The sequence below is a fragment of the Canis lupus genome, chromosome 36, assembly GCF_048164855.1.
Source record: "Canis lupus baileyi chromosome 36, mCanLup2.hap1, whole genome shotgun sequence".
NCBI lineage: Eukaryota > Metazoa > Chordata > Mammalia > Carnivora > Canidae > Canis > Canis lupus.
This window is the reverse complement of record NC_132873.1, coordinates 14,801,848-14,873,414: the sequence shown is the minus strand read 5'-3', so window position 1 is coordinate 14,873,414 and position 71,567 is coordinate 14,801,848. Positions and strand designations below refer to the sequence as shown.

Sequence of the window (71,567 nt, the reverse complement as noted above, 5' to 3'; positions counted from 1 at the left end):
CGATTTCGAGGTTTTAAGTTCAAGTCCCATATTGGGTGTAGAGATTACTTAAGAAAAAAAAAAAAAGGAACAAGCTTTCATCTTTTACAATTTATATTTTCAAATATATTCTATTTCACTTCAACAAATTTATTAAGTACCTGCTATTTACCATATAACCTTTCTCTATACACTTATATTGTGTGTTTCTTTTTCTTTTGATTGCCAGAATCATCATATGCACTGTAGAAAATTTGGTGTGCACTCATGCATGCTGGTGTGTGTATGTGTGTATATAAAAGGGAAAGAGCAGGAAAAAGGAAGCATGAGGAAATTCAGTTACCTTCTGTGTTCAGCTTTTAGGATCTAAGCCAGCAAAGAGAAAACTCTAATTAGAATTTTTGTGGGACACTCAAAAATTTTGCAAAACAAGTTTACTGGTTAGATGGAAAGGTGAGTGCTGGTTTAATCCGTTTGATCTTTAGAATATGCCTGAGTTAAACCAGAAATGTGGGTTATATGACCTCCTTCCCAGACTTTCTTCCTATTGTAATTCTAGGATTTGATGACAACTTTTGGAGCTACATTCAAAAACTATGTTAGCTTACCAAATGTCTATTCAACCAAAACATACACCACTCAGGGCCAAGTTTACAAACTCCAGCTCTTTATGACATATTTCAAATAAGAGAAGCAACACTAACCCTTGAGCAAATTAACCAAATTTACCCCACAGCAACAATTTTCCAGAAAACCTAAGTTAAAAAATAATAATAATAAATGGAACCTATTTCAAATAGGCCAGCAACTGATTTTCTGTCTTATGCACATAGATAGATACACTGTTTTATTTATTTGTGCAGGCTCTGCAATAGCAGAGAAAGAATTTAAAAATCACAATGCTAAAATCTGGAAATAAGGTAAAGGGCTGTAGATAAAGTGGGGGGGAAAGGGTAGGAAATTTCTCTTGTTGTATTCTCTGCTCCAGTGTTTGGCGCTTCTAGCACAGCGCTGTAACTGGGGGGAGGTAGTGCCTGTGGTTATGCACTTGCACATGAAATAATCCTAGAGGCCCCCAATTCCCAGTGAGCCCTGATTAAGGACTGAAGCATTTTGAGTCAAACTGTGATTATGTAAATGTCTGTATGTATAGATAAAATACAAAAAGCCAAGATGACTGCAGAAAGAGGAAATGACAGTGGATGATAGTGTGAAAATACTCATTTCTGAAGAAACAAAGAAAAGGGACAATGGTGTATACAGTTCAGGAAAATGAAACATCTCTTTTTCAGGAGAAATATCTTTTGCGAGGTGCGCACACCGGGGGTGGCACCATTGCCAAAATTTTCAAAAGGTTGCTGTCAATAGCTGAGGCTAGGAATGTATGTCAAAAAGTAATTTAAGAAAACAGAAATGACTCTTAGTACTTCAATAATTCCTTAAACAATGTTCAATGGTAAGGAAGAGGAAACTCAAAATGAATAACAGGAAAAATACAAGCTGGTTTTCAGTCTGCAAGAATGGTTTCTCTGGTGCTTCCAACTGCTTGCCTGTCACTTGAACCTTTCAAACCACTGACCTACACTACACAAATGACTTTTAAAAAATGTGGAATCAGGACCAGTGAGGACAGATTCGGACCTTATGTCAACCAACCTGGGCAAGTGCGTAAGTCGGATGTGCCACAAGACTGCTGGGAGGCCTTCTAGGGCTGGTTTCTGAAGATGGCAGCCTCACGTGCCCTTCTTCACTCTCTGTTTCTTGGGCCAACACCTCGGAAGGTGCAGGGTGACACAGGGAGAGGGTGTCATTCGGTCTCCACTCCTGTGAGTCTAAGGTACAGCACGCTGTGCTTATGGAGTGTTTCTCCTACTTCAGGACCTGATCTATTGGACTCCCACAATGCGTATACGTTTCCCTTAGAGTCACCATGCATCTTTAGAAGCCATACCACCTTTTCCTGTGCAACAAAACGGAAAGCAAATGAGCTCAGGAGTCAGGCCAGACCAGGTTTTCAACCCTGCATAAGTGGCCTGTGCCTTATGGTTCTCATTTGAAACATGGGAACACAATAAGCTCCTCAAGGAGGAATAATTAACACATGAAGATCATTTGCTACAGTGCCTGGTGCACAAAAGCTTCAAAGAAAATGCAATTTGTGTTGAGCAGCTGTTTAGTAAGGAAGAGATTAAGCTTAGACTCAGACAGATTGAGTTTGAGTGTTGGCGATGTCACATACAACTATGTGGCCTTTGGCGGGCTGCTTCAATTCTGTACCTTAAATGGGAATAATGAGAGCACCTGCTTTGTGGAGGGTTGTGAGCAATGAGTGAGTTAATACATATACAGTGCCTGGCACACAGGAAACTCTCAAGAGAAATCTTAGCCATTCACTGGAATAAGAATTAGCAAATTACTTTACCCATCTCATGAAGTTTTAGTAGGTTTATATAAAACAATCCGTAAAAGTGCTTAAGTAGCAAAGCTTCTAGCTCATATGAAGTACTTTAGTATTAGATATTACATTGGTGATTATTATTACTACGATTATTGGTATTGCACTATATTGAATAGTTCCGTAATATAAGACGAACTTCTACATTTCTAGCAACAATGATGTGTTAAGAGCAAATAATTAGATGCTATCATGAGTCGGTTAAAACGCATTTCCACATGTGTAAGTGAAAAGGGTGGCAATAATATACCTAAAGAAAATACAAAATATATTAGCCTTTATGGAAATGTCTTACTTTACTACTTTCCAACTTTTTGTAACACAGATTTTTCTAAGTTTTCAACGTTTTGCCATCTGAGTTAAGGATATATTTTTTTTCCTTCAAAGTAATTTGAGTCAGTCCCCTGGTATTTAGCTAAATTGAACTCCGGCATTTTGGAACAGTGTCTGTTGACACAAATATATTTGGCATCACTGGGGAATTTAAAACTACATACAGATAGTATCATGCATGATCCCTCAAACCCAAGATGACAGTATTATTATGAAGTACAAGTGTTGCTTAAAAGTTTTGTGCTGTCGTTTGTCCTCTAAACACAGAGGTACATGCCTGTCTGGGAGTTACAAGGATTTAACTATAGTTTTATGAGCATTCGTAACAGAGTACACGAGGCACTTTGCTACTTTGCTCAAGAAAAGAGGAATGAAAATCTGGTAAGATACCCAGGGTAACCTGTGTAACTTTCTACTCACCTTCTCTCTGATTTTGAGATTATCGTGGAGGGTGAAAATCAGCTCCCTTGCTCTCAGTTCATCCCAGAGGCACATATGGTTCTCAACCTGGAAGATGTGGATTCACACTTGAGATTTTTTTTTTTTTTTTTGGTCTTGCTTAGATATTTCCAGTCTAGGAAATTCCCTGCCAGCTGAATTAAACAACAACAACAACAACAAAAAATCTAAGAATTCAGAAACTGGCTGGCCTGGGAAGAACATTGGTGACCCTGGATCTTCTGCAACAACATTTTATTTTTCTAAGTAAAGAAGTAACATGAGGAGGCCCGACTGCCGAATGACCAGACTTTGTCACCTTGCCTCGGTTTCAGGTTTTCATATGGCCTTTCAGAGGTCAAGAGAGGCACAGGCAACCTCCATATTAAAGCAAAGCAAACCAAAACAGAACAAAAAGAAGACAAAGAAGAAAAAGACATGCCAAAATAGGGTTACAGCATTGGTGGTGCATTTTAAATGTCAGTATCTAAGAAGTAAACAATTTCAACCCACAAATGCACACCCACACACATTCAGTTTAATGCAATTATGCTATTCCCAAGACGATTAAGGGAATTATTAGAGGATTCATTAAAAATACTGGTTCATCATTCAGGACAGATGTGGCCCGGTAATGAGACACAGAGTTAAGTTGGGAGAAAATAATATTCCCTTCTTCAAACAGACCAATGCTTCTCTGTACATATAGGTATAACCTAGTGGCATTGAGGCCCTGTGTGACAGTGAGGACCCAGACCAGTGACCCTCCTGGTGTTCCCCTTCTTAAGCCTGGGGTGTTTGCACTTGGCAATATCCAGCTGCCTGTCTTTATAATGTCAACTCTCCGCTGTGGTCAAGTGAACAGATCAGCCCAAGAATCTGGGGCTGAACTGGCACCCTTACTAATGGCATCTATTTGTTTTTTCCCCAGTTCTATGTGTTTTATTGCTCTGGAGGAAGAGAACCAGTTTGATCTCTTAATTTCATGACAGTCAAAATGTAGCCAGAGCAGATGAAGCGTATATTGATAGAGTCAATAGGCCCTGGATGGGGGCTGGGGCAGGGGGGTGGGGTGGGAGGGTGTCTGTTGTGGCCTTAAGCTGGAGGCAAACATACATACATTCTTAAAAGAAGCTACTGGTGAGGGTTCTTCCCACGAGAGAGGACCTCTCAGGAACATAAGAGGAGTCTGGAAACTAACCGAGGCTTCCCTAGAGGGGCACACTGGTCAAAGTTTGGTTCAAGCCTGAGCTGGTTACTGTCCCTGTGGCTGGTACCTCTGATTTGGCAGAAGGCAGAAGGCTTCTAAGTGGGCAGAGTAGCCATGATCTCAGTCCCATATGCCTCCTTCCCTGAAATTTCACTTGCAGATAACGGATAAGACTTCCATTTCTCTGCTCCCTGGGGGATGCCAAGCCTGAGGGAAAGGGGAGGGTGGTTGTGGGAGGAGAAGAGTAAGAGTAAGATGTAATTCCAGCAGATGGCAGTTGGTGCCAGTGAACTAGAAAGGCTTAAGTTGGGGTAGAGGGAGTCTGAGGATTGGGAACCCAGGTGTAAGATAGGGCAAATGGGAAAGAGGTAAGGGAGAGGAAGGAATAGCAACCAGAAGGCCTTAGCCTGGGGAAAGAGGTCTTCCTCATTGATCCTGTGGAAGGGGACTCATGGAAAAAGTCTGAGGCTGGTTCAAAATGGAGATTTATCCAGTTTCTCAGATGGGGGAGTAGGATGGCGGAGTGGGACGGTGGAGGTACCAAGAGGGCTTAGGACCCTGGGCCAGTGGCCCTGAAGCCCCTGCCCCTGCCTCTCACTGCAGACCTTTACCACTCACTGCTACGTGAGTTCATCTACTGATGAGAAGGTTACAAACTTTTTGGGGTCCTCACTGGGTCAAGGACCTTTGTTAAAGTATGTCAGGTCCGATGGTTCTCCAGAGGCTTCCTCCTTTCCGAGGCCTGCAGGGGGCTTTAGGACTTAACAGTCCCCTGCTTCCTCTTCTAACCTCACCTCCTTCCATCCTCCCCTCAGTTACCCTTCCCGAGTACCTGGCCCCTTTCCTCTAGACAAAGCAAACAAGCTCCATTGCGGGGCGTTGGCACTCACTTGCCCAGATACAGCAGGACTTGCACCCCCTCCCTGTACTTGGACGTCTCTGCTCCGTTAGTCTGCTAGGGCTGCCGTCACAAAGCACCCAGCCGGGTGACTTGAATAACAGAAACTAATTTCTCACAGTTCTAGAGGCTGGAAGTCCAAGAAGGTGCTGACAGGATTGATTTTCCCTGAGGGCCATGGGGGGAAAAATCAGTTCCATGTCCCCCTCCTTGGTTTCTAGAGGACTGTCTTCTCCCCACGTGTTCACACCGTCTTCCCTCCCTGTCCAATAAAGGGCACCAGTCATTTGGATTCCTGTTCACCCTAATGATCTAATTTTAACTTACTACCTCTCTAAAGACACTATCTCCAAATACAGTCACATTTTGAGGGAGTGGGGTTTAGACTTCAGCATGTGAATGAGAGGGGGATAGGGTTCAGCCCCAAACAACTTCCTATCATGGAAGCCTCCCAGACAACATTCAAAATAGAGTCCCTATTAACTGACACACATTTACTCATTCATTTTTCAAAGATTTCCCTCTATTTAAATGTCAACCCTAGAGGGACAAATTCTTTGTTTTGTTAACTGACTCATCTCCAGTGCCTGCTTAGTTGCTGCCTGGAGAGTAGCAGGCCCTCAATAAATATTCATGAACCAGTGAATGCATATTATGAAGCTATTGCAAATTACTCTGCAAAAAAAAGCAGCGACAGAAAAAGACGCTCATGGTATACTGTTAAGAAAGCATGTTAAAAACAACTGTGTAGCATCATTTTCTTTTTAAATCGTATGCATATAATTTATCTTTATTAAAATAAAACTTGGAGGGGCACCTGGGTGGCTCAGTGGTTGAACGTCTACCTTCGGCTCAGGTCATGATCCCGGGGTCCTGGGATCGAGTCCTGCATCAGACTCCCTGTAGGGAACCTGCTTCTCCCTCTCCCTGTATCTCTGACTCTCTCTCTGTCTCTCATGAATAAATAAATAAAATCTTTAAAAAGTTAAAATTTATATTTAAAAAATTTTAAAAACTTGGAGGTGCAACAAAATGCTAGTAGTGGGTGGTTCTTGGTGTAGGATTTTTATTTATTTTGATTTCTCTCATTTCTGTGTATTTTATTTCCCTTCAATGAATATATATTACTTTTGTACCAGGAAAAAAGTTATTAAAAGTTAACAGAAGATACTTTGTCATGACTTTCAGCAGGCTACTAAGAGAAAAAAAAAATACATCATTAATCATTTTTGTAGGGACATAGTGAGAGGGTAGTCTCTTGGAGCACAGGCTACGGAGTTGACCCGGTATGGATTCAAGTCCTCCCTTTGCCACTTTCTACATTTGTCATCATCTCATGCATGTCTGTCACATGCACGAGTCTCTGTTTCTCATTTGCTTTTTGTTTGTTTTAAAGATTTTGTTTATTAATGAGAGACACACAGAGAGAGAGGCAGAGACACAGGCAGAGGGAGAAGCAGGCTCCATGCAGGGAGCCTGATGTGGGACTCGATCCCGACACTCCAGGACCACACCCTGGGCCAAAGGCAGGCACTAAACCACTGAGCCATCCAGGGATCCCCTCTGTTTCTCATTTGTAAAATGCGGTAAGAGTGGTACACAGGAGATCTGAGCTGTCTTTCATCCCTGACTAGAATTTGATTATTCTTATCTCGGTGATTTGGAAATTTTAAGACACCAAGGATCAGAGACCAGTCTAAGGGTTTAGCTGTCCCTCTCTTCCCTCTCTAGGGCAGGCCAAGCAGTATCAGATCCCCCCACCCGTTGTTTCTGGGCTTAAGACCTGGCCTGAGGACAGGTGAGTGAGGCACTTGCCATAGGAGCCCTGTGAAAGGGGGTACAAATGCTCAGTAATCAAGATAATAATAAATAAATGGGATGTTTTGGAAAATAAAATTATGTAAAAAATCTATAATGAACAAAATATCAGCAATTTTAATAAAGATGGGATAAGTATTAGCAATTTCCCCGTTGCCTTATGGCTCAATGTGTTACTGCTTCCAGCCGACAGCCGGAAGGTAGGGAACCTGCCATTATGTAAATTATTATTAATTACCACTTAATTATAATTAATTATCCAAACTATGCTGAACCTCAGAACCACCATTGTTCACTCTATGATTGTTCTGCCTCTAGTCAAGCACCTGTAAGGATACCCATAGGGAAAGGTGTATTTTTTGGACCCTGTTTCTTTCTCCTCTAAAGACACCTAATCACAATTGCTAACTCATCAGCCTTCTTACCTCAGCGAGGACTCTGAGGGCAAGCATCTCCTTATTTTTTAATAGAAACATAAAATGCCAGCAAAGCATGATTTCTACTCAACAGAGTGCTAAGCAGAGTTTACAGATGTGGCAAGCTCTTGCCCTGATACTTCTGGGGAAGGGCACACAGACCTTGGCATACCTGGCTTCAGGAACAGCAACAGCAAACAGCATCTTCCCTCCACCTACTTCCCAGGAGAAGGGAAAATCCTTACGTAATGAGACCAGAGGGGTCAACGGTTTCGTGTGGAGCATTGCCCTGAGGGGCTTTCATATCACCACATCCTGAGATTTTTGTGGGTATATTAGTTCACACAGGTAAAGCACTTCCCAGTACACATTCACAGGGAAATTACTGGTTAACCATAGCAATGAGAGTAATATTTAAAGTCTTGCTTTCATGTGATGGTTTCATTTTACACTGGACACTTCATTTGCTGAAACCATAGATACTAAGTGGCTCTACCGAAGTAATCCCTGGGAAAGTGTGAATGTTCTTAGGATGGAGACTTTAGGAGATTTCTCCTATTGCTTCTAAGTTTTATTTAATGTAAATGCTGGCTTCAAACATACAATTCGAAACATCACAAAATGCATGTAGCGGATGGCAAATTTGTTTCTGAGAACACTTGCAGAACTCTGCGTTCTTTCTAACTACTAAAACGCTCAGGGAGCAAGGGAGGAAAGGGATTGCTTAAATGCCAGGTAATGCAGAAGACTTAGATTTGGTTACAGTAAATTTAAAGTGATCCACTTGTAAGGTGATGATCTGGACAAACTTCGTAACAGTGAAGGAACCAGCTTTGGGGTGGGGTGGAGTTGTTTTATTTTTAATTTTTATTTTTTTGGGGGGGGGAGGTGGAGTTGTTTTAATTGAAGCAATGTTGCTCATCACCCCCCTCCCTTCCTCCCTTAGATTTTTGTATTAAATAGTGTTTACGGGGAAAGTGAAACTCACTGGGATTTTATATTCGTGTCCAATCAGAAATCTGACTACTCTGAGACCACTGTGCTGTGAGGGATAGCAACCAGTCCCAGACATCCCGGCCTGGGCAGGCCAGGCACCTGACTCGAGTGAGGAAGCTGCAGGGCCCTCCGGCCTCAGGAGTCACGACGTGCAGAGGCTCGGGGAGCCCAGCTGACAGCCAGAACTGCTGCTCCAGACCTAGGGCCCCAGGTGAGCCATCCTGGCCAGCTCCGGCTTTTAGATTCGCTGCAGGTGAGGCCACTGTGGTCCTGGAGCAGGGATGTGCAGTCCTCGCTGGGTCCTGGCTGCTTTCCTCTCCCACACATTAGAGGGTATTACAAAATCGCTGTTGTTTTCAAAGAAAATGCTATCAGACAGCAGAAACTAGAAGTAGAGGCACAAAAGGGACTAGGGAGTACCGAAAACTAAGGAATGGTTATGATCGCTCTTGAGTTGCCATTGTTGGTACTCTCAAATTCAGCTTTTTCATTCATGTATCCATTCATTCAAGAAAAGTTTATGAGACGGCTGCAAGCCAGGCATTACACACTTACCGCTGGGGATACAAGAGCTGAATAAAATAGCTCTGTCCTAGGGGGAATGCCTAGTTTAATTGGGGGGGGGGGTGTTCAAACAAGTAAGCAATTATCCAATGTGATACCAGGCTGCATCATAGCAGACGTTTGCAGAAGGAATTTGTGGCATGAAAGATGCAGAATTTTTCAGCTTTAAGGGAGTCAAAAAAGCTTGGCAGTGGGCTCTGCTTGAAACAAGCCTCAGAGAATGAGTAGAGGTTTACCAGATGGCCCAGGTGGGGCAGCTCCAACACTGTGTCTACGAAGAGCAGGGTAGACTGTGCTTGGGCACTGGCTTCAGCTGCTCCTGCTCCTGTTCTGTCACTTTTTCTTTGCCTTTTCCCAGCAAAGCTTTGACTATTTAACCAGACCTTTTTTTTTTTTTTTTTTTCCAGAGGGGCCAAGGTCCTAGCAACCCCACCACCACCACCACCACCACCACCACCACCACCAAATGCAATCAAAATCGTTCGTTTTTTGTTGTCGTTCTTCTTTTTTCAACTGCACTTTCTCTACAAACGCGTCTCTTAAGATAAATTTCCTGGTCCCTACATCTTCCCAGTTTGCTACCCTAATCCCTTCTGATAGGAAAATTCTAGAGGCAGTGCAAGATGGACTCCATGCTGTGAGGATAAAAATGGATTTGTCTCCACCCTAGGGCAAGAGAGTCATCATGAGGAAGGGATCCTGCCCTAAAATCTATGAGCTCTGTTTCTAGGGGACAAACTTGGTTACAAAGACTTCTTTAAACTTTTCCCTGCTGTCAAGTTTAATGAGACGACTCCTCCTACAGTGTTTCTAATATCAGCTTGATTTCAGGAGGCTGCTGTCAAAAAGGCTACCAGAAGACACTGAGGGGAACACTTTAAATCATTGCAAGAAAAAGTTTCAACTTCAGTAAGCCAACTTGGCCAACGATTCCATTTTTTTTTTTCAAGGATTTCATTTTAAGAGTAAAACTGACACATCCAAAATGGACACATCTTAAAAGCAACAAGATATCACACAAGTGAAACAATAGAAGAAGCAAGGCATGGAATTTGGAGGTGGGGGTAAAGAGCATCAGTAGGATTGGGGAAAAACAACTGAAAGCATTTAATGTATTTATTTCTACTCACCTAGTTCTAAAGTGGATTTGGCAGGGATTTTATTTCCGGGGCAAGTGTGGAGGGCAGCTCTTTCCTGAAACTAGTTAAGTGCAGATTAAATGAGGTTATAGCCTTGGGATCTGGGAGTCAAGCTGGCATCTGCTGTAGAAAACCGGGAGTCTGAATAGCTGTGGGCTAAGATTTTACATTTCCTATAGCACTTAGACAAATGCAACTGGAAGCAAACAGACCATTAAGTGGCAAAGAAGTCTCCAGAAAGGCAAAAACAAAGTCCTGGGCTCTTAAAACCATAGGCCCTTCCTAGAATTTGTCCTAGAAAGTGCCTTGCTGTTTGTGGAGTTGTAATCAACAGTGGACATTTGGGGCCAGCACTGACTTGTCCAATAAACACTAAGTGTCCTAACAGTATGGTGAACTAACATCTTTTAAAATTTTTTTCCAGAGCATCATTTCAAATAAATTAACATTCTCAAGTGGCTCACCAGGCAGAAAGAAATCTGCATGCTGTGAGAAGAGAGAAGGTAGGAGAATAGTTTAGAGGGTGTAGTTTAGAGGGTGTAGAGGCCCCACTCATGGGGCCCCTGAGTGTCTCTGAAAGAGACAGATGGGAAAGGCACTGGATACTTTACTTAAATATGAATACCAGCGCTATCAAATGCTCCACTTCACTAAAAAATGCTGATTATAATTTTCTAAAGTCAGGAATGAAAAAGATTGTTCCACATCAAATCAGATACAGTAATAATTCTTAACATTTTTGTTCACATATGCTATTGAGAATATGGTGATAAGGGTAGACTCTCTGCCCAAAAAAAAAAAATGCATTACACACAAAATCCTATTCTATTCTATACGACTAGTTAGGATACTTGAGGTGGAATCCAGTCAGTCACAACACACTTATAATATATAATCCTAATCACCTGACTGCCATAAAATCTTTCTTGCATTTAAGCTAGTTTTATTCTATAGTTTAAGCCTCTCTCCACTTTTTCTGTCTTCTTAGCTTAAGAAAAGATCATTACAGAACTCTCTGTATAAGTTTTCATATATGTTTGCAAAGGGATGTGAAATTTTATCATGATCCCTCTTGCTTTAGGCTGAAACTTCTCTAATCTGTCCTTATAGATTATAGCATAGAGTTCTGGTTACCATTGAATACCCAGTTATCCCCTCTGCATTAGTTACTCAGCTATATGATTACATTTTTCTGAGCCTTTCTTGCAGCTACATGGGGCCATTTGACTAAGCTTTAAGTCAATGATATGTAAGTTCTATGCTATGTGCATCTTCTTGAAAATCTCCGTACCCTTCCTCTACCCTGATGTCTGCAATGAAGATTTAATAGTCATTCTGGGCCATGGATTTGAGGTGTGATGGACAACGCTACCTGTTGACTACCTTATTGGAAGAGAAATTTCATGAGAACCTTGTTTGTTTTGATCAAAACAACATCTTCAGCACCTAAAAAGTGTGTGGCCTGTGGTAACGGCTTACCTATTGAACAGGTATTGAATTAAAATATGAGTTTAAAACTCATGTAAAACTCTAATTACAAAGCCCTCCTGGGGTGCCTGCATTGCTCAGTTGGTTAAGCATCTGCTTTCAGCTCAGGTCATGATCTTGGGATCCTGGGGTTGAGCTCCACATGGAGCTCCTTGCTTCATGCTTCTTCTCCCTCTGCCGTTCCCCCTGCTTGTGCTCTCTCACTCTTTCTCTCTCAAATAAATAAATAAAATAAAAATTTAAAAAGTCAGGACACCTGGGTGGCTCAGCAGTTAAGTGTCTGTCTTTGGTTCAGAGCATGATCCGGGGGTTCCAGGATCGAGTCCCACATCAGGCTGCCTGCGAGGAGCCTGCTTCTCCTCTGCCTATGTCTCTGCCTCTCTCTCTCTCTCATAAATAAATAAATAAGGTCTTTTTAAAAATCTTAAAAAAAAAGTCCTCCCTGGGGCTATTGAGCCATCAGTAGGTATATGCAAGGTCTCAGGTTCTTTTTTTTTTTTTTTAATTTTTTATTTATTTATGATAGTCACACACAGAGAGAGAGAGGCAGAGACACAGGCAGAGGGAGAAGCAGGCTCCATGCACCGGGAGCCCGATGTGGGATTCGATCCCGGGTCTCCAGGATCGCGCCCTGGGCCAAAGGCAGGCGCTAAACCGCTGTGCCACCCAGGGATCCCCAAGGTCTCAGGTTCTATCACAGAATCAAACTCTTGCATATTTCAAATCACATTACTACTCTTTGCTTCCCTTTGCTCTGTCATTGGAGGATAGAGTTTGTTTTTAATGCCCTCCAATGTCCTCTTCAAACAAAATATCTTAAAATCCATTTTTTAACAACGCTTTCCAATATTTTCTTAGCAGGCTTAAAATTCTTTCATTTTCAAGGTCATGCTAATCTATTTTGATGTGTGTCTATCATTAAACGCAGGCACTATTTTATAATATAATCTTAGGCATTGTCTCAATTCTACAAGAATCTTCCAAAATAGGATCCCATGGGGCCCCTCAGTGATGCAGTCAGCTGAGTATCCAACTCTTGTTTTAAGCTGGGGTCATGATTTTGTTTTAAGCTGAGTATCCAACTCTTGTTTTAAGCTTGGGGTTGTGGGATCAAGTCCAAGTCAGGCTCCACGCTCAGCACAGAGTCTGCTTAGGATTCTCTCTTGCCCATCCCCACCGCATGTTCACGTGTGCTCTCTCTCTCTCTAAAATAAATAAATCTTTAAAAAAACAAAAATAAAATGGCATCTCACGACATTCCTAGAACTTCAGACATTATTATTATCTTGGAATGTAGTCACTTAGGATTTAACAAGATGTTGTTCACTGAAACCTGACTTTACTGAATCCTTTACCATCCTACTGTGGTTTCCCACATTTCAATTTATTGCCTATTTTTGTCCCCAAACTTTATTTATATCTTTTAAACTATTAAGCATGAATCATCCCTGCTTCTCTGATTTTTGGATTTTTATCTTTTTTTTCGAGGCAGTTGACACACAATGTTACATTAGTTTCGAGTATGCCTGCTTCCCTGATTTTTGAGGTTACCTTTTCTTTCTGCCATTCTAATGAAAGAAAACAGTCCTCCCTCTGGTTCTTTTTTGGGTAACTTATGTGGTTAAAAGGTTTGTAAAATACACGTTTTTGCAATTACATGTCTTTTTTTTTTTTTTAGATTTTATTTATTTATTCATCAGAGAGAGACAGAGAGAGAGAGAGAGAGAGAGAAGGAGAGAGAGGGAGAGAGGCAGAGACACAGGCAGAGGGAGAAACAGCCTCCATGCCGGGAGCCCGACATGGGACTCAATCCCGGTCTCCAGGATCACCCTCCAGGCCGAAGCTAGTGCTAAACCGCTGAGCCACCGGGGCTGCCCACATGTCATTTTTAAAAAGATTTTAAAATTTTATTTATTCATGAGAGACACAGAGAGAGCAGAGACATAGGCAGAGGGAGAAGCAGGCTCCATGCAGGGAGTGCAATGCAGGACTCAATCCCAGGACCCTGGGACCACACCCTGAGCCAAAGGCAGACACGCAACCACTGAGCCACCCAGGCGTCCCATGTCCTTTTCTTCTTAATTTTGTTTTTACTTGCACCTCAGAGTTGTTGTGATTTCATCTATTTGGGGAAAATAATCAGCCTTATCTATCTTTGTGACATAGCTGTTTATACTAGAACTTCTTGGTTTTTGGTCAAATCTTTTTTTACCCACCTTTGAGGGGAGATACCTACTTTTTGTAAATATGCATATTGAGCTTTTAGGAAGGGTTGACTTCTCTACACATTGTCCTCTCTTTCCCAGAGGAGCTTTCCAAATAGAAGCTTATTAAAATAGATAAACGTAGAGGTCCCTAGCTGAGCTCTTCCTAAGCCTCTCCTTTATCAGAAATGTCTGTGTGGTCACATGGATCCTTCCTTCTTCCTTGCTTTCCTATCAGTCCAAAACGAATCTATCCTGGCTCTGGAGTACATCCACTTCTGCCTTCTTGGGGACCTTCCTCCTTGAATTCTCTCATCGTCTTTAACTTCCAACTTTTTTTCTTCACATAATATATAACATATGAACTTTAACATATAGACTCACTTTTTTTTTTTTTTTTTTTTTGCATTTAAAAAAAAAGCCCTTAACCATACATCTCCCTCTAACTTCTACTGCATCTCTCTTCTTAGTCAAATGTTTGGGAAGAGAAGCTCTCAGTTCTGGTCTTCCTTTTCTCACCTCCTATTCACTTCTTTACTCACTGCCTGCTGGCTGGCTCACACACATCCCCAATCACCCAGTTGCCATAGGCAATGGCATTTGTAGCTTTCCCACACTTGACTCTTATTGTGCGCCTACTGGCCAGGCACTGTTCTATGTGCAGCCATGTAATGAGAGGCCGATGTGACACCCCTCTCACCCCCCCACGGGACTCACTCGATGGACCAGCTATTCCTAATACTCAGATCCTTTGAATTGACTGTGCACCTTTTCAGGCTTCACTTAAATGCCACTTAAATTTCTCTATTCTCCTGTCTTTCTTTTTAAAAAATCTTTTTAAGGCTTTTTAATCATACACATCTTCTCAAGACAATTTTTCTATATATTCTAAAGACAACACAACTGTAAATGTTTTTTCACTTAACAGTATTTTATATAACCAAAGAAACAAACAATCCAATCATGAAATGGGCAAAAGACATGAACAGAAATCTCACAGAGGAAGACATAGACATGGCCAACATGCATATGAGGAAATGCTCTGCATCACTTGCCATCAGGGAAATACAAATCAAAACCACAATGAGATACCACCTCACACCAGTGAGAATGGGGAAAATTAACAAGGCAGGAAATCACAAATGTTGGAGAGGATGCGGAGAAAGGGGAACCCTCTTACACTGTGGGTGGGAATGTGAACTGGTGCAGCCACTCTGGAAAACTGTGTGGAGGTTCCTCAAACAGTTAAAAATAGACCTGCCCTACCCAGCAATTGCACTGTTGGGGATTTACCCCAAAGATACAAATGCAATGAAACTCCGGGACACCTGCACCCCGATGTTTATAGCAGCAATGGCCACGATAGCCACACTGTGGAAGGAGCCTCGGTGTCCAACGAAAGATGAATGGATAAAGAAGATGTGGTTTATGTATACAATGGAATATTCCTCAGCTATTAGAAATGACAAATACCCACCATTTGCTTCAACGTGGATGGAACTGGCGGGTATTATGCTGAGTGAAGTAAGTCAGTCGGAGAAGGACAAACATTATATGTTCTCATTCATTTGGGGAATATAAATAATAGTGAAAGGGAATATAAGGGAAGGGGGAAGAAATGTGTGGGAAATATCAGAAAGGGAGACAGAACGTAAAGACTGCTAACTCTGGGAAACGAACTAGGGGTGGTAGAAGGGGAGGAGGGCGGGGGGTGGGAGTGAATGGGTGACGGGCACTGGGGGTTATTCTGTATGTTAGTAAATTGAACACCAATAAAAAATAAATTAAAAAAAAACAACAGTATTTTATATAAAATGCTTCATTTATGAAAACTATAGATTCCAGGTTGTTCTAGCAAAATACTCACTAAGAAATGTTATATTCTTAGTGTGTCAACTTTAGGAGATTTCCTCACTTTTCTTTTTGGTTTAAAATGTGTGTTATTTTTGAAAATGTAAGTTGGGATATCACAAAACAGACTTAGTCAAAAGAGACATATATCCAGCTTTCCACCAGAGAGCTCCTTCTGGATGTTCCACTTAACAGGGGAAGATGCTCTTCTTCCTCAAAGCTGTTTCTCCTCCTGCATTCTCTAGGAAAAAGTCACTGCTATCTACCCAGTCATCCGAGCTGGGACCCTAGCAGCCATTCTGTGTCCCTTTTCACTTCTCCCTCCATACCCAGGCATCAAGCACTTCGATTCTACCTCCCAAAAGATCTCAAGTCCTTTCCCTGCACTCTAGTCACTGCCGATGCCTTCTTTCCCCGTTGAACATCAAGTCTCTGAATTGCCCTTGTTGCTGGGAGTGACCTCTCTACAAACCATCTGATAGTGACTCCTCAACTTCATATTATTCAATTGTCTCATGTTCCCTGGATGAAAATCCATCCTCTTCCCCCCAGCATCTACTTTGGGGTCAGTGGGATTTAGGTTTGAGTCCCTTTCCAGCAGGCTGACCCTCAGACAATTGGACTCTCCACGCCTTTGCTTTGTCCTCTGTGTGAGCTCACTGAGGGCAGGAGGGTTTCCCACATACAGTGCGCAGTGGATGGGAGAGACTGTTGAATGAAGGGGAAAACATTTTTATTTTATTTTATTTTATTTTTATTTTAAAGATTTTGTTTATTTATTCATGAGAGACACACAGAGAGGCAGAGACAGGCAGAGGGAGAAGCAGGCTCCATGCAGGGAGCCTGATGTGGGACTCGATCTCGGATCTCCAGGATCACGCCCTGGGCCAAAGACAGGCGCTAAACCGCCAAGCCACCCAGGGATCCCCGAAGAGAAAACATTTTAAAATCTACATTAAAAAATTGTCTTTCCTTAAAAAAAAAAAAAATCCTGATATACCATATAACTTCCTCTCAAGGTTTACTTCTACCTTTATTTGCTAGCAGTCACTATAAGGTGTTTGGTGATCCACACTATCTGGGGTCAAATCCTGGCCCCACACCTGAGCAATCATGTGGCCTCAGGAATGTTACTTCATCTGGATTTCTTTTTTTTTTGTTTTCTTTCTTTCTCTTTTCTTTTCTTCTTTCTTCTTCCTTTCTTCTTTTTCTTTCTTCTCTTTTCTTTTTCTTTCTAGATTTTATTTATGAGAGACACAGAGAGAAAGAGAGACGGAGGCATAGGCAGAGAGAGAAGCAGGCTGTCCCTGCGGGGAGCCCCGTGGGAGACTTGATCCCAGGACCCTGAGATCGTGACCTGAGCAGAAGGCAGACGCTCAACCACTGAGCCACCCGGGCGCCCCTCGTCTCAATTTCTTCTGCAAAATTTGCAAAAGGCTTGTTTTGGGGGGTTAAATGAGTACCTCCCTTGGGACGGGGTTGGGCGCACACTTAGGAGCTTGCCAAACGTTAACCCTCGTTATCAGCATCAGATCGGGACCGTGTCACCCCACTTTGTGGCCCTCAATTCTGTATGAGAAAATCGTGCTTCGTGCGTCGTTGGCCAAAGAGGATTAAACTTGTGTCGCGGGAGGGTGAGGCAGAGGGGAGACGAGCGGGCTGGGCGGGACGAGATCGGCCCCCGGTTTCCCGACAACGAAGTGGACGGAGGGCGACCTGTCCCCGAGCCTCTTGCAAGACGCGCAGCGCAGCGCTCGCTGTACTGGGAGCGGGACCGCGGCTCGGCGAGTCGCTGCGGGGCAGCTGCAGGCGGAAACTAACACTCGGGAGGCAAGAGAGGAGGAGGAGCATCTTAGTTGCAAAAACGCCGACAATTCGGGTGGAACTAAGTTCGGTGACCGAGAGCTCCGAGGAGTCCGCTGTCAGAGCCGGTGGAACCGAGCTGCGGACGGCAGCGGCTCTGAACCAGCACGACCCTGCCTACAGCCCAGCGCCCCGGGTCGGCTCGGAGCAGCAAACGCCCGCCGCGCTCCCAGCACGACCGGAAAACTCCCGGCGGCGCGAGATGAATGGAAACCCGAGTCCGCGGCGCGCCGCGCGGGGGGCGGAGCCGCCGCGGGCGGGGGCGGGGCATCGGGGTCACGTGCCTCCGCGCCGAGGCGGGCGCGTGGAGGGAGCTCGGGATCCGATTGGTCCCTCGTAACCAGGTGACCGCACAGTGCGTTCCGGTTGGCAGGCGCCGCCGGGCCGGCGGCCTTCACTCGGGAGGCGGCAGCGGAAGGAGGAGGAGCTGCGGCCGCGCTCTCTCCCGGCAGTGGCTGCGCGTCTCAGCGCCTGTCGGGTCCCCACCCCTTTTAAATAACCAGGGCTGGTCGCCGCCCTCACAGACTAGTTGGCTCGGGGGAGGCGGCGGCGGCGGCGCGGCGGCGGGGGTGCGGCCGGGACCGGAGCGCTGCTCCGGGCCCGGCGGCGGGGCGGGCGAGGCCGCGGCTGCCTGCGCGGCGTAGCCCCGGGGCTGCCGGTGCCGACCGCGCCATTGTTGGGGGAGGGGGCAGCTGCTGAGCGCGGCGGAGTCGGGGGCGAGCGGCGGCGGCGAGGAGCGGAGGCGCCCCATGGGGAACACGCTGACCTGTTGCGTGTCCTCGAACGCCAGCCCCAAGCTGGGCCGGGGCACGGGGCCGGCGGATCCCGACTACGAGTCCGACGTGTACCAGGCGGCGGCCGGGGACGCGGTGGCAGTGGCGCCGGCGCCCGCTACCGTGGAGCCCGCCGAGTTGGATTTCGGAGCCGGCGAGGGCCACCACCTGCAGCACATCAGCGACCGGGAGATGCCCGAAGGTGAGGCGGCGGGGGCGGAGGCGGGGGAGGAGGCGGAGGCGGCGGGCCCGCGCCGTGCCTCTCGGGGGCCGGTGCTGCGGGGCGGCGGGCGGACCCCGGGCTCCCCCGGGCCGGGCGCCGCGGATGAAGGCTGCCTCCGCCCGGCGTCCCCACCCCTCATTCTGCCCCGGTCGTGTCCGGTCGTGTCCGGCCGGTTGCGCTCCCGCTTCCCTGCCCCGCGCTCGCTCAGTCCTTTCCCAGCCCCGGCCCGAGACCCTCCAGCCCGCAGCCCGTTTCCCGTTGGTCGGTCCACCTAACGCCTCGGGGACTTTATCATACACTGTTTGGTGTATTCTCTCCACGGACATGTAAATACCCCAACTTCAGAGTTAACCGGCTCCGTCCCCGTCCCCGTCTCCTAACCGAGGCGGAGAAGCCAGGTAAGGGTAGTATCTTCCTCCCACCCGTTAAGGTCCTGGATTCGCGGTACAGTCCAGACTGGATTGTAGGGTTTGTTTGCCTGTGAGAGTCTGTGTGGTGCTGTTAAGTAGTGGGCTGTTTTCGACAGCCTCGATGGAAGCCGCCTGACTCTGCCTGTGGTTTGAAGACACACGGAAAGAAAATGATGGGGGGGAAGGGGCTTGAAGTAACCGTGAGCGGTGGGAAGGGTTCCTAACGGACGGAGAGCCCAGGGAGTTCTCGCTACTTTAAAATTCCCACTTTGACCCAAATAGGTCTTCAGCCCTACCTCGGGGACTTAACAGGACTTCACTTACCGTGTTGCCTGTTCTAAAAATGAGAGGCGCGGGACGGTTCATGAGACTGTTGGTCAAAAGTTTCCAAAGAGAACCCTGCCAGCCCCCCCCCCCCCCATAAATTCAGACCTTAATCTGTAATACAGAGGTCTGGCAGTTAAGGTGTCAGACCTCGCACAAGACTGTTTGTCTTCAAAGCCCCCCCCCCCCCCCCCAATCTATAGAATCCTGTTCAACTTCTAAGAATGTTAGGGTAAAAGTTATTCTGGCCAAATGGTTGGGGGAGGGGGAGGGAAGAGAGGAAATGTTTGATTTTTGCCTCTGGAATTTTGGAAAGGGATGACTACGTAAAGATAATTCTGAGTAACCCCTGGGATCTTTCATGAAGTCTTAACATTCCTTGAAGTAGAAAAATTGTATCATAAAGATGTTAAAGCCCGTTTGTTTCATTTAAGCGCCCCAGCTTATTTCATTATTTCCTAGAGGAAATGTCTTGTAGTTTTTTGTTTTTGTGTGTGTGTGTGTGTGTGTTTACTTAAACTTTAGTTGGGCTCTTCATTGAGTTACAACAATTGTCTGTGGATTTACTCCTATGATAGATGTGGCTTTGTAAGTGGAAAGTACTGCTTTTCAGAATACTGAAATACTGTAAAAGAACGAACGAATTCTGCATTAATTGTGCTTTTAAACACAAAACATGTAGGTACTTGTGAAAACTTCAGCTCTGCTTGGTGCTGTAAGGTAAGCCTTTGAGCGATTTTAACAGACTGGTCAGTAGATGGGTAGTGTTGGATGAGAGACCAAAGTTGGAGCTGTATGCAGTTCTTTGAAGATCTACAACACATCTTCATGTCCATCTCATTGGACCCTTCCAACTATAAGTAAGGCCTGTGTGTGTTCTCCCTGTCTTCCAAAGGAGGAGGAGAGACTCCAAGATGGGCAATGACTGTGTAACGTTAGCTGCTGAACAGAAGAGACTGACATGGAGGTACCTTGCCAAATTCAGTTCTTGGGGTGCCTAAAAAACTCTTTGGAGTACATCTGGTATTTGATTATTTATCCATAAGATAGGCCCATCTCAACTTACTGGTCTTGATTATTTCCATTCAGTTTATTGTTTGCAATTCAGAAGCAACTTTTACCTCTTCCTCCTGTGTCTGTAATTCATTACAGTAGATATGACTAAAGCTACAAGTCATGAAATAGCCTAGAGTAACCAGTCAGGTAAATGGGTTGATGCATTTAAAAGACTTTGTTCTGGTGATCTCAAATTGAAGCCAGAACGCCCTGGGCAGAGGAACATTAGGAAAAGCTGATAAGGTGAGGTACCAGGTAGTAGGCGTAGGGCTAAATGAGCATTAAACAAGAAGAGTTAAAAAAAAAAAAAATTCTGGAATACACTATTATATTTAACATGATAGTTAAAATTTCGTTTGTCTTAAAATTTTCTTTGGCATTCAATAGAATGATAAGCCTCAATTTCGGCATTTGCCTATTAGGTTTCCATAGAAACAAGGTCAGAACACCAAATATAAAGTATAGGCACATTGAAAGTTTGCTTTTAATGTCTTTATTTCAGACAATTTTGTATCAGTTTCCCTGGAAACTAAGAAATACCTACTTAAATATAAAACATTTTGGCTTTTCTATGATGATTTTAATTAGTTCATTTCTTAGGCAGAAATCATCTGTAAATGATGCTATACTTTGTTTTCCTGAAGCATTTCAGAAGAACACGATTTCTTCAAGCCATTTCAAAGAGATATTCCTAAGAATCTAGTATAGATTTCAGATAGAGTCAAAAGAATTTTTCTACTATCTTACCTTTGCCTAACAGCATATCCACAATAACTTGTGGTAATAACACAAAATAAGATACAAAAGTCCTATTTTCCAACTTTATTATTACTCATCAACTTTTCATACAGCCTTTTACATTCTGACCTTATAGGCTTCACTAATTAGCTGGACATAAGTGCTCTCTCAAGGGACCCCTTCTTCCCCCTTCCCCTGAGGAGTGAGTGGGGAAGGAATTGGCAATATGATGTGGAAAAAAAAAAAAGTCTGAGCAGCAGACCTTTCCTCTTTCCAGTAGCTATTTTAAACCTCTTTTTTATTTCTTTTGAAAACAATAGGCATTTGCTGTAAAAGATTTAGAAACTAGAAAAAAGTCATTCACTTATAGTCAGACTATCCAGAACACTTTTATTAATATTTTAATGTTTATTCTTCCTAAACCTTTTGTGTTTATAAACATAACATTTTGTTTATTTTATAAAGATGAGATAACTCTTCATGTGCTGCTTTATAGCCTTTTGTTTTAAAGAGAAATAATTGGGACGCCTGGGCAGCTCAGCGGTTGAGCATCTGCCTTTGGCTCAGGGCATGATCCCGGAGTCTAGGGAGCCTGCTTCTCCCTCTGCCTATGTCTCTGCCTCTCTCTGTGTGTCTCATGAATAAATAAAATCTTAAAAAAATAAATAAATAAAGAGAAATAATGACCTAAAGCTCCCAGATCTGTGCTTGACACCTAGAGAGCACTCCAGGATGTATTTCCATGTAGTTGCACGTAGCTACCACATGCCTTTTAATAACTGTTTAGTATGCCACTGAATGGTTGGAGCACCATTCATCCCTTTATAGTTGGGCATCTTCTATAGTAAAACAGGACATAACCCCATTATCATGTCTTATTCTGGGTACACAGATTAAAAACTGGTGCATGTACCTCCCTTTAGAATTCAGATGATATACTTTGTCTTATGACTCAGTCATTTTGTAGGTAAAGTAATTTAACATTAAATGTCCTTATACCAAATTGAAGTGACTGTTGGGTTTTCACTTGATACTAGAATTTCTCTTTCGGATTTTTGTGATACTTGGTAGCCTGTCTTGTGTCTTTAATTCTGAGTAACTACTACTCTAAGATCTGAAATAAGAGGACTAATCAAAAGAAGCATTAGAAGAAATCTTAGAAAAGACTGTAACATTGGGAGAAACTTAATTGGGTTTGGATCCACTGAAGCAGGTGTTTATTGGGCACTGTTCCAGATGTAGGACAGTGGTATACAGGACAAAGTCCCTACCCCTAAAGGCAGACAACACAGGAATAATCAAGAACCTCAGGTAGTGAGGTGCTGAAAGAAGGTGAAAAGAATGGGAGGAGGGCAGGTTTACGTGAAGTGATTTAAAAGACTACTGCTCTCAAGTGACAAGTACACAGCCCTAAAGGTGAGAAGGTGTGGGAGGATGTGGAAGAAAGAGGCTCTGTGCCCAGTTCCGCACATGGGAATATGCTAGGTACAGGCAGAGGACAGAAAGACCCAGGAGTGGCTGCAGCAAGACAGAGAGGGATGCCAAGAGGGATGTGGTGGATTTAGACCTCGTGTGCCTGTTGGGCCTTCACAAAGAATATGGATCTTAGTTTAGTTGTAATGGGAAACCATTGGAGGATTATATGCAGGAGAATGATTGTTAATTCTAGGAATAAAAAAAAAAAAAAAAACGACCGACCAGACTAGAGCTATTGTGTGAGAATGTATAACGTAGGCATGCATGGAAGCAAGGAGACCAGATAGAAGGCTGGTGCAGTACTTCAGGTGAGAGCCAACAGCGGATTGAACAGAAAACAACATGGGCCTAAAATATAGACTTGAAGAAATTAAGTGAATCTAAAAGGTAACAAAGATATGAATGGGCAACTCACAGAAAAGTGCAGATGACCCTCATACATGTCTTCACTCATAGAAGAGATGCAAAATAAAACTATACTGTAGTTTGTCTCCTACTGGAAGAAGATCCATTGACACCACATTCTTTTGTGAGATTATGAAGAAACAGTTATATTCATATATTGCTGATGGAAACGCAAAATGGTTTGACCCCTTGAAGGGGAAATGGGCACAATCTCACAACATTGCAGACATTTAATCCAGAAATCCTACTTTGAGGAATTTATTATTATTATTATTATTATTATTATTATTATTAAATAATTTATTATTTATTTCCCACAAATAAGAAACCATATTCACAAAGTTTTTGTTGCACTTTTTTCAAAAACAAAGTATTAGAAATAACTCAAATGTCCAGTAAGGGGCTGGTAAAATCGGCTGGCACATCCACATAGTGGAGAGCTGTAAAGAAGAGCAAAGTCTGTCTTCACTTCTGTGAAATGATCTCCAGGATATGTTACATGAAAAAAACAAGAAGAAGGACATACAGTAATCTACATGACAGAAGCAGGAGAAATATGTATTTCCTTAAAGCAGCCAAAGTCACTGGGAGAACTTCTTACTGATTGTGTGACTATTATTCCTTTAGTGTTAGCCAAAGCACATATTTGCTTAAGGTGATATTTGGGTGTGAGTAATGAGTGGACATTTCATACACTTTCTAATGAAATGCTAAATGTTCACTTTTTGCTTTTTGAGTTCATTTGTAAAAGCTTTGTTTTGTCATTTACTGTGCTTTATACGATCCATAGATTGCTGTTGCATTTCTTTAGATCCTCACAATGTTTTGAGTTACACAGTATAAGAATTATATGTTGGGCAGCCTGGGTGGCTCAGTGGTTTAGCGCCGCCTTCAGCCCAGGGCGTGATCCTGGAGTCCCAGGATTGAGTCCCACATCGGGCTCCCTGCATGGGGCCTGCTTCTCCCTCTGCCTTTGTCTCTGTCTCTGTCTCTGTCTCTCTCTCTCTCTCTCAGTCTCTCATGAATAAATAAAATCTTAAAAAAAAAAAAAAGAATTATATGTTTTTACACATGAAAAGACAGGCTGTGAGAGTTGTCCAAGATTTGAGATGATAGATCAAGGATATAAAATATACATATATGGCACATGGGAATAGAATTTATTGAATGATTCATAATGTGGGCTACTTTGGATACTTTTTTTCCTCTCATGTATTAAAATAATTAAGCTTTAGAATTAAAATATTAGCATTGCACAATGTGAAACGAAATAAAGGTAACTTGCAACCTAGAAATGTTCTTAGAAATTCAACAAACTGAGCAAAAATACTTGTTAGAAGTGTATAAAGTATGAAAGAAGAAATCACTATGAAATGTCACATCTTAGTTACAGTCCCTAATCATGCGGATTTAATCATTGAGGATTAAAATAAGTCAAGACCAAGAACCAAGATAGATGCAGTTATAGAGGTGGTTTGGAAGCCAGAATTAGGAAGCAGTAAAAGGGCTCAAGCAGTAATTTGGGAGACACAGGATCATGTTGTGTGCCCTCTGATGAGCCAGGCCAGCCCAAGGCCATTGGGTGGGAATTACCTGGAAAGTGTGGATTCACAGATAAAATCATCAGTGTACATGGTAATGGTAAGACTTGAAATATTTGTGTTAATTGGCCATAAAATGAACGCAGCGTACAGTATAGGGATGGTAGCTTAGTTCAGTAAGTGCAGGAAGCCCTAAGTGAACAGGTACCTAGCAGTTGGCCCAGAAACTGCCTTCTATTTAATTGGAACATATCGAAAACAATGTTTGAAATCAGTCTCTCTGAAATATGCTCCTCTAACAGTTTCTTGGTCATTACCTTCTCCCCTTAATATTTTGACAAGGAAAAATCATTTATTGACATTTTATAGTTGCATAATTTTACACACTTAGCCTTTAATAATGCATTTCATTTATTCTAAATTGCCTATATTTTCACATTTTTAACATCTGTGCATCTTATAACTGGTAGAATCTTAGTTAAGGGGAAAGAACAGTATTGGATATCATTGGTTTCACAGATTTCCTCTGTATTTATATTAAGATCCAAGTTCAAGGTTTTTTTTTTTTTTTTTTTTTGAAGTCTTACTTTTCCCACATCAGCCTGTCATGCTGTCAAATTAAGTTGCAGTTTAAATTGATTTTTAAAAAGTGATGGGTCTTAAATACGATATTAATCATAACTTCTAATTGTGAACTCAGGAGTATTTCTCTTAGGTTAAAACATTCTAAGGAAGTAATTTTTGGCTAGATTCACATACAAGATGTACAGTAATTTCATGCCATCTCTAAATCACTGTGTGCTTGTGTGCACATATGCTCATGTTGGTGGGAGGTAGTAGTGCTTAATAGTTGGCAGTCTAAGGTACCTTTGTGATAGTGCGAATATGGTCGTACAGTTTATCACAGTTGTCTTAGGTTCTTGAGAAAACCGTAATGGACAGTGCAGAAATAATTTGTGTGTGCATCTGAGTTTACTATGTAATAGCTTAAATATCCATTCTATAAAATAGCAATATGGTTTTTGTCATTAGCAAAAAGTGCAAGTTACATAGAAAGTTGTCATAGGCTAGAGACAGAAGATTACTATTTTCTGAAAACCTCATGCAGACAGACATTTTAGGGTCCTAACAAGTGTAATACATACAATACACACAAGTGATAGGCAGCTCACCAAAGTGAAAATAGCATTGTTAACTATGGAGAAAATAGTAAAACTGTATAATCAGAAATGCAAATTAGAGACAGTGAACTTCCTCATTTACATCAGTAAGAATTTTTTCAAGTATCCAAAATTGAGGTAGGAGCTAAAACTGATACAATTGATTTTATACACTAATATAGCCCCACCTTTTTTAGAAAGCAACTTAATTAGTATTATACATGGAGTTATAACTATCTAACTTTATGGTCTAGTCAGCCCATTTTGGAGATCTTTCCTAAGGAGATAAAAAGCAAAATTATTAATATATATATATATATATATATATATATATATATATATATATAAAGATTTTCCTCACAATATAAGTATAGGAATTTATAAGCACCTAATAACAATAGGGGATTGGCTAAGTATAGGAGTAACACTTGGTAGGCCATAAACAGTAAATATACTAGAATAGGGTAGAGACTGCGTGTCAAGAACAAAATAGGGCAGCCCCAGTGGCTCAGCGGTTTAGTGCTGCCTTCTGCCCAGGGTGTGATCCTGGAGACCCAGGATCGAGTCCCATGTCGGGCTCCCTGCATGGAGTCTGCTTCTCCCTCTGCCTCTCTCTCTCTCCCTGTGTCTCTAATAAATAAATAAAATCTTAAAAAAAAAAAAAAAGAACAAAATAGGAGACAAATGGTATGCTGATTAGAGCTATTTTTTTAAAAATGTAAGAAAGTAATAGTTGTGAGTTTATGAGTAATTTTTAGACAAAGTATTGTCTCTTGAAAATTTTTGTTCATGATAAGATATTTGTTAAAGGAATGAGTAAATGACTTTTATCTGTTTGTACCTTTAATATGGTCATCAGTACTGCTGATTAACCAGGTCTCTCTCAGTTACAAATTAAAATCTAAAAAAAAAAATTTTTAAAGATTTTATTTATTTATTTGAAAGAGACGGCACAAGTGGACAGAGACAGAGGGAGAAGGAGCCTCCTTCCTGAGCAGGCAGCCTGTTGTGGGGCTTGATCCCAGGACCTCGGGATCATGACCTGAGCCGAAGGCAGAGGTCAAAATATTGAAACAACTGAACCAAAATATTGACTTCTATAACCAGAGTTCATGGAGTGAATTGGGTACTACTTGACCCAGAAATTAGTCTGTCTCCGTTCTTCTCTCCTCTGTTGATATATCCTAGAAAGGCTTCCCTCCCCACCCACCCACATGATGGCAAAGGAAGGGAAGCCTGGGGTAGCTCCAGACTAGCTAAGAATCCACAAGCCCTGCTTTTCTTTCTTTCTTTCTTTCCTTTTTCTTCTTCTTCTTTCTTCTTTCTTCTTTCTTCTTTCTTCTCCTCCTCCTCCTCCTCCTTCTTTCTTCTTTCTTCCTTCTTTCTTCTCCTCCTCCTCCTCCTTCTTTCTTCTTTCTTCCTTCCTTTTCTTCTTCTTCTTCTTCTTCTTCTTCTTCTTCTTCTTCTTCTTCTTCCTTCTTCTTCCTTCTTCTTCCTTCTTCTTCCTTCTTCCTTCTTTCTTCTATTTAGGGGATCCCTGGGTGGCTCAGCGGTTTAGCGCCTGCCTTCAGCCCAGGGCATGATCCTGGGGTCCCAGGATTGAGTCCTGCATTGGGATCCCCACATGGAGCCTGCTCTCTCTGCCTGTGTCTCTGCCTCTTCCCCCCTCTCTCTCTCTCTCTCATGAATAAATCTTTAAAAAAAAAGATTTGATTTATTCATTTAGAGAGAAAGAAAGCATGAGCAGGAAGAAGGGTAGAGGAGAGAGAATCTCAAGCAGACTCCACGCTGAGCATGGAGCCCAATATCATGAGCCCTCTCTCAAGACCCTGAGATCATGACCTGAGCTGAAACCAAGAGTTGGATGCTTAACCGACTGAGCCACCCAGGCGCCCCAGCTCTGCCTTTCTCAGTCAGTGGTTCTTGGGAAGTCCCAAGGCAGCAGTGGCCAGCCCAGCTTTGGGCATGTGCTACCCTAGAACCCCTATTGGTGTAGGGGAAGTGCCAGTTTCCTTCTTGTCACTGAGCTAATTTTGCTTTTTTCCTGCATGTTGCTATTTCTTTTATCTAAGGCCTCTACTATTTAGATCCATAGTAGCACATATTGGTTTGGGGGGGGAGAGAGAGAGAGAGAGAGAGAGAGAGTGTGTGTGTGTGTGTGTGTGTGTGTGTAGCCTGCTCCCCTTTGAGTCTGGCACTTATTTTTCCTGGATTTCTGATTGAAAAGTTTTAATTAACTTCTTTTGTGCCATAGGCACTGATTCATAATATGTTTACTTCTGCAAACATTTCTGCTTATTTTTTAGATTCATAAGTAGTATATTTGCTTGCTTTTCAGTAAGAAGTTGGTCATGAACTCCTTAGGAAGCCTTAGGTTAGAGGCAGCTGTGAAAATCTTTGTCACTTTGAGCACAGCTGAATTCATTTATTTTCCAAATAGCTAACATTGTCTCATTTTTCAAATATGTGAAAAAAATTTAATTTTTATGGTCCTTTTACATAAAAATGTTGAATAGAATAGTTTCTCCAAAAGCAGTCTAACAAACTTCAAATTCAGAGAAGGAATTTCCATGAAGAACAAAGCTATGTTTAGCTATGTAAATTTCTAGTGCTGGCAGTACCATTAAAATGGATGGTTCAGATTCCTGTTAAACCAGGAAGTCCCAAATGATGTTTGGGAAAGATTCTAACTATTTTACTTGGAGGAAAAAAGGATTCTATGTAGATAAATTTGTGAGATGCTAGATTACACTGAATTCACTATAAGACTGATTAGTTTTTAATATATCAGTGGACATTTTGATTCTCTAAAATCCAGGGATAGTATTTTCCATGGGACTGCCAAACACCCCTTTTAAAAACAGAACAGTTATGTGGTTTGGGAAATACTAGACTTAACCATTATTCTGTCAGTATCTTGGTCTGGTTTCTTACAAGATTGGCTAAGTTCTTGGAGTGCGCATTGGTGAGGAGTGTCATAAGGAGGTTTATTTATTTTTTTTTTTTTGTAAGAATTTTGAGTGGATCTTCCAAAGGTTGCAATATGAAAGTCATTTGTTTGATAGAAGTATCAGGCTGTCTTGTCAAACACAATGAAGTAACCCAAAAATACATTTCAGAGCTCATAGAACTTTAAAAGAACAAAGATAATGTGCAACCAGACAAAAACCTATTTCTGCATTTCCTATTTCTTGCTCAGATTGTCACTAAGTGTCTTGAGAAGATGCAGGGATCATTTTGTTTGGAATCTTAGACACACCAGAGGGTTTTTTTGTTTGTTTTTAAATGACAACTTTAGGCTGCCCAGGTGGCTCAATGGTATAATGCCGCCTTCAGCCCAGGGCGTGATCCTGGAGACCCTGGTCCCGCGTCGGGCTCTCTGCATGGAGCCTGCTTCTCCCTCTGCCTATATCTCTGCCTCTCTCTCATGAATAAATAAAATCTTTAAAAAAAAAAAGACAACTTTAATATTCCATATGGTGGCGAACCATGTTTTATCAAAATTCAAGTACCTGTTTTGTATTTTTGTGTACTTAGAGAATTTTCCCACCTTGGTGCAAGGTGGAGTACAGGCAGACATTCCTTTAAATAGGTAAAGGACAAAATTTCTTACAAGTAGCCCCATGGTCTGCTCCAGAAAGTACTCTTATTGAAGCCCCAAATTAATCAGGCAGCATGGATGGAAAAAGTAGGAGTTTAGCTTTGGAAATTGAGGGCAAAAGTTAAAAATTACTTACTAGGATGGAAGTGCACCTGTAGATTAAAAACCTTGAACTTTTATACAATTTGCTTGAATCTGTCATGATGGATAGCCCCCCACATAAACCACAGCTAACTAAATGAGTTCATTTGTTGAATGGAGTTAGGATTAGCTATTTGATTGTCTTAAGAACATTTGCTTGCCAAAAGCAGCTTGTTTGGTTTTGGCATATTTGATACATTGAGCTGGTATCTGACAGTAATTAGCCACAGCAGAACTTGCTTCTTGAGACTGCTTCTAGAATATGCTAGTAATATCAGCTTAAAGGAAGATGGTGATGGGATTTTTAATTGATAAGTAGGAAGGGGAAAGCACATACATAATTCCATCTAAAAGTTGCATATAAAAAAAAAAAAAAGTTGCATATAGGGCAGCCCGGGTGGCCCAGCGGGTCTAGTGCCGCCTTCCCCCCGGGGTGTGGTCCTGGAGTCCCAGGATCAAGTCCCGTGTCGGGCTCCCTGCATGGAGCCTGCTTCTCCCTCTGCCTGTGTCTCTCATGAATAAATAAATAAAATCTTTAAAAAATAAAAAAAATAAAAGTTGCATATATTATTTAGGCGCAAGTTTTATTATTTAGCCTGGTTTTATTTTGCATATGTGGAGAGATTCTACAATTTTGGAGTTTCCAGTATAATTTTTATATTGTTGTCTTTACTAAAATTAAAATTAACTTTTTATCTTTACTAAAAACTTTCTCCAAGACTGCTAGGTGATTAAAATTGATGTGTAGGGGCAGCCCTGGTGGCTCAGGTTTAGCACCGCCTTCAGCCCTGGGGTGTGATCCCTGCATGGAGCCTGCTTCTCCTTCTGCCTGTGTCTCTGCCCCTCCTTCTCTCCCTCCTTCCCTCCCTCCCTCTCTCTCTCTCTGTGTTTCTCATAAATAAATAAAATCTTTTAAAAAAATTGACGTGTAGCTATTTTTAAAATCATGCATTTTTCTACTCAAGTTGACACCTTTTTCTCTTTTTTCCTATACAGACTTAGCTTTGGAATCAAACCCTTCTGACCATCCAAGGGCAAGCACAATTTTCCTGAGCAAATCTCAAACGGATGGTAAGACAGTATTTTTTTCCTCAGAAAAAGATTGAAAACGGTTTTTGTTTTATTATAGAGAGTCCCTAGAAGAACTCCTACATTGTTTTGAATGTTTCACTTTTTCATATAGTCATATCTTATTGCAGTATGTGATGATATACTTTAGTTACTGATTTAGTGAGCAGATATGCGGGAGACTGCTTACATATTTTGCCCACCTCTATCAACACAGTTGTGACCACATGATTTAGACATGGTCTGATTTTCCATACTACCTTGTCCTTTTCCCCTTGCTCCAGAGAACACAGGTTTTAAAGATGAGTGATAGGATTTAGGCCGCAGTTAGGTTTTCATTTAACAAATCAAAAAAAAAAAAAATTCCATTGTTCATTCATGGGGATTCATTTTACACCATGCTCAACCAAGCTCGTCTCACATCCGCATTTTTTCTACTCAGAACTTGAGCTATTCAAAATTTTCTCATTCTGATGTAGTGATGTGCCAGGATACATGGGAACAAACATGCCCTGTGGCATTTCCTAGAAGGTTAGCTTCAACAAGGGAGACCAGTATAAATTGCCTGTGTCCTTGATTTAGAATGAGAATCAGAACTGTAGGATTTAGCACTCCTGCTTGCCTGCTTATTTTTCTTAATGTTATATTAAATTCTTTTTTATTTGAACTAAAAAGGTATACATGACCAAGTTTTTCAGTTGATGAAGACAGCAGGAATATAAAAAGCAAGGGTTCCATGATATTTGAAATATGCAGCACAATAAAAAATGGGGGGTTTTAACCTGCATTTTCATAGTGTATGTACATAGCCTGACTTAAACAGATCACTTCTGGTTAGGATTGCTAGATATCCTCATTTCTTCCAGAAAATGGGCTGCCCACATGTAGACAGTGTAGAGACCGTGAAAGCAAAGCTATCTCCTCTTTGTCCTCAGTCATAAGCAATGTGTACCTATGCTGTCACCACCCCCCCCCCATTAAAGGAGGCAGTGTGGGAAACAGTGGGGTCCAAGACCCTCATGGGAGCTTTTATTATTCTTCTGATCTTTAAGGCAACGTGATTTTGTGTGCCGTAGATATATTCAGTTAGGTTAGCATGCTCATTAAAATATAAATTTAAGATAGATAGCTTCCAATTGTGTAATACCCATTTATTTTTTTTAGTAACACATTTTAGTAGATCACCAGTAAGTGTTTCAGGATGCTTCCAGGACACTGATGCATCTAGAGATTAGTGCCTGGCCAGAAACTGGTTCTTAGAGCTGTCAGATTCTGATAATTAAAGTAAGTTGTATATGAATATAGAATTAGAAAATACTGTATAGTGGTTCAGATATTCAACAGGTAAACATTTTTAATAAATTTTTCACCTGGCCTCATTTGCTTTGTCCTTTTCTTTTGTACCTCGGGAGCCTTTTGCTTGTACCTAACAAAGAATACCTGTTTTTGTTAGGTCAAAAAATAAAACTAAGTTTTTAGATTTTACTTTATAGGATTCATCTTGGTAGGTGATTTAAATTATAAATTTTGTTTGGAAATTTAAAAAATGGAATTTCATCTCATTTTGTGCGTTGGTAATCCGTCAGATAAGTCGCAACTACTTTAACTTTTCTGTGGCATTTGTATCAGAATTGATCAGTTAATTTTTTTTATTCTTAGTGCGAGAAAAGAGGAAGAGCAACCATTTAAACCATGTAAGTAAACAGTTGAAAAGTTAAGTAAGAAATTAATAGTTTGAATTAAAAGTTATGTCTGCCATTATTTCTCAAAAATATAATGGATCCAATACTGTGAGCACTGTTAGGACATCTTTTTATAGATTTCCTAAATCTCTTCTAGTCTCCTCATTTTGTCACATGTACTCAGAAAGTCTTTGGCTTTAGTAGTGCCCATTTTTTAAGGGGTCTGACATTTAACTTATTTCAGTAACATGGGTATCGTGTAAGTTCTGCCTTCGATTTTTTTGCTTTAATTTTTTATTTTTTAGCCAAAGTAACAAAAATATAATACCTAAGTTAATCTTTAGCACTGTCTGTCTACTTCCTGTAGTGCCAGGTGAAAGCTTAGCTTCATCACTCCTTATTTCCCAGCCTCTGTTCAACCTGTATCAGGTTTTAATTAACTTAGAATCAATGTTTATGTTGTTATGACTGTGCAAATAATGTTCCCTGCTGTGCCATAGTTCTCTGCCTATGGCAGAGCCTCTGCTGAGCCTTCTCCTGTATACGCTCCATTCTTTTTCTTAAATATTTCTGAAACCCGAGCACTTCTGCACTTCTCCAGGATAATCCATCCCCCATTTTCCTAGCCAACATGATCTCAGCCAAATGCCATTAAATAGTTCCCTGGCGGGTCTTCCCGCTTTCACATTCTTCGTTTTTTTTGTGGAATTAGTTTCCTGATGATATGCACTCGCCTATTTTCTAACAGCAAATTTTCCCCCCAAATGTGGTAACATTTGTCACATGTCCATCAAAAATATTTTTCGTTTACTAAAACACATCTGTTCCATTTTTTTTCTTGGAGATAGGCTTTTGTCATTCTACTTCAGTAGACTAGACTGGTTTTCAGTAGGCTGGCTCTGTGTTTGTTTTCCTGGGATATCTCCTTGAAGTTATCTGAGATCTCACATAACTGCTGTCTCGTGTCAGATCCCCTATGTCCTAGATTCTGTGTTTCCCTTTGTCTTGTTATATGCCCTTGTTTTAATGGAGCACATTTTTCTGGGAATGGGCAGAAGTTTTTAGAGATCTAGCTTCTCCAAAACTCCTGCTCTTTGATAAAGTAGAGAATTCTAGGTTGAAATTAATTTTTGTAGTTCTGCAGACATCTCTGTATTCTCATTTACAGTGTTGCTCATAAATCTGTTGACATTGTGTGATACATTGTACGTTACCCATTTTAGTCATTGTTCCCCCATCCCTTCTTTCTCTGCAACCTTCTAGCATCTTCTCAATGTCTGAGATTCTGAAATTTCATAATATGGCTTGATATGGAGCTTTTCATTTTATTGGGGCCAGTAAGTCTGCAGACCATCTCTCCTTCTAGTGAATTTTTTAGTGTCTTTTTGTTTTTGTTCTGGTATTTCTGTTATTCAGATGTTGTACCTCTTAGATGGTCTCCAGTTTTCCTGCACAGATCTCTGATTTTTTTCCCCTTCTGCTTTCCATTTTGTGTTTTTGTTCTACGTTTTGGGGACTTCTTTGACTTTATGTTCTAACACATCTCTATTTAATACTGAGTTTTCTCTATCTTATTTTTAATTTATTGAGTTTTCTTATAGTCTGTCATTCTTTATAGTATCTATTTTTCACCAGTGCCATTTACATCTTAGAGTTTTTAAGAATTTTTAAAGTTTTTATGTGATTCTTAATTTTATCATTCCCATCGATTCTTTTCCCATTTTGATCTCTTTTGTTGGAGTCTTCTCTCAAATGTGTCATGATCCCTGCCTGTGTCTAAGGTCTCATTGGAAGAACCACAGGTGAGCAGGGCATGTTAAATGATGGGCCTCACCGCGGACATTTGGGGGCTGACTCTCTGAATTCTGAGCCTGCCTGAGGTTCTGTAAGACAAACTGGCTTTCTCGTTCCTGTCCCAGTCTCTGTAGGCATCCAGCTTGTGCTGTCTCTTCTGCTGTGTCAGTTGCCACTCCTTTGTCTAGTTTTTTCACCTTTCAAACATTAAAAAAGCACCTGCTATTTATATCCTATGTTGAGTATAACTCTGAAAGGAGGGGGAGAGGAAATAGATTTGTGATGAGTCCACCATGTCTTCAACTCAGAATGTGTTTTGAAAGTGTAAATCTAAATTCCACTTATGAGTAAGATCATATGATAATTGTCTTTCTCTGATTGACTTGAGTTTAAAGTGTTTATTCAATTTAATTACTGTTATTAATTCAGACAGTATTTTCAGTTATACCTGTAATTAGCATATTGCACTTTTCTACTAAGGCCTTGATTAAGAATTCAAACCATGCATCCTGTCATATTGTCCCGTTAATGTGCAACATGGATGAAGCAGTTTTCATTAATGCATAGTGTTAGAAATTTCTAAGTTGTCTTAGGAAAAAGAACTTGTCCTGTGAAAATGGGAGACACAAAAGTGAGCTTTAGCAGTAGGCACAATGGGCAAGCCCATGGGGGGGGGGCGGGCAGGATTTCAACAGATGTTTGACCTTTGATGGTAAGATTTGGGTTGTGATTTCCCCACAGATGTCTATGTATGATTATTTTCTAGTTTTTGCCATTGAACCATAAGTCTGTGAAATAACCCCTTACGTTTGTGTTAAAGATTGTAAAAGTCCATCTATTCTGTTAGTGCTGAATGAGTGAATATAAATACTGCTTTTGTCCCTGTCTATCCTAGTAACCAACTGAAATAATATCTATGAACACCAAACTGCCAATACTGTGTTTGCTATTTGATGTTTTTTGTTTTTGTTTTTTTAGTATTTGCATTTTATAACCCTGTGTTTGTCAGTGTAGTTTATCGAGACTGTGAAAGCTGGCAATCCTAAGCCTTTAACCATAAAAGACAATTGTCTTAAAATTTCAGCTAATTTTAAGCTAATAAATAATTACAGCTGATGTATCTAGGCTTTGCCCAGAGACTTAATTCTGCTGCCCTCTAGCTGAATGCTAGGTATTACTGAATACTGAGAAGTAGGCCTGGACTGATGAGAAGTGTTGAATGTTTCTTTGGTTGGATCTAGCCAGTAATAGACTTAAGTTGCTGATTCACTAGCCCCATCCCCCCATATATGGCTGTGAGATCACATCTAGTTAAAATTTTTTAATGTTTCACACTAATATTTTCAAAGACAAGCTAATATATATTCATAATAGAAAAAAATTCAAGGGAGGAAAGTGGGAGCAAATAATTTAGAACTCTACCAACTAGTCTATATTTTGGTGTGTTTTTTTCCTATTCTTTTTATGACTCCCCAGAATTTACTTTTATTATGATGTAATATATACCATATACACCTTACTAGTAGTGGTCTGAAAAGAAAACTTTCTTCCATTTAGAGCAAAAGTATTTAAATTAGTTAACCTTCATTTTTCATGCTGTATTTGAGAGTATTAAAATAACATATTAACTGAATAGCTTAAGGAGCATAATAACAGTTCTAGATGGAGTTGAACATTTCTGGCTTGAAGGAGAATTTAGTGATTCTTTTCAAAAATAGAATGTCTGGAACTTTTTGTTAATAAGAGGTAAATGGCTTTGCAGGAAAATATCTGAAATAAGCAGAATGGTGTTTTTATATACCACGTGGATATTTCTGATTATTGGCTACTGGCAGTTTTTAAATGCTCTATATCTTAAAAAGTATCAACTAGATTTTTTCCTTGCCCCATCTGTCATGTATAGGAGGGGGATGCTGACAGGAGAGTGTGACAGCACGGCAAATGCGATTTTATATTAATAGGAAGAAGGAAGGCTCATCTGAATTAGTAAAAAATAGAAACAAAAAAAACAACAAAACCAAGCATTAAATTGTTGATATTCTTTGGTATTGAATGCTGCTATTATTTTTAACTACTTAGAGTGACTGGAATTTGTATATTGGTCTTACATTAAGGAAGAGAATTATCTTAACATAGTTTAGGCTATTTCAGTATTTGTTGGTATATACTCAGGCTCTTCACAGATAAATGGATACTTCTAAAGTGTTTTAAAGATGGTTTATTCTATGGAGGGTCTCCAGAAGTTCATTGTCACCTCTCTGACAACATTGCAGATAAATTTTCACTAATTTGTAGTAAGATTTACCTTCCAATTGTAATTGATTTTAAATAATTTATCAGACACTTATTGAACTCTTAATTTGTCCCAGATTCTGTGTTCAGTAGTAGCTGGAGGTAGGAGGAGTAAGAGTCTTCCCTTCCCTGGAGTTTACTTTCTTATGAGGGGAACACCCTGCAAGCAATTGATAGCACTAACTAGTGGCAGATTAGAAGTATGAGCATACAGAAAAAGGAGAAGTTTTGTGATGTGGCTGCTGGCAAAGGTATCCTGGAGGTCAATGGGGTCAAGCTTGCTGGGACAGACAAGGAGGAAGAAAAAGGCATTGTAGGCAAAGAAACCAGCATGAGTGAGGCAGGAACTTGAGATGAGTGTCAAGTAACTTACAGAATAGAATTAATAAAAATTTTAAATGAATGGAGAGTACTCTGAGGTTATCACTTGAGTAATGTGATGGCAGTCTTATTTAAACATGAGGTTAAAGTTAAGTTCTCATAAGCTAGTTTATCTATTTTTTGGATGTGAGACTCTTAAAGGAATGCTCTCTTGTCCACCAGATAAGGAAACTGAGGCCCGGAGAGACCTATGGCCCTCTTGCTTATTAGTGATAGAGCAAACCCTGGCACAAATAGCCTCTGACTCAAGAACATTTGATTCATCACCCTGTCTCCTGAACTGATACATTTATTATGGGCTTTCATTTTCTGCAACAAAATGTTCTTGCACCAGTATTATATAAGGCATTACATTTTATTGTAGTAAATGAATAGTAGAAATAGAAAATAGCTGCTCTTCATTACTTTAGAAAAAAACACTGAAATCTTATTGTAAGCTTCTTAAATTATTATAAAGGGAATTTATAATAGGTGCTTGCCAGACTTGGTAATAGATAATTTATCAAGGGCAGTAGTTTATAACCCATTCCTTAAATCTCATGTGGGAGGTTAGAGTATCCACTGGGTTTCCCATAGAGCTGCACATGATAGCACACTCAAGCAGTTCATGAAGTATAAGAAAAATCTTAATGCTTTATCGTTTGACATTTTAACCGAGGAAAAAACACACTTTATAGGTTTAACTTACTGTGACATTTTCTTCTATTTCCCTTCCCCTTCAGGTATCTCCAGGGCAGCTTACTAAAAAGTATAGCTCATGCTCAACAATATTTCTAGATGACAGCACAGTCAGCCAACCTAATCTTAGAACCACAATAAAATGGTGAGTACAACTAGGTTGCCAAGGGCTGAGTGACAGACCCCCTCATGCTAAAACCATCCTAGCCATACTTGGTCATTTCAGTCATTTGATTGTCCTTTTAAATGATCAGGTTTAAGAAACTGGTGTCAATTTTATATTACTTTCAAGAACTTAAATTCTGTGACTCTTTAATTTCCATTTTAATCTTAGAGTGCATGGTGGAAGGGAAAGCCAGCTAGCAAATAAGTCCCAGAAAAAGTACACTTCTTACTTATTAATACATTTCTGTTGAACATAATGAGGAGGAGAGGTGCTTTTTATTGGCTGTTTCTAGAAAAAAGCATTTCTTTATGAATTATAGGCCTAAAACAATGTGCATTACTTTGGATGCTACTCTTGAAAGAAGGAGTAGTTTGCCCCCTACTGGCACCAGAGAGTATCTGCATTTAAATTTGATTGGATTTTTGTCAGATTTTCCCCATCGTGCATATTTTTTTCCTGCACTATTTCTGTATGAAAGTTAACTTCTCCTTTCTCTCTCCCGAAGAGGGGGAAAATATACCAAACCAATCTTAAGGAACAGATTCTTTTTTTTTTTTTTAATTTTTTTTTTTTTTAAGATTTTATTTATTCATGAGAGGGAGAGAGAGGCAGAGACACAGGCAGAGGGAGAAGCAGGCTCCACGCAGGGAGCCTGACGTGGGATTCGATCCTGGGTCTTCAGGATCAGGCCCTGGGCTGAAGGCGGCGCTAAACCGCTGAGCCACCTGGGCTGCCCAAGGAACAGATTCTTATGCTTAATTTCTTTATGGATGAAATTTTGCTTAACTGAAAATTATAAGTTAATAGATTATTTAATTTTTATTTTATGTATGTGTATAGATATAGGAATATATCTCCAGAACACTATGTCAGTCCATATATAAGAAAACTACAGCAGAGAACAATGAAAGAAATAGTTTTGGAAACATAGCTGTGGTCAGGTTTATACTTCAGCAAACACGAACAGTGTTGTGATGATGGAAACTATTCCTTAATTTCCGGGAGCACCTTATAATCCACAATTGGAGTTGCACTTTCAGAACAGTCTTAAGATGAACCTTTCAAGTTTATTTAAGAGAGGGAGAAAAAACAGACCTGGACATGCAGAGCTTCTGGACTTCGAGATTGGGCCAAAGAACATTATTAACATCTCTTTGGGACATGAATGTCGACTTTCCAGAACACTACTTCAAAATATTAATATCCTCATCTTTAATTTTATTTTCAGTCTTGAAAACAATTAGGTTATAAACTTAATTTTACTTCTAATGCACCAGCTTTGTCAGCTAATTAAATTATCAGTAGCTTTTACTTTAATTAAAAACCACAAGTTCACAATCATATTAATGTAACTTTCTCCTTTGTAACAGTAGTTGAGATCAAATTGTGTTTCAGCAAAAACCGAGCCCCAAAAGTCTAAAATCCTAAGTTTTGGCACCTAGCAAGTAATCACTGAATGCTTTTACTCAGCCAAGACACTAAATCCATGTGTTTTTTTAAAAAAACAAAAACAAAAAAACTCTACTTTGGCTAGAGTTTTTGAATTCAAAAGATTCTGAATGTTTTACTATAATTCAAAAGTGGTTTTAAAGATTAACCTTGCTCAAACAAGTAGGTTTCATGCTTGTTTTTCCCAGCTTCGTCTAATTTGTGAAAGTACAATAAACAATTTGCTCTCATTAAGTTTTAAAAATAATTTAGTATATTTATTGATAAAATAAAGGTTTACTGAGAAAATAGGGCAAATTGGCTTTTAGGAATGATTCTGAAAAATGTTTACGTTGGAGGTAGCACATTGTTCTCAGTGTGGGGGAGCTTATTAGAATCATTTATGCAACATTTTCCAAAAATCTCTATTTTAAAATACATATATTTCCTCCTCTCCTACCACACTCTCACAAGCCTTTTGATAGGCGGAGGAAGGATATGAGACATAATTATATGTACGAAAGTATCCGGGATGACTCATTCATTCCCAGATTTTGTTGCACATTGCAGTCACCTGGAGAACTTTAAAAGCCTTTCTGATGCCCACGTTATATCCAGTGTTGGTTAAGTCAGCACATCTGGAGGTGGAAGCCAAGCAGTTTTTGAAGCTCCTCAGGTGATCTAGCATGCAGCCAAGCTTGGAGAACCACTGCCTGGTTAGAGTGTAGGAGAAAGAGAACTGCTTCTGACCATTGGTGGGACCTTGGGCAAGTCATTTTTAAGCCTTGGTTCCTTATGTGTAAAATGGGTTGTTTGTTTAAATGCTATCTAAGATTTAGTGGTCCTTTTCATCATAGAACTTGGATTCTGTGATTTTAAAATAAAATTAAAGATTGAAACTGTTTGAAGCACTATAGAAGTATCCATCTTCGATGCTAATAGCATTAGAGGCCTTTTTCGAAAGTGCTCATATTCTATAGACCTAGCTATAAAATTCAGATTTGCCTTCCCTCGATTGTTTTGAGCTTCATTGTAGATACTGAGGGCAAAGGGAAGCATTTAACTTAACTAGGAGAACGCCTTTGTTGCCTAGTACAAAACATCTGTGAATAACTTAAGAATATAGTAACTTAGAGTGTATCTGTTCATTAATATTTTATTTAAACTATTTTGAAAATACCTGTCATTAAATATTATTCTGTGTAGTATTATGCTGCCTTGTTAGCACTGCTTATTTCGGGATAGCTAGACCTACTATTGTTTTTGTGGGTTCTTATATTTTCTATTAAATTTTCTAATTATGATTTTAAATTATTTTATTTGATATGAAACACTTTAATTATTTTCTTTTATGGAAATAATGGAAAGTGGGCGGGTTGATGGATAGTAAATTAAATCAGTTGAAATGCAAGGCCTAACCTTTTTTCTCTTTTTTTTAATACAAAAATTACTGTATGGCTTAAATTTAAGCGTGTGTACAAACAATAAAGCTTATCTAGGAGGAGGAAACATTTTGTGGGTAGAAGGACAAATGACAGGGAAAATGTATAATAATTTATATATAACTGTGGACCAAAACAGATCTTCTAACAGCGTATAATCTAGCAGTTTGGTAATCCTTTTTTTTGCCAAAAGCCAAAGAACTGAAACAAGAGGGAAAGCGCACATACGAACTGTTCTGAATAAGAGGATTTCAGGGCGCCTGGGCCCCTGGAAGGATCCTGACTCTCCCCAACCCCCTTTAAAAAAAGTCTTCATGGGTAACATAACATCAATTGTTACAATTTTCTTTTTCCTTTCACAGTGTGACCTTAGCAATATATTACCACATAAAGAACAGGTGAGCTCTTTTAAAATCTGTCTTTTTATTCCAGCTAATTAATTTGTAAGATATCAAGTTAAGTGTTAGGTAACAATATAGGTATTATTAAACTTATATAGTGCTTTTATTACATTACTGAAGACCCAAAGAGTATTTGTTGGTGGTGGTTTATACTGCTATTTACCATATTAGAAATTAAATTTCAGTATTTAAAAATTAAATCTACTGTATGTTAGAACAGGGTTTATATGTGGCACTATTGAAATTTTGAGCTAGGTAGTTCTTTGTTGTGGGAGGTCATGTGCATTCTAGGATAGTTAGCAGTACCCATGGCTTCTACTCACTAAATGTCAGTAGCACGTCTCCTTCCCTCCACACTGTGTCTCCAGATAACCCTGGGGAACAGAATCTCCACTGATTGGAAACCCCAGTGGTAACATAAATTTTTTTTTTAATTAAGTAACTGTTCCAAAATAAAAGGTTGAGTGAAAAGTATATCATTGATTTACAGTTTTACAAATCTCTTTACTACCTGGCTTCATAGAAGACAGGTCATTTTCATATCCTGTCCTCAGTGATCGGTTTTGAAGAAACTATATGGAGTAGACTCAGCCTCACTCAGATATGTAGTTGGAAAAGGTGTACTTTTAAAGGGTTCAGATAATTGTGGATATTCTATGATACTTTACTAAAAGTCCACAAGTGCTAATTTCTTAAATCATAATGGAATTTTAAAGCATAACAGTGAACTTGTACTCTAATGGAACCCATTGATCTATCTTGCACACTGATTGGATCTTTTACCTGTATGTGGTTTTATTTATTTTTTTAAAGATTTTATTTATTCATGAGAGAAACGGAGAGAGAGAGAGGGAGACAGAGACACAGGCAGAGGGAGAAGCAGGCTCCTTGCAGGAAGCCCGACATGGGACTCAATCCTGGGTCTCCTGGATGACGCCCTGGGCTGAAGGCGGCGCTAAACCGCTGAGCCACTGCCCTGTATGTGGTTTTATAATATGAATCAGTCAGTTGGAAAGTGCTAGTTCAGGTTTCTTCATACAGTGTCAAAAAAATCACTTTTGTTAGTATCACCACCCATCTTATCAGAAGAGTCTTTAAGTATTGAGAAACTGTCAAACTCACAATAGATGAAGGTCATAGTAAAAGGTACAAATTTTCCAAAATCCTGATTTTTCTTTTAGCTTGATAGCCTGGATTTTATCATTGGCAACAAATATTTAAGTTATTTTTCTTGAAGTTTCAGGCTCACTTTGTTCATTTTTTAAAAAAGATTTTTTAGGTTTAATTTTAAGTAAACTCTATACTCAACATAGGGCTTGAACTCATGACCCCAAGATCAAGAGTCACATGCTCTACCCACTGAGTCAGCCAGGCACCCCTCACTTTGTTCATTTTTAAGAGAATGACCGTCAGTTGTACTTTAAAAATAAAGATTGGCGCTCTGTGAAAAAAAAGTGGCTTGTTCAGCTCACAGCTAAGTCACACATGCTTCTCCTTTAACTGTCTTTGAGCATGCAGAAGTGTTTGGTATATACTTTCTACTTATTCAGAGTACTAGAAGGATAGAGGTTTAATAACACTGTTAAATCTTACTGCTTTATCAAGGATGTTCTTAAAGCAGAATATTTTTTCAACTGCAAGTGGCAGTGAAGACTAGAATGACTAGGTACAGCTGGCACCACTGCCTTGATTCATGCTAAGAAACAAGTAGTTTTACTCCCTTTTATTTTTTATATAGTCACTGCAAATGTCAGAAGTATATAAGCAAGTAACGTCATTAGTATTCCTATAAAAACATTTTTTACTTCATGGGCCCCTGAAAAGGGGAGCCCTAGAGGCCTGCAGACCACACCTGAAGAACCAGTGTCTAAATGGGCAGAACAGGGAAGCCTGGGTGGCTCAGTGGTTGAGCATCTGCCTTCAGCTCAGGGTGTGATCCTGGAGTCCCGGGATCAAGTCCCACACTGGGCTCCCTGCAGGGAGCTGCTTCTCCCTCTGCCTCTGCCTCTATCTCTCTCTGTGTCTCTCATGAATAAGTAAATAAAATCTTAAAAAAATAAAAATGAGCAGAACATGTTAGTGTGATCTTTTAAGTGGAAAGACTGATCTATTTTAAAATTTAAAAAAATTACATTTTTAACTCAGCCTATTTAAGAGAAACAAGAAATACGTGATAACATGTAGAGAACTACAGAGAAAAAAAGGGAGAAAACATGAATTTCATAATCACATTTATTAAATTCTAGAGACTTTATTGCCCACCACTACTGCTTTATAAAATAAATATTTGTGTATATTCCATTGTGGGGTTAGAATAGTGAAAATATATTTGGTTTACTAGCATTGCCTGCTAGGGAAAGTCTGTATTCTTAAAGTCCGCTCTGGCTTGGCTGGTCACTGTAGAAGAGATTTCACAGTGGGATCCCACTCCCACAGTGGGATCCACTCAGTGGTGAGGAATCCCTCCCTCTTAATGCAAAAGAATTTGTAAAATGGTTTGCTTTGTTGAAGGTTAAGCTTCTTCCACTCCCCTTTCTACTCCCAGCAGATATTTACTAAGATGTTAATTCCTGAAATAATTTTTTAAACGCATGTTTTTATTTTATAGAGATGCAAATAGATCTTTGGATATTTTTGATGAGAGATCACATCCACTCACAGTAAGTATCAGTTTTACCACTCACAGTGTCAGTTTCATTAAGTTGTATTTTTCTCTCATGCAGTTGTCTTTATTTCATGCTGATTTGATTTGAAATTAATTACTAGGAGAAAATTACTCCAGCTTGAAGTAAAAAATCATCTTAAGTCTTCTTCTCTAACCCATGTTGTATCTAATCATTTTACAAGGGAATGTTGCATAGGGGATATGACAGAGTAAGAACTGAGTTGCAGCTTTGTAGAATTAGTGAGCTAAAGTGAGTAAATGAAAAAAAAAAAAATTGAGTAAATGTCCCCAGATAACAGAAAGTATATCTTTTCAAAAGATAATTTTCAGAAACCACAAACAATATAAGTATTTGCAAATAAACCTAACATATGTTGTAATCTCTGTGAAGAAAATTAGAAAACAACTTAAATTTTAAATCCTTTAAAATAGCAATTTTAAAATTTGCTTCCTTAGGTGCTCTACAGACACATGTGACTGGTGACTATTGCATAGGTCAGCACGGTCTTTTTTTTTTTTTTTTCCAATTTTTTTTTTTTATGTATTTATGATAGTCACAGAGAGAGAGAGAGAGAGAGAGGCAGAGACACAGGCAGAGGGAGAAGCAGGCTCCATGCACTGGGAGCCCGATGTGGGATTCGATCCCGGGTCTCCAGAATCGCGCCCTGGGCCAAAGGCAGGCGCCAAACCGCTGCGCCACCCAGAGATCCCAGGTCAGCACAGTCTTAATGGTTACAGGAAACTGAAAAAAGATTTTTTAAAATATTTATTTCACATGTACACACACACAAGTGTGGGAGGGACAGAGGGAAATGAAGAGAATCTCAAGCAGACTCCCCACTGAGCTTGGAGTCTGATGTGAGGTCTCCATCTCACAACCCCGAGATCCTGACCTGAGCCAAAACCAAGAGCCAAAACCAACTGAGGCACCTCAAAAATGTTTTTTCAAAGTTGATTGCAGAGAAGTGTAACGTGGTGATCAACCAGACTCTTGAGCCTAAAAATAACTTACGTTTGGATAGAATTCTGGGAGGGGGAAGTTAGAAAGGAATATATATATACGTTTTCTGAGGTCATGCCTATATTTTTCTTTAACAGATGGTAGTGTTGAATTGCTATGGTATATTATGATCCCATTGTTTATATTTTTTTTTTAAATTTTTTTATTTATTTATGATAGTCACACAGAGAGAGAGAGAGAGAGAGAGAGGCAGAGACATAGGCAGAAGGAGAAGCAGGCTCCATGCACCGGGAGCCCGACGTGGGATTCGATCCCGGGTCTCCAGGATCGCGCCCTGGGCCAAAGGCAGGCGCCAAACCGCTGCGCCACCCAGGGATCCCCCATTGTTTATATTTAAAAGACATGTCATCCAATCAAAATCATCTTACGGGGCATGTGGGCCCGAGTATAAAGACTACTGTGTTACGGGCACTTAAGTATTTTTCTTTAGTGGATACTTAAACTGCATTTTTTTCTTCTTTCAGCGAGAAAAGGTTCCGGAGGAATACTTTAAGCATGATCCTGAACACAAATTTATTTACAGATTTGTTCGTACTCTTTTCAGTGCTGCACAGCTAACAGCTGAATGTGCAATAGTAACTTTGGTAAGCTACTTCTTTCTTCTGTTTCTGTCTTATGCCTAGGGTATGGTCCAGCTTTCACATAGAAGTATGTTCCTGAAATGGTCATCAGAAGTTTATTAAGAGAAACCTATCAAAAGTAAAATACACACATTCGAGTTTAATAATGTACTCCTTATTCTTCAAAACATTGCTATTGCTTTTTCATCATAAAACAATTGCTATTAAAGGCAGCAGGAGAGATTTCTGGTTTCTCCGACCATACCTCAGCACACAAATGTACACACAGTGCACACAGGTATACCCATAGGAGGTGTGCTGGGGGGCTAGGGATAGGGTAGGTAGGCAGTTACAAAACCATCTGGTCCACAGGCGGAGACTCCTTTGATATAGCCCTAAGCTGAGTCCCAGATTATCCCTGTATTCCCCAGACAATTCTAACATGTGTCCTGATTGAGAACTATTGCCTTAAATTCTCTGTGCCTTGCTTGATGCATGTTAATCCACCCCTGCTGTCCTCTTGTGCCTGCCTTGAATCTGCCCAGGAATATAGTGCCAGAAGTACTTGGAAAGGCTTTGCTAGTTAGCCTGCTAAGCTATAGCCATATAGGGACCTTCATGTTATCCATACAGAATTCCTGTGGTAAGATTTTATCATTTGAAAAATAAATCCTATTTAAGTGGGAGGCAGCTGGGATTATTTTTACTCCTGCCTATAGCACACCCAGAGAGGAAGTTAACTGCATGGTCTAGAGGGAAAGAATACTTAGGTCAGCGCCTGTACTCCTTTAGTATCCAGCTAGAATTTAGGATTGGGGATTTGTGCTTTTGAGTAGAGACCCATCAGTGGGTGCTCGGGCCGTGTCTTTGAACTACAGACCATTTGGAGTGCTTAGCCCATGCTGGAGGGAGGCAAGAGTCATACTCCCCTATGGACCAAAAGGTGATGCCAGAAGGGAGAGCAGCTGGGTTGGAAGAGGGGGAATTCTTTGTAGACAGGTTAAGCATGACATACTCATGAGACAGAGTGACACTGTCTAGTCATCACTTGAATATGTGGAACTGAGCATGAATCCAAGCTAGAGAGAGGTAGGGAATTAACTAGTAGCTGTTCAAATGCAGAGAAAAGGATAGAATAAAAAGTGGATAGAAGCTAGATCTGTAAGGACAAACAGCACTTAGGGGACAAGTTGTCAGAGGAGAGGCTAGAGTGGTAGGAACCAGGAGGGAATAATAAAAGAGATGCCAAGACGGAGAGGTTCAAGGAGAGAGTGGTGAAAAGGCCAAATGCTGCCAAGCAGTTGCCCGTTCCATACCCACTGAGTACCTAGTCTGTGTCACTATTCTGAGTCTTGGGGACAGAGGAGAAAACAAGTGGAATAAAGTTCTTGCCTTTATATAGCTTATATCCCAGCGAGGAAGAGATGAGTTGTTTTTTTGTTTGTTTTTTCAAATGAGCGTTACCTGAATATTTCAGGTAGTGGTTAAATCCTGAGAAGAGAAGGCAGCATGAAGGGGCAAAGTGGTTAGAGGGGCGCACCAGTTGGAGATAGCATGATCAGGACAGGAGGGTAACACCCAAACCATGACCCACATGATGAAGATATGAGCTCTGGCCTTATAGGCAGAGGGGACAAGGGCAAGATGGAGATGGGAACATGTCTTGTGTTTTCATGGAACAGCGAAGTGGCCAGTGGTCAGATGAAGAACGGGAGGAACAACATGGGAGATGAGGTTCCAGAAGGGCAGTGCCATATCTTCCTGGGCCCGGTAGCTCACAGGCCTAGGAAGATGGGAAACTTGTTTGATGAGAAACCTCTGGCAGACCTTGAGCAGGGGTATGAAGTGCTCTTAAGAGGCTGTCCTGGCTGCTCTGGGGACAATAGACTGTAGTGGGAGTCAGAGCAGAGGACGAGAGGTAAGGAGGCAGTGACCGTGCTACAGCTGTGAAGTGACAAATAGAAATCAGTCAAATCACTGATGAAGGTAGAGGTAACAAAAATTGCCGATGGGTTGGAACAGGATTAAGTCAGATGGAGGCCAAGGCCTTAAGTCAGGGGCTAGGCCAGTAGCAGTGCCCTTTAGGTTACCAGGGAAGACTTGAGTGCAGAGTTGGGGTGAAGGCCCCTGGGGAGTCTAGCGGCAGGCGGCGGGCTACCAGGAGATGAGAAGCCAGCATGGGGCATTTTCTGTGAGCAAAACAAGAGGAGGGGGGCCGTGGGCAATATAAATACATTCATATTGGGGAAAATCTCTGGCAGAGAAGGAAAAAACTTTTCAAAAAGACATTGTGCGAACAGTTCTGCACAGGTGAAAGAAGAGTTACTTCAGTGAGAAGGAAATCTCATTCCTACTGACACAGGAGAGCCAGGGGGTAAATGAGGTTGGGGGATTCCAAGTTTGCCAGTAACGATGATAGGAAGTTGAGAGATTGCCAGTGTTATAGAAGTGCTTTCCCAGAAAGTACGGAGTTGAGCCTTGTAGGGAAGTTTGTGAGTTTTAGGGGAATGGGAGCAGAATTTCACTAAGAACATACAGTGTTCTAAGAACCATTTGTTTTGAAAACAGTCGAGTTTGGAGAATATGGGCAAATCTGACTGGCAGTCTGACAACCTTCAGATGATAAACACTCTAAAATTGGACTTTTCTTCTTGTCAAATGGCATATATACTCTTCTGCAGAGCACCCTTTGAAGTAACAACAAATCAGGGCTTACCTCTGTAATCTTCCCTCAGCTGTTAACTCCGCCCAGGTCTCTCTAGAGCAGACTTTTGAAACAGGGGAAAGAAATCCGGGAGTCCTCTCACGGCAGGTTTAGAGGAGTCCCAGGGTTGCAGAACCTGGCAGGTCTCTAGCACTTTAAAAGTGGCAGAATTGACTAAGCTGAAGGTTACATAAGACAGAAACAAATTATTGTGAAATGATAATGGAGATGTGAAGATGAGGAAATAAGAGGAGGACTAGCCTTTGCACGGATGTTCCTTTAAAAGACACCAGATATTAGAGGAATAATTGACAGGAATACTGCAAGACCGGCCTCAAGCACACCTGTTTGAACTTCCTGTCCTGCTGCACCACACGGCAGCCACTGGGAGGCTCTCTTGACCACCAGTTTTTATCTTCGGGCTTGTGCCGCAGAAGGACTCCTTGCTGTGGAAGGGGGAAGGCAAACGTGCTCCTAGGACCCGGGGTTTTACGTATTCTGGTCATCTGGAAGATGACCAATGATCATGTGACAACCAGCCAGGTAGGGTACCGTGCTCGGGGCAGGCACTCGGGTTCATTGAACAGCTTGAATCTGTAATCAGTTGTACTGAATCCATTCCCTTTATGAATGGGAAGGTTAACAACCCAGTGCCTGTGCTCAGGATGCCCTTCACCGAGATATCCATTCATTGCCGTGACCAAGGCTAGGAATTCACATGGGCAGAGTAGGCAACAGAAGTATCCGACCCACGGCTGTGACCTGGCCGCTGGCTTTGGCTGGCGGAGCCAGGTCTTTGTAGACCTTTGTAAGAATAAAAGGCATGTAAAAAACAGATGCAATCTGTCATTCCTAACAGTTCTTATCACAGCACTTAAACTGAACTAAAATCAAAGACCAGTGCTCTACTTTTGCAGGTTTACTTAGAAAGGCTTTTAACTTATGCTGAGATCGACATTTGTCCCACTAACTGGAAAAGAATTGTCTTGGGAGCCATTCTTCTTGCCTCCAAGGTTTGGGACGATCAGGCTGTATGGAATGTGGACTACTGCCAAATCCTGAAGGACATTACAGTTGAGGACATGTGAGTCTGTAAGGTTTGGGTGAACTTCTAACCATTTCCCAGCGCCGCCTCTGCTCCGGTAAAGTTTACATTTTAAGAAGCAGTTTTAAAGGTTACATTGGGCAGAGAACTGAAATAGGCAAAAATTACGGCCTTCCCATCTGGCTATGGTATGACAATTCCTGTTCGCCATCGTTAATTGGTAGGTCTTGATGTGTTACTGTTGTAATAATGTGAGTGGTAAATTGAAGTATATTTTTCTGGTGGTTTTGGCATTTTACAGGCTTACTATCAACACAGTATCATAAGTATCTTCATGGCTTTCTTAAAGCTGTGTGCCAGTGCCAGTCCATTTTTAAGAGGCCCGTGCTGACCTTTAAAATAAATGTTTGGCCACTATTAAGGTCTTAGGGTCTCCAGACTAGTGAGAGGTTATACCTTCAGCTCGAGTCAGCTTCTGCTGGTCTTTCTCTCCTTTTTATCTGAAGTTCTGTTGTTCCAGAAACCATGGTACAAAAGTAGCCACGTGTATGAAGGTTTCAGATCCCAGTGCTCCTGCCTCCTCCCCTGCTAGGAGTATTGCACCTGCCTTAAAATAGGTCTGAGGAGTTAGAAAGCTCCTGTTTCTCAGGCTGTCCCAAAAAGCATCACTAGGATATCACCACGTGCCTGTGGTGGTTGAGGGTCTCCTGGGGCACTGCGGAACCACAGCAGTGCTTTGCGGGGCCTTCTGTTAGCCATGAGGGTGTTCCTCTCAGGTGGCATGCTGACACGGGAGTGAAACACCAGACTTAGTGAGGGCTTTCGATTTGGCCACCCTGACTTCCATGAGGGCCCTGAGGGTGATAAGCAGGATGAGCCAGTGAAGTATTTCCAGTAGACGCTCTCAGGGTGCCCGCCTGAGAGTGAAAACGTATGTACGTCTTTGTGGGTGGCATCTGGGGAAAATGCGGAAGAACACGTCTTGATTCTACAGAACAGCATGGGAAGATTAAGATCATGGCAGGCAGTGGCAGGTTTGTTTTTGTTACCTTTGCCCATTACTCTAGATAAGATTGTCATTCAGAATTACCAAAGTGCATATTTACAACCGAAGTGAGGATACTTAGGTGACTAGGAGAAGGGGATTGTTGGTGGCTGTCAGGGTGGCTCTTGATAGTAGTGTAAACTGAGTGGGCCCGGAGATGCTGCTTGCAGCCATGGTAGCAAATGATGTAATGGCAAATAATTGGAAACGAATCAAAGTACCTCTGGAAGTTGCAGGAGCTAAAGTGACTTTGATAACCACAGTCATCAGTCTGCAAACTCTGGTTCCTTGAAGGAAGAAAAATGGGCAGTTGTGAACACTAGCCCTACCATGGTGACAGCTGAAATTTTCTCAAAACCTTCAACGCACCTGGCTGAGACAGATTCTAGTGAAAACCTCAGCACATGCTGCGAAGTGTGTGAGCTCCTAAGAGTGACTTTCCAGGAGCAGGGGTGGCAGTGCCTAGCTACAAGAAGACCGCTTCCCTAATAATACATTTTGTGTACAAACAGAGCAGCACCAGGAGCTAGGTTTATAATAGGCTACTTTTGTTTATCATCTTTGGAAATTGGAAAGCATTACAACAAAGTGTTTAATACACATTTGTTTTATCTCCCTGCTGTTGACTTCCATTTGAAATAGTCTCATTTTGAGTCTAAATTGAAAAATTGTGTCTTTCAGCTTTTTCTTCAAACTTTCCAACATCTATGCTTTAGAATATGTTCCCCTTCAAAAGAATAAGTTAAACTGAGCAGCTGCTATTCAGAAGATTTGCTGTGCCTGTAAATGGTGTGCTATTCAGCCATTTGGCTATTTAAAAAACAAAAAACCCAGAAGATGCATATTCTATAGGCATAAGGCTTTTCTCCAGTGATTAAACCTTTATTAATAGACATGTTAATCCTATGAAGTACTGTATTTCCACACAATTAAAATGTATTAGTGGAGAAAATATAAAAGGGATCGTGAAGTGCGTTTATTCCTCTAGTAAATTAAGTCCTGATTAGCTGATTATCAAAACATTATCTGATTTACATTTCTATAGACTCACAGCCATATGAACAGGAAATTAAATTTGGAAGTAGGTTCAATTGGGTTTAAAATTCAACAAATGCGAACCTCCTCTCTGCTCATATTCTGAATGCTCCCCGTACCATACAAGAGAGGAGAACATCAACGTTTGTTGATCTGTCCAACGGATAAAATATTAAAACTTTAAAACCAAGAAACCAAATGTTATAAAGTAAGCTCCTTTGTGTTTGTTCAGGTATTTTTATGTAACTTTTTAAAAGGATTACTGTGAAAGTGGCAAATTTTATATTTATTTACTTAAACATTTAACAAGTGAGCTTTTGTGGTCACGTGGAGCAAAGGACTACTCCCAACATTTTTCTTTCCTATTTTCTTGAACTCGCCCCCTGCGGGTGTGTTCATTCTCTTCTGGCAAGGGGTGGTGACACATCTCGGGCTTGCATTCCCAACCCGAGAGAAAGGCTGTTTGAGTCCAGTGCTCTACCAGAGGTCAGATCATAGTGAGTTTAGTCTAGCCAAGGCATCTCTTTGATCGTTCTGCCCTCCAGAGTTTAAAAAGTGCATCCTGGCCTGTCTTAGTGACAATTTCTTGCCGTAGTAAGATTAAGGTGAGCGGAAACTTGCATTTATGTGTGCCCTTTGACACAACCCCATGTACTGGGGCGGGGGAGGGGATTCCCCTTTCCATCGAATCTAGCTTTATTTATTTATTTATTTGAGATGAATCCTTGTTGCTTCAAGAGTTTTCGCCCTCAGAGATAATAGCAGTGGCTCTCGATGGATCCATTTGTTGCCGTGGTGATGTGCCCACTCCTTTTGTTGGCGCGTCTCCACTTCAATAAGCCCCTTCCTGTTATCGGCCCGGTGAAAATGTCTGCGAGTTCTTCAGAGCTAATAAACAGCATACATCATTCCTTTCATCTGATCACTATAGTGGGGCCTTGTGAGTGAGCCTGGAGCCTGAATCGTACAGCTGCACTAATGGAACTCTGAAGAATGAGCCCCTGAGTCAGCAGCAGGAGTGCATAAGAGGGCCATAACCTCTTCCCCCTTGTCCCAAACTCAAAGTGCTGGGATGCAGAAAGGACCACAAATAGCTGTACCTTGTTTGAGCGTGAGTTTACTGAGCTACTGGGTAGCCTCTATTTGTCTCAAAACAGAATTTAGAGCCTCCTAGTAGCTCAGAAGGAGACTTTTGAAGATTGCCCGATTGACTAAAATTGTCGTGTGTTGGTTTTGTTGTCTCCTCCCTTAGGAATGAGATGGAAAGGCATTTTTTGGAGCTACTTCAGTTTAATATTAATGTTCCCTCCAGTGTTTATGCCAAATACTACTTTGACCTTCGCTCCTTAGCAGATGACAACAACGTGAATTTTCTGTTTGCTCCTCTTAGCAAAGAAAGAGCACAAAACCTAGAGGTAAGGCTGTGAAATCATTAGGCGGGGTTTTCTGTTAGCCACCAAAACCAGCATCTGTGGCTAAATCTCATTAAGCAGTGATTAGCAACATGGAAAGCTTTTAAATTAACACATCGAAGAAAAAAAAAAACATCGAAGAGCTTAACCCTTTGGTGGCAGATTCCCTTTGTCTTTTATGATTTATATGAGAATCTTACATTATGAAAAAATATAGATATTTCTTCTGTAACCATAGTTCAGAATATCTTAAATTTAACCTTTTTTTTTTTTTTTCAAATTTAATCTGTTCCTAATGGTAATGGTTTTCCCTTTGAGCCTCTACCCTTCCATATAATCATACATGGATAGTTTGATTATATCCCTAATCATATCTATGTACATAATCTATCCACCATTCTTAACTGTTTTTTACTCAGTTTGCAAATTCATGCCACTGTTTTCTACAGGTAACACAGGTCAGTCCCATGAGTTTATTAGAGAAAGCATGGCTCACCTGAGAGGCTCACCTGTGAGACTGTACAATGTGTGTTTCCAGTACTGCTGTAGAGAGTTCATGGATTTTTAATGGAATGGTAACAAATAAGAGACAAAGTCATTATGGTTTATGACTTTGAGTATACAGCAAAGTGATTCACAACTGAAATTTCAAGACACATTTTAAATGGACACTTTTGTGGCACCTTGGTATAGCTTAGAATAAGTTATTTTCTGCGATGGTTAATGTGCAGGTGAAATAGCACTTTTTGGTGCTTCGGTCATTAGACCTCCGACCTTCCAACAAAGCCCAGACATGCCTGCCCTGTTAGAATTCGCTTAGAGGATAAAAGAACCAATGAAGCCTAGAAGTTGGATGGCTGAGTAAATGCTGATTTTCCCCCAGGTGTATGTTCATTACGTTGAAGGAACAGGTGTACTGGGAACAGGTGATATTGCTGTTAGGAGCCCGTCAGAATACCTTTGACATTTTTGGAATCCAATTTGTAAATAAGCAAATTCTTCTTTGCCCATCAATCTAATCCTAGCCTTTTAAGGATATTACCTTAGTGAATTGGCAGGAAGTAGCATTCTCAGAACCTGGGTGTGTAGACCCCCGCTATCCAGGGTAGCAGTAACTATGTGGCTTATCAGTGATGCTTTTTTTTTTTTTTTTTTAAAGGCTGGAACCCTCTTTTTTAATTGTTCTTGTGTTCTATTTGATTGACTTTCCCAGGCCATTTCCAGATTGTGTGAAGACAAATACAAAGACTGGTCTCGAGCTGCTATGAGAAGGTCTTTCAGCGCTGATAATTTCATTGGTATTCAGCGCTCTAATGCCATCCTTTCTTAAGGGAGGTGTGGGAGGGGTTGGAACACCGTGAACCCCTCATTCTACAAGGACTGGAGGAATACCACCTCTCCTCACAAACCAGCAAAGTTAATATTTTCATCTAAAAGAAAGACCTCGAATTCAAGAGACTCGTGGACCACAAGGATTATGCTCATAGGAAAGAACGGGACTTTGTCAATGCAACACTCTTTTGTCCTTTTTAATGTAAACAGAGTTACAAAAACCACTCCAAAGCAAAAGCTCCAACCCACACACATATACTTGCTTACTATATTGGCTGATAGCTATGAGCTGAGAGGTTTTTTCTTTTTTAATTCAAATTTTTAGACACTAACTACATGACTTTTTTGTTTTCCTATTTTTTTTCTTGCCCTCTCCCCCAATATTGCTGCATATTTCTTTAGAATCAATGCAGTATTACCATGAAAACATGGGACTCCTAACAACTCATAAAGCCACTTAGGAACAGACTGTAGCATTGTTAGGTATTGAAGGGTTCTTCCTCCCTATTTTATCATTGAAGCTGCTAGTCATTATTGGCAATCAGTTTAAACCAAAAAGCTGCTGAGTAACACTTGTCATTCAGATTCTTTGCAAGCACTACTTATTAGCATATTAGTATGTTGAGAATCATAAACGGAGAAAGTATGTTATCGATTGATTATCTACTTCTGTTGGGTCCATGCTGCATTTCTTGTGAACTATAATGGTGCTTCTCATTTTCTGATGATTTTCCATTCTTAAATATGTGTATTAAAAGATATTTTCATAATTCCAGCCAACATGGTGGGCCGGTGGTAACAAGCAGATAGTGAAAAGGAGGTGTCCTGAAAATCTTAGTGCAACTTTAAGCTTTAATATAGTGTGCTTGGGCCCTCCAGGGCACTGCTGAAGTATAAATGCTACCGACTTACAAAACACCATTTGAAAGTGTGTAGTTATGTCTTGTAAACTTACCTAGTTTTGTAAATTTTAGATACTAGACTTTTCGATGATTGCCCCTCTTGAAGATGGCAAATGCTGGCTGGAACAAAAAAATAGTTAAAACGAAAAGTCTACTAGACTTTTCGATGATTGCCCCTCTTGAAGATGGCAAATGCTGGCTGGAACAAAAAAATAGTTAAAACGAAAAGTCTACTAGACTTTTCGATGATTGCCCCTCTTGAAGATGGCAAATGCTGGCTGGAACAAAAAAATAGTTAAAACGAAAAGTCTAGTATCTAAAATTTACAAAACTAGGTAAGTTTACAAGACATAACTACACTTTCAAATGGTGTTTTGTATGTTGGTAGCATTTATACTTACACAAGTATCAAAGCTTAAAATTGTACTAAGACTTGAGAGATGCCTCGTACCCTCCCCTTTTTAAAATAGTTCTTTGTAGGGGCTTTGCTGTTCACCTCTTTTGACCATCTGAGTTTCTTTTTTCTACATTTGGTAAAACTTATGAAGAGCCATGGTAATTCACATGGAATAAACTGAAAGGAACTGGACTTTTAATTGTAGTGATCTGAAAGTAGGTGATCTGAAACAGCTCTTCGAGCCTACGGGTTAACCTGGCTGGAGGGGTTCTCATTTCCAGTCCTGCTGTTTAAGAGGAACCCTCACCTCAGGCTTTAAAGGGCAGGGAGTTAAGTAATCAGTCTTCTAGGAGGTTGGTAATGATGTTATTTAAACTTGAAATGTTTAAAAAAAAAAAAAAAAAAAAAGATTAGTGTTCCTAACCATGTGAAATCTTTCTCCTGCCTTCTCAAATGTAATCCAGGAATTTTGCCTGTAAACCTCGCATGTCTGGGCCAGGGATACTTTCTCTCAGTATAGCAAGGCTTCATATTATATTGAGTGCTGTGGGTTCCATCATTTTTAAAGGACAGACACATAAATGATAAGGGGTTAACCTGGCTGGAGGGGTCTCCTTTCCAGTCCTGCTGTTTTTAAGAGGAACCCTCACCAAAAAACAAACAAAAAACAACAACAACAAAAAAAAAGGCAAAAAAAAAGAGGAACCCTCACCTCAGGCTTTAAAGGGCAGGGAGTTAAGTAATCAGTCTTCTAGGAGATTGGTAATGATGTCACTTAAACTTGAAATGTCAAAAAAAAAAAAAATTTAATGTTCCTAACCACGTGAAATCTTTCTCCTGCCTTCTCAAATGTAATCTAGGAATTTTGCCTGTAAACCTAGCATGTCTGGGCCAGGGATACCTTTTCTCAGTATAGCAAGGCTTTGTATTATATTGATTGCTGCAGGTTCCATCATTTTTAAAGGGCAGACACATAAATGATAAGGGGTTAACCTGGCTGGAGGGGTCTCCTTTCCAGCCTTGTTTAAGAGGAACCCTAACCTCAGGCTTTAAAGGGCAGGGAGTGAAGTAATCAGTCTTCTAGGAGATTGGTAATGATGTCACTTAAACTTGAAATGTTAAAAAAAAAAAAAAGATTAGTGTTCCTAACCATGTGAAATCTTTCTCCTGCCTTCTCAAATGTAATCTAGGAATTTTGCCTGTAAACCTAGCATGTCTGGGCCAGGGATACCTTTTCTCAGTATAGCAAGGCTTCGTATTATATTGATTGGGGCAGGTTCCATCATTTTTAAAGGACAGACACATAAATGATAAGGGGTTAACCTGGCTGGAGGGGTCTCTTTCCAGTCCTGCTGTTTAAGAGGAACCCTCACCTCAGGCTTTAAAGGGCAGGGAGTTAAGTAATCAGTCTTCTAGGAGATTGGCAATGATGTCACTTAAACTTGAAATGTAAAAAAAAAAAAAAAAAAAAAGATTAGTGTTCCTAACCATGTGAAATCTTTCTCCTGCCTTCTCAAATGTAATCTAGGAATTTTGCCTGTAAACCTAGCATGTCTGGGCCAGGGATACTTTCTCTCAGTATAGCAAGGCTTCATATTATATTGAGTGCTGCAGGTTCCATCATTTTTAAAGGACAGACACATAAATGATACGTAACAGTATATCAAATATTACAATCTACCACCTCAAAAAACATTGTTTATGGAGTTCGGAGCTTGGAGAGTTAAGTATTGATTGATTGCAGTTTTATTTTGAAAAGAATGCTACAACTTATGTGGTTTTTCTTCCTCATGTTTATATTAAAAGCTAATAAACTCTATTTTAATTAAAATCCGGCTAGTGTGTTTGTACCCCGTCTCTTGGTTCACATAGCATTCCATCTCTGCCTAACTTGGATCCTTTGAGTCGGCTCTGACCCGTGAGTAGGGTCTTGACAGCATTTTCAAACTGACCATTCGTGATTTGGTTTGACCCTTGTCTCTAGTTAGTGTCATCATGTATTTCTTTGGCTTTTGCTCTTTTCAGCCGAAAGACCTTTTTTTAGTACACTTAAAATCACTGGCCACGTACTCAGAGGCATCACACATTAGACGGCATCTTTGAACGGCTCCTTCTTGTGCCAAGAGGAAAAAGCACACCAGAAGGAAAGGTAAAATATACCAGAGAGCAAGGAATTACAGGAAAGCTACAGAAACAGAACGTGAGGCTTTTAAGCAGTTAAAACCTGGGAAAGAGGGCAGCCCGGGTGGCTCGGTGGTTTAGCGCCACCTTCAGCCCAGGGCCTGATCCTGGAGACCAAGGATCAAGTCCCATCGGGCTCCCTGCATGGAGCCTGCTTCTCCCTCTGCCTGTGTCTCTGCCTCTCTCTGTGTCTCATGAATAAATAAATAAAACCTTTTTAAAAAAACCTAGGAAAGAAAATGGAAGAACTAGAATAATCGTCGCTGTAAAGAGAAACTGCCCACCTATTTTGACTTTTTAGAATACTATTTTCAAAGTCACATTTAAGTGAGAAATATGCCAAATCTTCATCAGGTTTAAAGCTAAGACTTTGGGCAGCCCGGGTGGCTCAGCAGTTGGGTGTCTGCCTTCGGCCCAGAGCCTGATCCTGGAGGCCTGGGATCGAGTCCCACGTCGGGGTCCCTGCAGGGAGCCTGCTTCTCCCTCTGCCTGTGTCTCAGTCTCTGTCTCTCTCTCATGAATAAAGGAAATCTTAAAAAATTAAGACCTTAGCCGCTCCGCTTGAGCAATACTCTAAAGCCTGAAGCTGCTGTATTTTCATCATCTACCTTAATTCACTGCGTAAGGTCAACTTTTCAGCTGATCCCTTTGTTCTTGATAAACTGTTGGTGAGGTTAAATGATCTGACTTCATGTAGGAGGACGGTCTGTCACAAATCACTGTAAGACTGTACCCTTTACTACGCCGACTACTAAGCAGAAGTGCTGACAAGGGTGGTCAAAGGTTAAATGAAAATCTGGGGGGAGGAACGCGACCTGAGTAGCTTCAAGAACAAGTTGGCAGAATGAGGTAGAATCACAGATTGTTCTTTCCCTGTTGGCTTTAATTCTAGATGGCAGTACAGACATTTTGATAAATGGGAAATTGAGTCAACTTAGGGTGAAAGTAATAAACATCCCCGAAAGCTGGTAGGTTCTCCGACAAACGTCACAGAGCACAGAAACTCGCTACCACTAGGGTAGTAACTATGGCAGCGTTCTCAGGGTTTCATACCTAGGAAAGGCTCGTCCCCTAAACAAGACTAAAAGAAGATCTACCTCAACTCATTTATCTTCAGTTTTAGTTTTTTTCCTTTTGGAATACTGACTGCAGTGAAACTTTAACTCTGATCTATTGGGAACTGGGCTTTTAGGTCTTTGCAAGGAAAAGACAAAGGTCACATGTCTGAACCAGATGAAATTCCCATTTTTATAAGTCAAAAATGGCTGCTCATTAGCAGTTTCACACGGTTCATCCTAAGACCTTGAGGCCCAATGCTTCTGGTTAAAGAAACTTTCTTGCTGTATCAGATTCTATCACGACCTTCTCTTTGACATTTAATGTGCCCCACACATGCCCATTCATTATTGAAATCCAACACCACTGAATCTTGGTTTTGTAACAGTTCGAAGTTCATTTCTTGGATTTAGTTTTCCTATATGTATAAATACACTAGTCCTTGATTAAAAAAAAAAATTGCTGAACCCAGTACTTACGGGAAAATCATTCACTCTGTATCCAAGTTATACAATGTTTTTGGAAAAGTTTAGCCACAGCGTATAAGCTAGCTGAAATCTTTCATCACCAAGACTTATCTGTACTCACATATGAAATAACTACAACTGTTGTCTCACCTAGAAGCTGCATTCATGAATACAGGGCTACTTGGAAAAGCCCTTGAATCTACAGGTTACATGCAGCATCTGTCAAGTTAAGGATTAGATGGCCTGAAGTCTTAACTGTTTGCCACTTACCGCCCTGACCAGCCAGACACTGTGACAGCAAGAAAGCAAGAGACTTAGGAGCCCTTCAGCCCTGTAGTTCACAGGTGCAGTCGGTTTGGTTTCTGAGGCAATTTCCACTATTTTTAAGAACATGTACTTAATGTGATACAGATTTTAAGAATACCGATTGGTGGTTGGGGATCTCTAGGATGCAGAAAGAATTAAGAATGAAATAGTATAGAAATGAAGAGAAATCGAAAAAAGTTTAACGTTCTTTTAAGAATGAACAGGTTAGGTGGTAATGATTATAACTGCTGGGAAGGGAACTAAGAAATCTGAATGCATTCAAGAAATTCAGTGGTCACCTCAGAACCTAAGGTCCCCAAGAAGGTATCAATAGGGACACCTGGGTGGCTCAGCGGTTGAGAGTCTGCCTTTGGCTCAGGGTGTGATTCTGGAGTTCTGGGATCGAGTCCCACATCGGGCTCCCCACAGGGAGCCTGCTCCTCCCTCTGCCTGTGTCTCTGCCTCTCTGTGATTCTCATGAATAAATAAGATCTTTAAAAAAAATAAAAGGTATCAATAGCATCCACTTCAAGACCTCAAATTATTCTGCTAGTTAGAGAGAGAGTGTGTGATCAAAGTTGGGGCAGGAGGAAGGGGGAGAGGGAAAAAGAATCCTAAGCAGGCCCCACACCCAACACAGAGCCCAACGTGGGGCTTGATGTCATGACCCTGAGATCATGACCTGGGCCAAAATCAAGAGTTGGATGCTTAACCGACTGAGCCACCCATGTGCCCCTGCTAGCTTTTTCTTAAAACACCTATTCCTTCATCATCTTACCATTCTCAATTCTACTAACCTTCCAGTCCCCAGATGGGGGCTTCGATGAGGGTCCTCCCTCAATAAGATCATCTCACCTCTGCTAGTGTCCAGCATGGCAATGCTTGATATTAGTTACTACTGGGACCCATTTCCAAAGTATTTCCACCGGGTTCCAGGAAATACAGAACTTCTGTGGCTCCCAGGCTAACCAGCCCCTTGTAATCCCCTATGGTCACCTACCTGAGCACTCCTGGTTTCCCCAGGCCAGCTGTTCCCCACACACTGCCCTCGTTGACTCCCCTGACATGCCCACAACCCCGAGATGGAGCTTCCCAGCCTAGGTAGCAACCCCACCTTCCAGCTCCAAGACTCATTTCATCTGGCATAAGGAGTAGATGCCTCACTTCTTAATGTAGCCTCTCCTGTCTTATGGGGGGGGGGGGGGGATTCCATTTCAACTTTTTAACACCAGCCTTCTACATCACCCCTCCATCAGTTTATCCCCTTCTGCTTCAAAACTGCCATCTTCCCAATGCCAGGATGGGGCAATTTGACCTTGCTCCGTCCTTCACGTGTCCTATTATTTTTCAAGATACGGTCCCCAGACCACCTACCTCTCATCAGCTGCAAGTGCCTATGAAAAACGAAGCTTCTCTAAATGCAATGTGGAATCCTGGATTGGATCCTAGAACAGATAAAGAACATTAGTGGAAAATCTGGTGAGATCCAACTGCAGTCTGGAGTTAACAGTAACGTGCCAGTGTTGACTTCTTCATCTTCACAGTGTACTATGAGGATGTGTTAGCATTAGGGCCAAATGGGCAAGGGGTATACAGGAACTGAATTATCTTTGGAACTTTTCTGTAAACCTAAAATAATTCCAAAATAAAGTTTACTTTAAAAAAAAAAAAAAAAGGCAGCAGCTTTTAGGGCCTCAGACCTCCTGAGTCTCAATTCCTGGAGCTTAAAAAAGTCTGGGAATCTACATTTTAAAAATAGGAGCCCCAAAAGATTCTATCACTTTCCATTCCATGACTGAACAGTTGCTTCTTCCTTGTGTCTTAACCTGATCTAATCCTTTAGATCCTCTCAACCTAAGATAAGTACTATTGTCTCTCTTTCACAGATGAGAGAACTGAAATACTCAAAGATTAATATGTCCAGGATCACACAGCCCATAAATGGTGGAGCTGGAACTTGAGTCCCTAGCCGTCTAGCTGCCAAGTCTTTAAGCATAACCATTCTACTGCCTCTTGGTCCTGTTTCCATTAGTGTCAAACTAAAGAGCTCAAGATCACTAAAAGAATTACCATTAATACCCTGGACACACCTATTTCTCCAACCTGCTAAGCCTCTACAGGCCCTTGGCTCTAGCCTGTGGCTTCACCCCCCACCCCCTTTTCCACTGAGGGAAGAAGGTGGGGGGGGTGAGCAATGAGAGAGCCCAGGGAAGACATGCCAATGATAGAGTCCTGTACACGTAAGGTACCCTTGGCTCTTCCATCAGGATCGAGCTCAACTAGTGTGTTTTCCGTTCTGTCTCCCAACTGCCCTAACTTATACAGGAATCTGATAACGTTCATAGCGCTCACTCTGACATTAAATTACATACTCTCATATCATTATTCACCTCTTATCGGATTTGTCTTATCTCCCCCCAAACAAGATTTTAAGCTCCTAATTACCTAGGTTCTCCTACATACTTAGGCCTCAGAGCATTGCCGGAGAACACTGACATACTGGGCATTCACGTGAGGCCGTGGTTCATAGGTTGGTGGCTAACCTGCATTTTGCCAAAGCAGCAGCCAGAAGAAAGTATTCTGACAATGGTATCTCAGGTCTACTAAACATCTGTCCAGGTTATTGGGGAGGTGCCAACCCTACATCAATTTCTATCCTCTTACCTGGGCTCCCTGACTTGTACTTAGAGCTTAACACCATGTTGCGGGTCTAACTGCTGAATGAGAAATAGTTTTGAGAGTCCCTGTCCCCCAACCAGACACACAGAACAACAGCTTCACCTCTATTCAAAGAGGTTCAGTAGAGAGTCTAGATGGAGGGTTGATAAAATAGAACACAATCTCAGGCAAGGTCTCTGGTCTTACATGTATTTCCCTTCATTTCTTCCAAGTGAATCATGATACAATCACAGGATCGGCAGGAGAAACCTATGAAGCATATTCAAGTAAAACATGTTTTCATTAGTTTTGCTTCTGGTGACTGGAATTGCTTGATTTTCACATTAATAAAAACATTGTCGCTTTAAGTACCATCTGAGAAATCAGATTGTGAAGTTAGAATCTCCTCAGGTACTCTTAGAAAGCAGTGTGTGTCTCCATAAAAGCATGAGGAGAAAAAGACGTGTACAGCATCTTTTTATTTTCTTTACCATTGCTTTTAATGCACTTTAAAATTTATCTACATCAATTGGGAACAAAGAAACAAAAATAGACATTTCTTTGTTTTTCATAAATAACTACTCTCCATATTTGATAAAAATTTCAAACCATTATTTTACCTTCCCACAAATATAATACATACAAAATCTTTTCTGAAATAATAAGGTCAGCAAATTAAGTAGCTTGAGACTAACATAACCACATACAACTGCTGTTCTACGGACTTCCAGGAACAAAACAAGAAACAAAAACTTATCAAGATGCTCTGGGTTTCCTTTTGTTAATGTTATGGATTCAGAATTATAATCATCTGCCAATAATAATTTATAGATTCAAGCTGATTGTCTACAAATAAAATATTGCTGGCTCTGATCTGTGAGTTCTGGATTTGACACGACAGTGAGGATGCTGCATGATAGGCACTATACATATAGGAAAATCATAAAAAGTACTGAATGCCCTGGACTCCAACTACTGACTCGGTATGTGCCTCATTTGGCTCAGTAATAAATTCACCTGCACCAAACCCGTATCGAAAGTCACTAAATCTCTCATATATATAATATATATTATGTATATACACACCCACAACACACACATACTACACACACAGTTTGTAACAACATGAAGTAATATTGTCTCAAAATGATGTACCACAGACATGATCCTGGCTGAAATAAATCCTGTAATTGTCACTGAGCTGCTAGAAGCTTTTGAGAGTTATGAGTCAGGTTACTTAGTTACTTACATCCTGCCCCCCCCCCCTTGCCCCGCTTTAATGTCTTGGTAGCTTTTTCCCCCCTCAGAATCATCCTCCCCCACTCCAGGCATATTTTCTTCCCAGGATCCCTTGATTGGACTTTGGAGGCAAGAAAGGGCATGCAGAGAGAGGGAGCAGACAGGCAATTCTCAGCCACTGTACCTCACACCTGCCTAGATTTGTGATGTTCTCTGTCCTGTTTGCCACATTTGGTGTTAGAAAGCAGTTATTCAAAGCTTTGTCCCTCCAACCCCCCTTGGTCTATCTGTAGAGCACAAAAGTGAAAGAAGCCCCGTTAGCAGGGGCAGCAGTTCATTAAAATATACAACTACGTTTCCTAGCTCTGGGGTTTCCATTCTGTACTTGAGAGCACAGGTCGGGGATGCTGTTATTAAGGTTCTGTGTGGGATCCATGAGGTTTTCTCCTGGCAGCCAGTGTCAGGATTAGTGCAGCCCTGGCCCAGGAGGAAACAGCCTAATGAATACCAACTTGGAAACAGTGCTGTTGGCACATTATTTAAGCTCGTACATGCGCACAATTACACAACACACACACACACACACGTACACACACGCACACATACACACACAGGCCCGTCATTGGAAATGGCCATGTGGAAAGGTGACAAAGGTTTGCGAAGATAAACCAATAAGGCACCAAGAAAAATTATTTTCGGCCAATTTAGACAATATCAAAATGTGAGGAGGGAAGTAGTGTAAGTTAAAGAGACTTCCTAAGGTCTGGCCAACTGATTCACTGAGAGGTCATGGGAGTTCCTTTAGAGAACCTTCTAAATCCTGCCCCCGCCCCCCCAATCTATGAAGTGAGACAACGCTCCACACTGAACTGTGGAAGGGAGAGCCTGGAAGCTGTGCCTGTGACGTTAAACTGAATGGTAAATCCTCTCCAACTCCACAAAGCTATCTGTGAAGAAGTTGCTAGACCCCCACATACTAAGCTTTCATGTTTCTGTGAGTATGGATTGTTTGCATAATAAAAATGCAAATCAGGGGAAAATAGAGTGTGCGATGGAAGTAGAGGGTGACAGTAAATAGATCCGACCTCTCTCTCCCCTGGGTAGAGGTGGGTGGTTGATAGTAATAAGACTTGAGGGAAGCAGGTGGGCGCTATCTCCGAGGAAGGGCAGGGGTGAGGACAGAGACTGAAAAGAAAGCGGCACCTCTGAAAGTAGGTTCTGCAACTAGACCCCAAAAGGTATTACCTGTGTTGCCTCTTCTTGGCTTAGTATCCTTTGTCAAAGGCCTTATTATTATTATTTCAAATAAATCGGTTGTTCCTTTAGGCTTGGCAAGTTGCCAAAATGAAAAAAATACTTTTTTGAAAGGATTAATCCACTTCTATCCATTTCATGCCGCAACTTTTAGATACACTGTGCATCGTTCCTCCATTCCTCCACAAAGCAAAAGAAGGGGGACAACCCAAATTAATCACAATGACTGCAGGCCGCAGAACAGTGTACTTTCTGACAAGACACACTATATTAGGGAAGAGGTCGAAGTGATCACGAAAGGCCCTCGTTCGAAAAACAGAAAACTTGGCCCTCAGACAGGGGATCTACTCCAAGGTTCTAAAAAAGCAGCTTCTGAATAAGGACAGGAATAAGGCATGCAAAAAATTTTGGGCATTAAGTTTTGTTGATTCCATTGAAATTTTAACTTTGATTCAGAGTATGAATGTGTAAGAGCAGTGCATTTTTATGAACACAAACAGCTTTGGAGAGTTTGCAAAATTACACTACCAGGCTTCTCCCTTGTAGCAAAGTGTTTCAATTCACTATGGGAACTATGCATTTCTTTCCTTAATATCTCTGAAGTAAAAACCGTCCTGGATTTAAATCTTACTTTTCCAACTTTAGTATAAAGGAAGCACAAATGCCTAGACTCGTCATTTTCCTAGGGACCCATCCTAAAATTGTAATTGTCTTTGCCATCTCAGTTTTCTAAATGTAAATGTAGTCCCCACTCAACCCTGGTCACTGGTATTTTGCTGGCCAATGCACTATCACCTCCTTCCCCAAGTCGTGGCCTCACAGTCTTCATGAAGGAACAGTTAAACAGATTAGAAAAGCAAACAGAATTCTTTAATAGTAAAGAAACCCGTGTGTGTGTGTGTGTGTGTGTGTGTGTATGTGTGTTCATATTTAGGCTTTTGTATATGAATGAATGGTTAAGCAGATTTAGGAAAGCAAACAATTCTCTAACAGCAAAATGCATGTGGGTGTGTGTGTGCAAGTGTGTACTCATCAATATATAGGATTTCTCAGAAAAAAGTAAGAAAAACAGATTGAGATGGGGGAGAGAGGACAGCTTCCCTCCTGCAGTAGCAGTGCCCTGATCCATAAGTTTAAAAGCAGATGCAGGTGTATTCCGGGTGTCATTTGTTTTGAGAGCCTGCAGAGAGCCATGTTTTGCTGCTTTGGGAATATCTGGCTATTAAACTAGTCCAAAGTCCAGGGACACTTTTCTCTCATTGCTGCCAATGTTTGTTCACAGGTAACCAGCCTCCCTTCCCGCCCCCCCCAGTTCAAGCACCCCATTCAAGGGTGGGTGTGGTTTCTTAATCACAGCTCTCCAGGAGAGGAGGAATAAGAAAAGCAAAAAGACTGTTTAACATGATAAAGGAGGTGGGATGGGGGTGGAGCAGATAAGAGAAGTGTTGAAAATTTACTTAATTACTGGAGGTATATCCTTTTTAGTCCTTAAATCTAAAAAGCAGCCCCTTTAACAACTATCTCTAAGTACTTCCAGAAGAAGGGAGTGAGGTTGAACACCAGTTCTTTTTTTTTTTTTTTTTTAAATGGGATCACTCTGAAGCCTATTAAGAACCACCCACTCCTCCTCTGGCACAAAGCTGCCATTTTACCAGTCTAGAATTCAACCAATCACCATCCCTTAGGTTTTCACTTTTCCAAATATTTATACCGGCACTCTGTAATGCCACCTCTAACTTATTCAAGACAAGGCTGGGTGCTGTTAAGAATGGTTACAAGCACTACAGAAAAGAAACCGAAGCTCGATAAATAAAGCCAGGATGGCACACAGAATCATTAAACACTCTCTAACCTTGTCACTTTGGGGAGGCCCTAACCGCATTATGCTCCCCCTCCTTGGCTTGAGGTGGGGTTTCCCTTAACTTGGGGACTATAAACAGGGACAAGCAGCTCGCCTTAAAGCATCTTGGACACTTTAAGCAGTGAAAGGAGAGAAAACGAGCTGAAAAAGCGCACTCGACAGCTTCCCAGTCATAGCAACTTAAACTTTCACTGTTCACATTTTTTTTTCAAAAAAAAAGAAAAAAAAAAAGACACAAGTATAGGAAATCTATTTTCCCAATTTAGACCACACAGTTCAAAGAAACCTGAACCAAGCGGAACTTCATTATAATGCCAACCTTAGGATTGTAAAGCCCCCCCCCCAAAAAAAGCAAAGGTCAACTGCGTTGCCAAAATGCAACAAAGTTAAAAATTAAGAAAACTACATATAAATTAAAAACAGGGCTCCACTAACAAAAACAAAAACAAAAAGGTAGTAAGAAACGCGAAACAGAATACACGTGAGCTGAGCCCCTCTGAGAAGTCCTGGGACAGGTGCTCCCTTGAAAGGGCCCCAGGAGGGGGCCTCAGCGCCACGCAGGTAAACGGAAGTGAACTTGGCAAAGCTACCCCCCCGCCGCCCCATCCCCCCCCCCCCTCGGGCCTCCGCCTCCTACACGTGCGACAGGGACACCTGCTTGTGGTAGGCGGCGGCGGCGGCGGCCGGGGGGGCGCCCGGCGGCCCGGTCCTGCCCGTGAGCGCGGCGCTCGCCTCGTAGTCCCCCGCGGCCGTGGCGCCGCCGCTCTTGTGGCCCCGCCGCGCGCGGCAGCAGCAGCGGCTGGTGAAGCGCCGCCACGACTCCACCGTCTTGCCGGACCAAATCCAGACGCCCGACGTGATGCCCACCACGAGGCACATGAAGTACTTGAGCATGAGCACCCAGTACTCGGGCTTGGCGCGCGGCTGGCCGGCGTCGGGGCCCGGGCACGCGCAGGTGAGCGCCGCCTCCCAGCTCTCGCGGTAGTGCTGCTCGTACAGGTAGCAGGCCACCACGATGCTGGCCGGCACCGTGTAGAGCAGCGTGAAGATCCCGATGCGGATCATGAGCTTCTCCAGCTTGTCCGTCTTGGTGCCGCCCTGCTTGATGACGCTGCGGATGCGGAACAGGGACACGAAGCCCGCCAGGAGGAAGAGGGTGCCCACCAGCAGGTAGAGCACCAGCGGGCCCAGCACGAAGCCGCGCAGCGAGTTCAGGTTCTGGTTGCCCACGTAGCAGATGCCGGCCACCGGGTCCCCGTCCACGGAGCTCAGGGCCAGCGCCGTGATGGACTTGACGCTGGGGATGAGCCACGCGGCCAGGTGGAAGTACTGCGCATAGCCCGCGATGGCCTCGTTGCCCCACTTCATGCCGGCTGCCAGGAACCAGGTGAGCGACAGGATGACCCACCAGATGGAGCTGGCCATGCCGAAGAAGTAGACCAGCAGGAAGACGACGGTGCACAGCGCGGGGCCCGTGGTCTCGTAGTGGATGTGGCTGTGCTCGCGGCTGCAGGCGACGCTGGCGTGGCCCACCACCAGGCGCACCAGGAAGCCCAGCGACACGCACAGGTAGCAGGCGGACAGGAAGATGATGGGGCGCTCGGGGTAGCGGAAGCGCTCCATGTCGATCAGGAAGGTGGCCACCGTGGTGGAGGTGGAGATGAAGCACAGCACGGACCACAGGCCGATCCAGAAGGTGGCGAACGTGCGCTCGTCGGGGCTGAAGGAGGGCTGGTAGCAGGGCACCGCGCAGTTGGGCACCTGGCCCGTGCGCACCTTGTTGTAGAGCGGGTGCGACTCCTTCAGGATGGGCACGAAGGGCTCGCGGCACTTGCACACCGACGGGGCCCCGGCGGCGCACTCGGCCCCCGAGGCCGGCCCCCCCGCGGGGCCCGGGAGGGTGGGTTTGGCCGGGAAGGGCCTGGGGGGCGCCGTGGTGGCCTCGCTGCGGTTGTAATCCATGCACAGGACCTCGGCGTCGCGGCCCAGCACCGGCAGCCGGTCGCAGCTCATGCGCTCGGGCCAGGCGAAGCCGTACTGCCGCATGAGCGGCGAGCAGCCGGCCTTGGCGCGCTCGCACACCGAGCGGCAGGGCGGCAGCGGCTTGTGGTAGTCGGGCAGGCAGATGGGCGTGTACATGGAGCAGAGGAAGAAGCGCAGGTCGGGCGAGCAGTGGATCTCCACCAGCGGCCAGAACTGGTGCACCTCCAGGCCCGCCTCGTCCTGCGTGTCGTGGTTGAACTGGTTGGGCATGTGCGTCAGGTTGTAGCCGATGCCGCGGCACATGGGCACCGTGATCTCCTGGCACACCGGGGCCTTGGACGCGGCCGCCGCGCGGCCCAACAGCTGCGCCAGGAGCAGCAGCAGCAGCGAGGGCGGCGCGCACGGGTCAGGCCGAGCCATAGCCCCCTCCCTCCCTCGCCGGCCGCAGCCCGCCGCCCGCCGCCCGCCGCCACCGGGCCGGCCTCTCCGCCGACTCGGGTGTGTGTGTGTGTGTGTGTGTGTGTGTGTGCGCGCGTGTGGCGCCGGGGCTGGCAACCTGTTGGTTTCTTTTTCTCTCAAATCCGTCCGAGATCAACTGTTTCGGGAAGGCGCTGCCAGACGGCGTGGGGAGGGGCGGCGCGGGCTCCGACGCCGGGGCGAGCACTCGTTACTCCAGAAGCTGAGGGAGAAGGAAAATCGCAACCACTCCCAGTTAGACAGGAGTCCGCGGCTCGGCCCCCGCAGGCGCGCCGCGAGTCTCTAAGTTAGCGTCTCTCCCCCTTCCCTCCCCTCCGCCTCCGGGAACCAAGCTACCGACTCCCAGCCCGCCCCCCTCCAGGCCGGGGGCCTCCGGGCTGCACCGCGGGGCCCGAGCGCTCAGCCGCCCGCCCAAGGGCGGAGGACCCGGGACGCGGCCGCGGCCGGGGGAAGGGGAAGGCGCGGGCTCTCACCTCCGCGGCTCCCGGGAGAAGCAGGCGGTCGGCGGCCAGCCTGGGCGCTCCGTCCCCGGGACACTCGCTCACAAACGCGACTCGGAGCCGGGCTGGCACCCGAAAAGTTTGGCGGCAGGCTGGGTATCCGGGGCGCGGCACATGGCAGCAGGTGGGGGCGTCTCAGAGAGGGGGTCGCGCCCGGGACGCGGCCGCCGCAGGCCGGTCACTCGCCCTCGCCTCCTCCGGGGCCCCCTGCATGATCCGAGCGGGGCAGAGCGGGAGCAGGCCGCGCGCTCCAGCGGGCTCCAGCGGGCTCCAGCGGGCTCCGGCCGCCGGACAAGGGGCGAGCGCGCCTGGCAGCACCTGGGCGGGAGGAAGGCGGTGGGCGGCAGCCGGGGGGTCCCGCTGCCTCACTGCGCCGCGAGCAGCCGGCGCTGGCCCCGCGGGGACTGCATGGTGCCCGCCCGCCCGCCGCCGCGTCCAGCCCGCTGCTCGCCTCCTCTCCTCCCCTGCAGGGGGCTCCGCGCTCCAGCGGGCTCCCGGGGGCGGGGGCGGCGGCGGCGCTCCCGGGACGCGCCCGGCGCGGCTCCTCCCCCGCGCTCCCGCACTCCCTCGCCCACCTCCGGCGGGTCCGGAGCGGCGCGCGGCGCCGAGGGCAGCGGAGACACGGGCGCGGGCGGACTGGCCTGTCCCGCCCCGCCCGGGTCACCTGCCTCTAAAGCCCGCCGGGAGGCCCCGCCCCCGCCCCGCCCCCGCCCCGCCCCCTCGCGCCGGGGCTCGGTTGGTGGGCCGCCCCGCCACGTTCTCCGCGCGTCCCCGCCCACTGCCCCGCGGGCTCGGCCTCCCCGCGCCCCCGCCCCGGGCGCCCTCCGGCCCCGCCCCCGAGCGGGCCGCCGCGGAGCGCGGGCCAATAGGCGGGCCGGAAAGCGACGGGGGCGGGGCGAATGCTAATCGCTCCTCCTTGAGACCCGGGGCGGGAAAGCTTTGCGGCGAGTCCTCCTGGAGTTCTCTGCGGGCGCCTGCGGGGCCGGGGCTCCCTTGCCTCTAACAGACTTAGCTTACGGACCCTTCCTTGCTTGCTTCCAGAGCCCCTGGCAGGTCTCCCTGCAGCCGAAAGTCCTTAGCGTCCGGCGCTTGTTCAAAAGAACTGCTCGAGGAACCCTTCTTAGCCGTGGCACCTGTGTCCGCTCGGCGCTGCGCTCAGACCAGGTGAGCTCACGCTGAGAGAGGAGCCGAGGCTTACTGAGCTGAGCCCCTACTGTGTGCCCGACGGCGCGCTCGTCGTTCATATCTTAATACTTAAGAACTCAGGTCTCTACAATTCCGTGAGACAGGTACTCCTTACAGGTGAACGGGCCAACGTATAGAAACTTGACCACGGCCACCGAGCTAATACTCGCCCAGGAAAGCCGCAGCACAGGCGGTCTTCACCCGGGTCGGCTGAGCGCCTGGCACGTAGTGGGCGCCCAAATGGTGACTCGGGATCCGAACCCACGTAGCTGCATCCCGGTGTTAACCACTTCCCGCCCCCCCCCCCCCATGGACTATCTCTATCCTCCAGTCTTCAACCTTGACCTTTGCATCTCGTCACAAAATCTTATGGTCGTGATAAGAATGTGATTTTCTTCCTGTCTTTGGAAGACTCGAGAGACGTTAGTCCTTTATCAGTCAAAGTTTAAAATCCCAGGCAGTTCCGAAGTGGGCTGCGGAGAGCAGCGGCGCAGGCTCGAGGCTCCGTAAGGGGCAGGGCGCCCGCCCCCCCCCCCCCCCCGGGCTGCCGACTGTGAGCCGCGCACCCGCGTCCCTTGGGGGAGCTGGGGCGCAAGGAGCAGCCCCGGCCGGCGGGGAGACCCTCCGGGTGCCCGCTCTCCAGATACATTATTATGCTGCAAGTTTTAAATGTCCTAAAAATGTCTCTTTTTCTACGTGTTCTAATTAGGTTGGAAGACTGAGGTGTTCAGCATTCTTGAAATTCATTCACACGCTTACAAAGAGGGTTTGAATTGTTTCCCGCTCCCCCACCCCTTCCTTCCTCTGGGAAGAAGGCGGAAAAAAAGCAGGAGGGCCTGGGTACTTCAAGGAGTCAGGACTGGACTAAAGGGCTGAGACAGACTGCCGTCATTGTCCTTCTGTCCTGGATCCCGTCTGTACAGGCTGGGAGACTGAATTGCAGAATAGCCCTCTCCCTCTTGCTGGTCAGCAAGGCTTTGTGGACAATAATGAAGAAAGTGTGCATTATTCATCCCAGACTCAAAGTTTAAAGTGAATAAATACAACTGTTTCACAAGCATCAAAACTATTGATAAATATGTTTAGAATATACTTTACATCTTTCCTTCCCTGACATTCTACAGGTGTTCATATTTAACCTCTTTTGTGTTTTGGAAACACTTGGCACTCTGGGTCAGCAAACGTCCCAGGGTCGCAAGTAGTGGGATTGAAAAGCTATGGAATATTAAATCAAAAAGAAAGGGAAACCCTCAGTGGAAAGTATGTGCAGACTCTGAACATGCCAAGCAAGGGCTGTCTCATTCTGTGCCCTTTATGTGACGTGTGTATTATTGGGGATGGACAAGTGTTGGCTAATAATAAAAATCATTTGAAGTTGGAGAATGTTAATCACTCATGCTGGAATTTAGCCAGAATACTTGTGTTATTTCACTTGGTTCTGATTCAAACG

At 42.8% G+C, this 71,567-nt stretch overlaps 2 protein-coding genes across 3 annotated transcripts; one reads left to right on the top strand and one right to left on the bottom strand.

The window, feature by feature from the left end:
• Positions 1-18,287: 18,287 nt before the first annotated feature.
• Positions 18,288-55,663, top strand: CCNYL1 (cyclin Y like 1). Of its 2 annotated transcripts, XM_072813444.1 has the most exons (10): positions 18,288-18,627; positions 30,497-30,571; positions 32,228-32,262; positions 37,440-37,540; positions 40,794-40,829; positions 43,441-43,492; positions 44,983-45,102; positions 48,700-48,866; positions 52,160-52,322; positions 53,533-55,663. In XM_072813444.1, exons 1-10 carry the CDS (start codon positions 18,402-18,404, stop codon positions 53,647-53,649), a joined length of 1,092 nt encoding a protein of 363 aa, XP_072669545.1. In that variant the 5' UTR covers positions 18,288-18,401; the 3' UTR covers positions 53,650-55,663. The 2 variants fall into 2 exon arrangements, with proteins under 2 accessions (XP_072669545.1, XP_072669546.1); XM_072813445.1 differs by lacking the exons at positions 37,440-37,540; positions 43,441-43,492.
• Positions 55,664-62,082: 6,419 nt separating this feature from the next.
• Positions 62,083-69,533, bottom strand: FZD5 (frizzled class receptor 5). Its single transcript, XM_072813443.1, has 2 exons — positions 68,906-69,533; positions 62,083-68,634 (listed from the first exon to the last, which is right to left on the bottom strand). Exon 2 carries the CDS (start codon positions 68,373-68,375, stop codon positions 66,606-66,608), a length of 1,770 nt encoding a protein of 589 aa, XP_072669544.1. The 5' UTR covers positions 68,376-68,634; positions 68,906-69,533; the 3' UTR covers positions 62,083-66,605.
• Positions 69,534-71,567: the final 2,034 nt, after the last annotated feature.

What these genes read in the sequence shown, in the direction of transcription:
- CCNYL1 (XM_072813444.1), top strand. Translation starts at nt 18,402, where the DNA reads ATGGGGAACACGCTGACCTGTTGCGTGTCCTCGAACGCCAGCCCCAAG. An exon ending in CGACCGGGAGATGCCCGAAG is followed by an intron (nt 18,628 to 30,496) that starts GTGAGGCGGCGG and finishes TTTCCTATACAG; the next exon opens with ACTTAGCTTTGGAATCAAAC. An exon ending in CTTAGAACCACAATAAAATG is followed by an intron (nt 37,541 to 40,793) that starts GTGAGTACAACT and finishes TTCCTTTCACAG; the next exon opens with TGTGACCTTAGCAATATATT.
- FZD5 (XM_072813443.1), bottom strand. Translation starts at nt 68,375, where the DNA reads ATGGCTCGGCCTGACCCGTGCGCGCCGCCCTCGCTGCTGCTGCTGCTC.